A 72089-nucleotide genomic window follows, 5' to 3' on the forward strand; every position below is an offset into this window, starting at 1 on the left:
GAAATAGGAGTAGTGAAGTCTTCTTGTAGCTTATAAAACATATACTAAAAGATTCTTACAAGTTAGAACACAAAGTACAACAGACACGTGATATTATTGTCAAATGCATGATATTATTGTCAAATACAAACACCTTCATTACTTCTTATTTGTGTTTTTCGGTAAGTTCCAGGGACCATACCACCTGACAGCTGAAGTTTCTGGCTGGGCGGCACCTTGTGAGTCTTACCACAAGGAGAGCCTAATGTTGGAAAAAGAAGAACTTCATTTCAAAGGCAAAGACTCTCTGTCTTCCAGTCAGCCATTTCTCTTATTGGACAACCTCCTCCTTCCACCTCTGCCTCTAAAGTGAACAATATCATATTGGAAATTAGGCAAAGAAGGTGCGTAAATGAAAGTGCCCTAAACCTTACCCGTGACTACCTTGGGCTCTACTGAATCATGCAATTGGAGGCTAAGCCCACTATAATAGGAGCCACTATAATAGGACAAAATGTTGCTCAGCGGTCTAGGTTCTTGAGTGAATTTTAAAATTAGATTCAGTATATGTAGAATTTTGTTGTAATCATGATCAGAGGATATGTAAATTTAGAGGCTTTTATGTTGTTGTTAATCTACTTCTTGGTTGAGAAAACAAGCAGTGCTTTGCTAAAACAGAATAGTATATCAGCTTCTTACAGCACATTTCTGTTCTTTTCCTAGTGTTATGGAAAACATCCATTTCTTAACTTTTAGTTGATTTTAAAATTCATATTTTCCCAGGGGGAAAAACATTCTTCATTGACGCAAATTAGTTAGCACATGCACATACATGTGTGTGCACACATGCACACACTGGGATTCTAAAATAATTTCCTTTTACTTATTTTGGAATGGCATTAAGCAGCAGTATTATTTTTAAAGTTTTGCACCAGGATTCAGGTCAGTTTTAAGGTAAGCAGAAGGACAATTTTTAAATGTGTTTCATATGCTTTGTTTTGTGTGGTAGGATAATCTGGATAAATTTTTCCTTTGAGACATTCCTTTCATTTATCTCTTTGTTTCTGCAACAGCCTCCTTGTTCTTCACCTCCAGGAGAAATAACTTGTCTTTTCCAGGGATTTTCAATTGTTTGCAGATGTTGGACAAGATACAAGTTTGAAAGCACTATGGTTTTCAAAATTTCCTCACCTCTTACCTGTATCCTGTATCATCTTTTAGCACCTTGTTCATCATTTTGTTTTACAGACTGATACAGGGTACAAGTCATGCTATATCCACTTTTGTGTTCATATGTTACATTTTGCTAAATTCCCATCTATTTTTCCTTATATTGCCAACATGCTCGATGTCAGTGTTTCAGTTCTTATTTTGTGTTCCTTCCTGAAGCTTAGAGAATTCTTAAATTTGAAGGCAATTTTCTGAATATATTCTCAGTGTGGGTTTCTCAGTGGCAAGGTGGAGAGTCTCTCATCAATGCTGCCCTTAGCAGCTGTGTAAATACAGCTGGAAAGTCACAAGTGGATAGGGTCAATTGTAAATAGGTTTTCTTTCCTTTATGTGTTTTGGGATGCTGCTCTGAGAACCACAAACCATGAATTTCATTTGAGTCCCCATGAGTGCAACTTTCATACACATAGTTAAGTGGCCTTCTGGGTTTGAACAAAGCCTTGTCCTGGGTGGGATATATCTTCTTTAGCTATACAATATCCCAAATCTCCTAACAAACACATCTACATATTTTGTGTACATATTTTGTGCAAAGGAGGTATATTCATTTATTAGGGCTGCCATAACAAAGTACCACAGACTATGTGGCCTGGACAACAGACATTTATTTCCTTATAATCTGTAGGTTGGAAATCTGAGATCAAGATATCATCTATATAGGTTTCTATGGAGCTTGGCTTGTTGATAGCTGTCTTTGCCCCGTGTCATCGCATGGTCCTCTCTCTGTGTCCTCATTGCCTCCTATTAGAAGGACATGACTTCAAATTGGCGACCAATTGTATGACCTCATTTTATCTTAATTCTCTCTTTAAAGACCTACCCTTCAAACAACACAGTTACAATCTGAGGCACTGAGGGTTGGGGCTTCAGCATATAAAGTTGGGGGTGACACTGTTCAACCTGTAAAAGGAAGGAATCATATGGAAAATGGAGACAGTGATAAGAAAATTAGTCCAGCTCTTAGAACATTAAATAGGTGGGATTTACATTCAACAGATACAAAACCAAGCTCACTATTACCCACTTCTCTGCCCAAATCTAAAGTTATTCCTGTATTTTCTGTTTTATTAAAGGCCACAATCATCCAAGAAGGCACAAAAACAGAAACCCGGAATAATCTTAGATTTTTTTCTCCAGTTAATTTTCCATGTTCTATGAAGGCCACAAGGAGTTCTGCAATTCTACCTCTAAAATTAAGTACTCCCCTCTTCTTTTCCATGGCTTCTACCTTAATTTGGGCTATGCATAATTACTCACCTGGATTACTTAAATAGTCATAAATAAACACACATACATACATAAAATGCTCTCAGAATAATATTTTTTTGGAAGAAAATCTGTTCATGTTACTTTCAGTTTAACTTTTTAAATAGTTTATATTACTTTAAACCTTGCATACGAATTTCTTAACTCAAATATACAATGTGATTCTTTCCCTTTAGTCTGATTGGTTGAACTTAGGTCTCAAGCTCATCCTTAGTCAACTATCAGATCCAGGTAATTAAATACACTTATTAGCTAAAATAGTTAAGATCTTTTTCTAAGAATCACCTTTCTGGGCCTCATGGACTATATGGTGAAGGATGGAGACCAGGACAAAATCAAAGTTTCATTAAAGAGGCGGAAAGTGCCAGAGGATGTTAGGTAGGCAACCAGTAATGTCTACTCTAGTCTATTTCTTCATGACATTTATGTTCTAATGGTGAAGATAGAAAAATAGAGTCAAAGTTAGAGTCCAGTGTGATGAATACAAGTGGAGAGTTCTGCACAGGGTGTACTGTGAACACAAAGATTCCTTCCTAAGTTAGATTAGGGACTCAAAGACAGTTTTCTAAAAGAGGAATGCCTATTTTTTTTTTTCCAGTGCTGGGGATTGAACCCAAGGACTTGTGTGTGCTGAGTCTACCACTGAGCTACAATCTCAACACTTAAGCTAAATTTTTGAAGGAGCAAGAACCAGCAAATTGAAGAAGGGAAAACGAACATTCCAGCCGAGGGAACAGCTAGTGAAAAGGCCCAGGAGTTGTGCAACAGTGTGAGTCACTGGGGAGCTACACATCATCCAGCTCACCAGAGAGGCAGGAGCTGAGCAGAGGGAGAGGCCCAGACAGACCATGAAATATCTTGTAAGTTTTATTCTAGAAACCTACCTGTAACACCTATTATTACCATGTATATTATGCTATGTGCCAAGCACTGTCCACAATTTCACTTAATACAATACTTTGGTACTGTGGTATGAACCCCAATTGAAAGATGAAGAAACTGACAGGTTTTTGTTAAATAACTTATCCAAGAGCATATAGAACCAGATGTAACTACTTTTCTACATTAGCCTTTTGCCTGGAACTCAAACTCATGGAACTTGTTACCCCAAGCAACGACATTGACTGAAAATTAACAAAGTTGCAGGAATATATATTTATGAGAGTTTGGACTATATCAGGATACTTTTGAGAATATATTATCTAAAGGAGAAGTAAAATCCTATATTTAAAGTATATCCTCTCCTTTTGCCCAAATAATGAAATATTCTTTGGTATAATTGCCAAGGATAGAATAAAAGGGTCAGATTCTGATTCAGGATTTTAATTTTTTCATACCACCTGGATATTACCATCATCAGTCAAATCTCTTAGCTCTGTCCCAACTTCTGCTTGAAATGCCCCCTTCCCCCTTCTTCAATTTGCTGATTCTTGCTTATTCCTCACAAATTCAGCTTAGGCATTAGCTGCCTTAGGAAACTTCTTGAATCCCTGGTTTGATTTAGAAAGGAGCCTTTGTATTCACCGTGTACCTTCCACAATTGTCCTTATTACACTTCACCATGACTTTGGCTTTGGCTCTCTTTCCATCCCTTCACCCTAGACTACAAACACCATGAAGATAAGGACATTGATTGCCAGCTTTTCCTCTCTCCTAAGAAAATTCTAATTTCATTTAGGTGTTTGTCCCTCCATGTATTCCGTAGATTAAAAGGGGACCACCTGTTTATACCACAAGGAATAGACTTGATTAAGTCAGTGTTTCTCAGCTGGGATGAGTTTTCTTCTCCAAGGAACACTGGCAATGCCTGGACACATATATGGTTGTCACAAGTAGGGATTGCTAACAGTGGGCAGAGGCCAAAGATACTGCTAACCATGCTACATTGCATAGGACAGCTTCCTCCCCACCTCAATCCGTGTCCTATCAAATATTTATTAGGCCCCAAATGTCAATATGACTGAAGGGTTAAGATATACTGGTTTGACTCAATCTTTGAGTGACTTTGCTTCCTGACTGGTGATGGTCTAGGGATGAATATATGCCTTCAGTGCAACCAGACTAAAGTGAAGGACTGATATTTCATGATTGGGAGAGAGATGGATGAAAAGCCTGGAAAGTTAGGTCTCTGTCATAATTGAGGCTAAGTGTGACCTTTATCCTGTAATGGAGCTGGGGATACCCTGATTAAAAAGCACTTTTAGGAGAGTGAGTCTACTGTACAATGCTCAGACTAGATGGGGGAAGAATAGATCATAGTAGTTAAGGAGGACTGTGAAACAGCTATTGCTAGAGTTCCTGAGTGAAATGATATGGTGTGAGTTCCTTATTATCCTGCAGGGGTTGGAACAGGCCCCTACACCTAGAAGGGACTCAGGAATATTTCTTGGGTAGTTGGAATATAGCTGTTATCTGGAATATAGCAGATGAATAGGCTCTGATTCTAAGTCAGTGTTGATTATTAAAAACCTATCACCTGAATATATATAGTTCCAATGAAGAAAAACTAACGTTTAAAAAATTCCCAATTTTCCTGTTTTGAAAAACATCTTGGGTAAGCTTTGCATAAACCCTAAAGTCCACATGTCTGTGTCTGTTTCCTTGTATAAATAACTTTTGAACAAATATTCCTGGGATAGATTTTGGTGGTCTTTTCCAAACTTACGCTGAGGTGACAAAGTTCTCCAGGTGGAAGAAGTGGAAGTGCCTTTGACCAACTTGTTAGGATTTAGATAGGAGAAGCTGCCCCTGGACTTCACCTTCTTCCACAGGGGGCCTGCTCTTCACATTTTCCTTCTAACACTTCCCTGCCAGGTGAACAATGGCCCTGAAGGCATCAGGGAAGTTTGTTGAAATTTGTTTTTTCCTTTTTTTAAATTCATGATCCCCAGGTAAAATGTTTTGCAGGAAAATGATAGAGATGTTTTAGATGAATTCAGAGAAACTCCTACTGGGCTCCTCAAACATCACACTTGGTGTAGTCTAAACAAGTACCTGTGGCTACAGTGACTTTTGTAATTTGCTAGGCAATCCATAGTCCTGTAATGGGCTTATAGGGAAGTTAATTTATTCCTTTTGAATTATGAGTGTAAACTATTGCTTTTTAAGGTTTGCTATTTCTGTACTCAATATGCTTGAATCTAAAAAATAAGACATTCTGTAAACATATGTCTAAAAATTGAGTTTTGTAAATTTGTCTTATTTTCCTTGACTGTTAAAATGGAAAACACTGCTTTCAGTGACTAGGGATAAAATGTGGGTAGCAAATTTAGAAGATATTAGGATCCTTTATATATTTTTTCTTGGCAAAGTAATTTAATTAGGAAATAATCTTTCCCTCTAACATCTGACAGTTACCATAAAATAATATCCTTCCCTGTGGCAAAAAAAGCCAGTTGGAGTTCTTTGCAAAAATTTGAGCTATTATTGTACTATGAAAAGATAGATTTTAAAGAAGACGAGTTTTTTTTTTCTTTTAATCAGAAATAGCAAAGCTCTTTATTTTTTTTAAGCAACCCTCAATTTTAAAAAGTACAATTTCAGAGGGGCAGTGGGGAACCTGTTAAATCCTTCCCGGAAGGAGAAGTAGCACCAGGGCAGTAGGTCTTGGGCTGATCACACCAGGCCACAGCTCTAGCTCTATGTGCTTGTGTGCATGAGTGTGCCCCAGTGCTCTCTTGTGATTGTGTGCACGTATGTGCACGCGCACACTGCGCGCGCAGCCACAGAACCTGAGCCCGGTTTTTAGGGGTGCTCCCAGCCTTGGGCTTCCCCATGGGCGGGAGTGGGCGCGCGCACTCAGCCTAGGCGGCAGAGCCCATTCCCGGCCGTGAACAAAGCCCGGGCTCTTTGTGTACGGTTCTACGCAGCCATGGGCACCATTTTCTTCTTCGCTCAGGACAGGCACATAAAAGGGAAGGCGGCTGCCGCCCGTCGCTGTCCTCTTTCCCTCAGATGCCCTCTGCCGCAGGTTTATTATTACAGTACGGGCCGCGCCGCCTCTCCCCACGGCGCTGGCGGGCCGCCGGGCTGTGCAGCGCCCTGGCCGCCTTCACGCCTGGCGCGCCCCCAAACCACCTCCTCCGCCTCCTTATTTGTCTGAAAAGCAACCGCACGTCGAGGCGGAGAAGCCCGCCAGGGCGTGGGAGGCAGGGCCGGGGTGTGTGCGCGCCGTGCTCCCGGGGCGGGGCCGGGGCGGCGCGTAGATCTGCGGGTCCGCTTTGTCCCCCAGGGGCCCGGCGCGGCTCAGTGGGGGCTGCGCGGGGAGCCGGTCGCCCGGGGCACGGGCGTGGGGTGCTCGCAGGGCGCGCGCGCGCGCACGCACGCGCGTGCTGGCCGCTAGCCGACGGGGCCCTGAGCCGCCGATTCCTGCCGAGTAAGCAGTCTGGCTCCTCGGCGGCAGCACAGTGGCAGCAGTGCTGGGGCGCTGGCGCCGCGCCAACCCCATCAGAATTAGCTCATTGTTCACTAGTACACTAGCGGGAGGGAGGGCGGGAGGGAGGGGAGAGAGAGAGAGGGAGGGAGAAAGAGAGGGAGAGAGAGATTGATTTAGAAAAAGAGACACAAGGCACACTCTTGGAGAGAGCGCGCAAGGCAGGGAAACCTTCCCCTCCTTCTTTTCCAAGGCTGCACTTCTTGGAAGTGAAGCCGGTTTGGGTTGTTTCCCTTCCCCCTCCTCCCTCCTCTTCCTCCACCCCTTTCCCCTCCCCCTCCCCCCAGCTGTCTTTCTAGCATGATGCCCTTTTTCATCCACATTTGTGTTTCAGGTGTAGAGAGGAGAGAGAGTGAACAGGGAGCGGGGCTTTTGTCTGTAAGTATATGCCATTCTCATCCCCGGCTGGGAGCGCTGCTTTCTCTTTTGTGTCGATTCCTTGCCGTTGCTCTTAGCTGGACCCTTCAACCCTGCAGAGTTCATGCTTCTTCCCTCTAAATTTTAAAGAGCTGAAACAGATACCTTGGAGAAAATCTAGCATTTTGGTCCTGCTGCACTAAAGGCTAGAATTTAACTTGAGCTTTTTTTTTTTTTTTTCTTTTTTATGCACAAGTTAAGAGGGAGAAATGAATTCTTTTGAGAAGGGGTGGGGTTTTGCTTGCTTGTGTGGGTAATTTTGTTCTTCTTGCTCATAAAGCATTGTTAGCAACTATTTTGTTTCTTTGCATTAAATGCACTTTGTTGCATACAAGCTGCCCCCCCAACCCCAATGAAATGAATTTGTGTCCTTCCATTTGTGCACTTGATTACTCTTTCCTCTTTCAACGCTGCTGCCGCTGAGGGTCTTTTCATGCTTTCAATCTTGCAACACTTTTTTTCTGCATTTTCTTATAAAGCATTTGAACTTGGGGTGGGGGGAGCTTAAAAATACATGACTTTTTTTTTCTCTTGGTGATGATGATAACCTGATTTGCATTTATATGTATCTGTAATAACATTATAGGAAAACTCCAAGAGCTTATGACACCCTTTTTGAGAACTTTAAGTTTTTCCATTCATCTTAATTTTTGCCATAACTTATATTAACAAAAGAGCTGTGCTCTGATAGCATAAAGGTATAAAGGTTGAGGGAAGATCACTGTAGCATATACGTTAATGTTTGTTTGGTTTGGGGAGAAGGGCATAATGGTGTATATTCCTGACTTTTTTCCCTGTGTAGGTTTTTTTTTTTTTTTTTTTTTGTTAACACGGAAGGTTATGTAATGCAGTGCCATTTCCAAAAATATCCACTCTGAGGCATTACACTACACAGTGGAAGGCTGATTCCTATTCTGCCGTCTTGATTGCAAATATACTGCCAGTAGTATGTCTGGGAACAAAGAGCAGCCAGAAAACAATCTATTTTTATCACTTGATTCTACTTTTAAGTTGCTAAACCTTTTGAACTCTTCTAATTTAAAGATGAACCAAACGCTAGGAGTAGCCCAAGGCTCTGCAGAGCCAGGTACCAGGGAGTCCTTTGTCCCTTATTTAAACCTATAGACCACTTGGAAAGCTCTTTCAGAAACCCCAGTAGTTACTGTAATTTGCATGTAACTTATCTTAACCTTAGAAAGTGGTTAGTTGTCTGTAACCTCTAAAGAGGCTTTTTTTTTTTTTTTTCATTTGCTGACCTGTGGTGAGGCCATGTGTCTACTGTGTTTAAACATATTTTGCAGGTTGGTCTCCCTGGACTGAAGAGAGGGAGCATAGAAACCCAAGACTATTAAGATTCTCAAAATGGTAAGAATTGGTCATCAGAGGAAATTCTCAGTAGCTTCTTATCAGTCTTTATTACATATAAATATCAGCCACCCACCTTCATCTGCCACAACCCTTCATTGTTCCTACCCCAGCTGACCTTTAAAAGGTTCTATCTCCAGCATGTGGGAGTTTTGCAGTGCAGCAATTTGTATGAATTGGATGTAGTGAATTAGATCTTTTGACTTGCAATCATTTTAAATAGAAAACGAAAATTCCTCTTTCAGAGTGAAGATTTATTCAACTGGAACAACAGAAAGTATTCTGTTCTTTAAGAATGACATGTTGTGATGTTCATGAAGGGGGTAACACTGTGTAGCATTCAGACAAAGCAATGGGTCTTATATTACAGATAGCCAGAACTTAGCCAAAAATTATGGGTCTGTGTCCAGCTCCAGTATATGCTATCTTTAAGAGCAATATATGAAAAAAATGAATTTTGTATTAGTATGCTGTATCTGTTGTAATTCAAATATATTTGTGGAGTTTTGTTGTTTTTACTGATTTATTACTGTATTTATAAGAGACATCTACTCAGTTTTAGAAGTCAAGCATGTTACCTCTAAATAAAAGTGCAACTATTTCTGACAAGGATTATGATCCATAGAGAAGGCAGTTTAATGTCTGATAACTGATCAAATAAAGAAATAGAGGGAATGCACATTAAAAGCATCTGAATTACTATATTAAACTTCTTTCAAAGATTTCCTCTTTGGAAATAGGTTGAACTAAAAAAATAATAGAAATGTTATAAAACTTTTCACGTAATTACAGTATGTCTTACTGCAGATGTTTGTACTTTTTAAAACACCTCTGCCACTTAGAATGTGTACCCTTCAGAATTAGTTTTAGCTTTTTCCTTTAAAAGAGGGTGGAATTTAGTTAATCAAAATTGAATCTGATATACTTCATGTTATCTTTGAGAACAACCCAAGAATAAACTTCTATGGAGAAAAATGAATCAGAGGCAATTAAATGAGTTCAGATTGACTTGTATTAACAAGTAAACTTTTAAAATTTTTTATGTTTGCCTCACCTGTCATTTCAACAAGTGGGTATTAAAGCACTAAATAAATAGATCTTACTTGGGCCAGTATGGTAATGGCCAAATTAGGAAACCTGGGGTAGGAAGTTAACATAAAGTTAAGGTAATCAATGGGTTTCTGCAAATGGTTTCTAACTTCATATCAAATTCCTTACTGGCCATTGGCATAGAGTAATAGGATGATATTAAAATAGACTGCTGTGAAGTTTTTGTTTACTTAATTCTTCCACTGTCACTGAACAGACACATCATCTTGCCTCTGGTTTTGTATCCAGAACCGTACCATGGTGTGTCACTGCAGCTAGACCACGAAGATTTTATGTTGCAATATGTCAGGTGATGATTTTGGTTAAACATAAATATGACCACTGACCCTGCCATACCACCCCTATAGGTCAAGAGCAAAGAGCAAATATCATGTTTCTTCAGTAGTGAGTGGAATGAGCTTTGAGAAGGCAAGCATGCCTGCCAAAGCCAAGAATGAAAGTTGGAACCATTCAAATGCAGAAAAGCAAATGCAAATTAATATTACATGTTAATTTCTTACAGTTGTCATTTATGTATGGTGGCAGAAAGGGAAATCACAATTTGTTGCTCTTGGAAAGACTTTTACTCATGAAAAAAATTCTTACAACTTTTTGGTGATCCTTTCATCAAGATGTCAGTCCCTTTTGGCACAAGCCCATTGCTTGAAATGAAACCACTGACAGTTATTGTCTGTGGGTGATTCCAAGTAACTTTCTAGCAATTCTCTTATTCTGAAAGTCTGAGCTCTTAAAAAGTCTTTGCACATATTAATGTAATAAAAAAGTTTCAATTTTTAAAAAATTTATATTACTGAACTTATATTTTTAAGAACTTTCTCCTTTTTGGCAAAATGAAGTTAATTTTCTTTTCCTTGATTAAAACTGGAATTACTTTGCAGATCTCTATATCTGGCTTACTTAGAGACTTAGCCCACAAACAATAGAAACTTTGTGATAGAAGCTGATTTAGCTCCTGACCACCTCTAATATATATATATATATATACACACACACACACACACACATATATACATACACGTGTGTGTGTATGTGTGATATATATATGTACATGGCTTTTTTGTTAAACTTGTATTTCCATTAATATAATATAAAACACTAAAGAGTTCCTAATTTTAGTGTATTTAGGCTGTTTGGTAAAGGGTTTATTTCAAATACAAATTAATAATCAACTCAATCCAGTGTAAAAGACTTACCAGTAAGTTCCAGAATTCTAAACAGTGATTCAGTATCCAATTTTTTCATACCCTAAAATGGTAATGTTTCACAACAGAAATTTGGTAAAATGTAGGAATCCTACAGTGCCTTTTGCATTATCAAAAAAGACACCACTTTGTTTACCTCTGAGGCACCATTTGTATTGTCTTTAGTGTTTGGGCCCCTTTAAGTACAACTGCAGGGGGCGCCATTCACATAGATTATAGTGTGTATGGTAATAATACCTGGGGTTGGGCAACCTTGAGTAAAGTGTTAATTTTGAGTATAAAGTTTTCTGTATCTAAGTTGATCCTTATATTCTTTTCAGTAACTACTTCAACATTTTCAGTTTCTAGGGAACATACTCCTGCCCTTAATTTCTGCAACTGGTAGAGTCTGCAGAGTTTTGCAATTATTATGAATCAGCAGAGATCTTCAGCATTTTTTTCATTTATATTTTACTTTTTTGCTATATTTTAATTTGTAGGACTATATTTTTACTTAGGTATTTTATATTAAAGGAACTAGACACAGGTATGTCAATAAGAAGAATACACTTCAGAATGAGCTGATGATCCTATTGAGTAATTTGAAAAGCTAAATTATTTAATCCAAGGTTAAGTCTTGACTTTCAACATGATTACCCTCTACACAGTAAACTTGCCTCCCAGTATGTGTGTACTGTGGACTCACCATGGAATAAGTAAGGGCTCATTATGTTTCAACAGAGACCTAGGAATTAGAAAAATTTAAGTTCTTTTTATGGCTGATGCTGAGCTTTTTAAAAAGATGAGTTGACTCCATTGTACCATTCATAGAGCTCTGCTTTCTTCTTAGTCTGTGATTTGGCATTCATGGGCTTACAAGAAAACTCTTTTCAATAATCTCTCCATTAACATAAGGTTTCCCTGTTTAAAAAATACACATGAAGATTGGAGAGGGCTGAGGTCCTGTTTGTAGCCTGTGCCATTGGGTTTGGAATGTAAATTGACAAGTTGCTCTGGTGACTCTTGATTGTAGAGATGCTGAAGATAGTTTCATGAAGGTAATTTTATATTGTGCTTTATTCTGTTTCACCAAACCTTCCAATGCACTGTGAGGGGGAGAATTAGGAATTGTTTGGGGAATTAGGACAGTAGAGAAAATCTATCTGGGTTTAATTTCAGTCCAGCTTCCTCTTGAGCTATGTAGATAATTCAGATAGAAGAAGATATTTGAGCAGAAATCTTAGAATAAATAGCTATTCAAACTCCATTTTAACCTGATACAGTTCTAAAACCTTAGCTATAAATCATATGAAATATGCTGACAAATCCACTATATTTTAAATCCTAAGATTTCTTTTTTTTAAAAAAATATTTTTAGCTGTAGATGGATACAATACCTTTACTTTGTTTATTTAGTTTTTTTATTTGTTTTAATTAGTTACACATGACAGTACAATGATCTTGACATATCATACATTTGAATCAGATGGGGTATAATTTCTCAATTTTCTGTGCCTCACACATGCTAGGCAAGTGCTCTACCACTGAGCCACAACCCCAGCCCTAAATTCTAAGATTTCAAAAATAGGAAAATATGCTTCTGTAATGTAAATATTTTGTTAAAATAAATGAGTAACCCCCTGATATGAATTTTGCATGTTTGAATGTCCCTCTAGCTGGTCATATGAAGACACAAAGTGCATTCAGATGAATCAGAATGACTGGGGAGCTTGGTAGGATATGCATCGCTTCCTTGGTCCAAGTTTTTCCTTGGTGCTGTTCCTGGGTGGAAAGTCTTTTAAGGCCATATCCTCAGAGCTTAAGTGAAATGGAGGATCAAAATAATTATCTGAATAATTATGCTTAAAAAAAGGCCATGATTTTGTCTGATTCATCTTGGTAATTCAGAATGTTGCTGGAGTGATGTAGGAGTGGGAGGGATTTGCTTGAATTATCTACATAATTCCTGTGCTATACAAGAACAGACTAGTGATAGGAAATCTTACCAGCAAATCCAATTCGAATATACCAGGGGAAAATGAATCAAAAATACTTGGACTGTGTCATCTTTGCTGATCAAGATATATTGCAAGATTCCAACTTTAAACTCCTCTGCTTTGAACTGGAAAACAGATTAATCATTAATCTGAACCCATATCTGTAGAAATTATGATTGCTAAAAATATCGTTTATCAGATCTAAATTTATCTGAAATAGATATTTCTAGAAGTATTTTTCACCCAGAGAAGCCTCAAGAAAGAATACTTCATCTCAGTGATTGAAAAAATAGCAATGATCCTGAAATATCAATTCCATTATTAGAAGTAATGACATGGTATTAATCTAGCTGGCATTATTTGTTAGATGGGTCATATGCATTTCTTTGACCCAACTGAATTATAGCCTTCCCACCCCTGCCAGAGAATTTGTGAACTTCATACACAGTTTTAGGAAAGTATTAAATACGTGATAGAAACAATAAATATTTGGTGTATGCATGCTAGTATCTATTGTTGGAATTTTTATTAGGTTTTAGTGAGTTAATAATGATTAATTTTTGTAAACTAGAAGTAATTTGCAGCCTTAACCTCTCCTTCTAAAGAGCCAGGAAATGGAAACAAATGTAATTTTAGTTTACACAGCAAATTATTTCCCATTATTTATTAAAAGGCTAAAAACCTTTGTGGTTAAGCTGTAAAGTATGGCACTTGCCCCCCCCCCCCAAAAAAAAAAAGGCTTGTGATTGCTCACCTTTACCAGCTTTCAGAGCCACACTGTGGGTAATATGTGAGTGCTGCCTGTCTGGGTTTGATCCAGCTGTGGTGCTCAGAACTCACAGCAGCCATAAAAATCCCCTTCTGAATCCAGGAGGAGATTTGCTCCTCATATTGGAACTTTAATGCTCTCACATATTTCTAGTATAATCTGATTCTGTGATCCTCAAAACACAAAGGCAATATACCTGAAAATACTGAATCAAATGAGAAGAGTTAGAAGTAGGATTATATATACCTTGATTCTCATGTCAGTTGAGCAACAAGTGTTGTTTGAACATTGTGTTTTTCTTTGCATTGCAGAAGGTACACACTTGGCCTCTGCCCTCAGCAGATTTATATTTTAGTTGTGGAAGGAAGACAAACATGCATGAGAAACTTAACAAGGCAAGACAATATAATCTCGGGTAGAGTTGGTAAGAATGCAGAAGAATGATTGAGGACAGGCGACTGGAGATAGCAGTGGAAAACTTTTGTTAAGAAGGTACAAATGAAGCTAGAGTCAGAGAAGGCAAGAATATAGCATGCCTGCTACCACTCACTCCTACTCCGTGGCAGGTATTGCTAATCAGCCTTGACACCCATTATTATTATTCACCCTGAATATAATGTCAGAACCCTCAATATAGTGTTCCAGGAAACCATTCACAGTTGATTGGCATTGACACAAAATTTCAAACCTAGAAGTGAACTGTTTGCTCCTTGAGAGCAAGTACCGTGTCTTATGAAGCTTTTTATTCCTTCATTATGGACTTAACACTAGTCCATAACAAAACATTGAGTGAATGCAGAATTAAGAATATTTGAGTAGATTTAGATGAGAGAGGAGTATTCCAGATAAAAGGAATACATTAGAAAGTGATGCTTGCAAAAAATGCTTCCTCTCTGTTCAGGGTCTCTGTGCTGTCAAGGATGGACCTCACAAATTAGACCTAGATGTCAAGATTTGATGTGCTAAGGAGTAGGAAGCCACTGAGCAGTCATCTCAGAAGTTACCCAGTGTTCTCACAGTCTATCAAATTCTTTCAGGTTCTTTGCTTTTTGATTGTGTGTAACAGAAAAGAACATAGATCCTCACTCACATATATTTTCTGATTAACGATAGAGCTTACTTTATTGCTACCTCTCACTCCCATTGAGGTGGTGGGAAAAAGAAGGTCTCTAACTAGAAAGAACTGGGAACTTCCCAGGAGGAGGCAATAGCACTTTCACTAGGAATCCCTGCAGGTTCAGCATTGTCTGCTTTGCCACAGGGGGTATTGCTGCTGTGCTGGTCACCCAGAGGAGGCACCATGCTCCTTTCAGTGAGGCAGACTGGGTGCAGGCATGTGCTAACCATGGGTGCTCAGCCGCCTGACCCTCTGTGTCTTCCTTTCTAACGGGACATAGTGAGTTGCACTCAATATACAAGCCAGAGATGAGCATCATCATAATGAAACAATTTACAACTTGAGGCCTACAGGCTGTTACTCATGTAGTGAAAGAATTTGGCATTCTTTTCCTACCAAGTGGAAGGAAACTCAAACCTTCATTGACGTATTCTAATGGGACTTTGGAATGGATCCCACATCTGTGAACCAGTGTGGATCTCTGCTTCCATACCTAACCAGGGTCTGGCATATCCCCAGCGATCAATGAATGCCTAAATGTCTCTGGAAGAAGTGAATGAGCCAGTGGCCATGAGTACCAGACAATTCGTTGTTTCTGGCCAGAACCATGTGGCCTAGTTTGGGATTCAAAACCACCAACAGCCTGACCTTTGTTATAATAGCCCAGGAAATGAATAACCACATACTGAGTATAAATTCACTGCTCAAAGCCCCTCTCACTGAGTATTTTAGAAGTGTCAGTGTTCGGAAGGTAAGGGGGAGAGTTATGTGAAATCAAAGCTTCCTACAAACACGGCTCCTGAATTTCATGTCCCCTTCTTGGTTGTGAGAAAGTTCAGAAAGCTAGGTTTGTATGGGCTTCTGAAAGAAGAGTGTCAGCTTAAGGTAGAGTCCCACATTTCATCCAAAATGTTGGCTGTGGAGTGCCATCACACACTAGGTTATTAGTGGTATTTTTTCAGCAGGCGGCAGTTTATCTCTCAGGGTCTCATTGAGGCAATCTTGACAGTAGAGCAAAGTCTGCTCTGGTTTCACAAGATAATGAAATCTTTTTAAATAGAATTATTGCCTTGATAATGCTTTTGAATGTTTTCTAATCTAAGCTTCCCCACCTTCCTTAAAGTGTTAAGATTACCTAGCTGGACGTATCTAAAAACCCTTGATCTTAGACTCTTTGGTTCAGTGTTCATCCTTACCTTCATAGAGTATGACATAAAAATAACTTGAACTTGAGAAGAAGGAAAAGATCCATAAAAAGAGAGGGTAGCCAAAGAAAGAAAGGTCTCTTTGCCTCTTTTAAGGCTGAAATGGGGAACCCAGAGCCATTGATTAGAAAGGAAGGAAGAAGAGCTGAACATTCTGTTGCCAATAAATAAAATATTGAGCCAAAATCTCACCAGTAGGTAATTAGAACAAGAGGGGGATTCATAATGTGCACAGAAGTGTTGGTGTGACTGCCTGGTTCTGGCTGATCACCCCCTGCACTCAGATCACCATCACACACCACTGTCCTTTGATTACTGGGGCAGGTAACAGCCTTCGTGGCTGGACTGAGTTTGATACAAATCCAGCAAGGAAAAGTACTACAGTCCAGTGACTGAACAGAGAGAAATTTACAAAAGTTGTTTTGTTTAAAACAGGTCCAGGCATTTTGAGGACACTTTTATTGGCTAAAAGTTGGTGTGTATATAAGGAGCCTATTCTGAGGGAAGAGTAGAACAGAAGAGAAAACGTTGCTTCTTTGACAGCCCACATTCTGAACTGTCAAGGAAAAGCTATGGTCAGTACTGAGATGGATAAAACTTATTGACTAAGATAAATTTGACCCTAGTAGGGATTTGGTATGAAGTGCTTCCTCTGTAAGGTATTGCTTCATGCCCTTCACTAAGTCATCCTAGTGAAAAAGATCCCAAAGGCTTAGTGGGACCATGATCTCAAAAGTCTGTCCTTATGTACATCTGCCAGGTGGTTGCTGAATCTCAGTATCTGTCAGTGTGCTGTGCAGGTTTGGCAGCACATTTTCAGGCACTTAGCCCAGTGTCTGCTACTTTGTAGGAACTCAGTTACAACTCGCGGAAAGGAGGAATACAGTGCAAGGGATTCACCCATGGTTTGAAAGCTTGCACTATCAGGGCAATTCAATTTTATGGTTAAGAACATTAGGATTTGAAAAGATGAATTGTATTAACTAGCCCACCTGTCTTCTGAATAGACCTTCCTAGGATTTGGTGGCTTGGGTTGTATTTATTTATTTATTTAAATGTGCATATGTGTGTGTGTGAGTAGTTGAGACAGGGTTTCGCTAAGTTGCTTAGGGCCTCACTGAGTCACTGAGACTGGCCTCAAACTTGTGATCCTCCTGTCTCAGCCTCCTTAGTTACTGGGATTACAGGCATGAGCCACGATGGTGGTTTTGTTTTGAAAAAAAAAAAAAAAATACTTTTTTGAGGAGATTAAAAGTTTTCTTTGCTCCTCTGACAATTCCAGCCCAAAGTGATGGGACACATTCTTTGATAAGATGCTCATTCTATAGGGTTACAAATTCTCTACCAAATATCTAATACCTCAAAGAAAGTAAGCACTTAGTGAATATTTCTTGGGGTAATTGAGATTATATACATAACCACTTCAGGTAATACAAAATCAGAAGTCATGCTCTTCTATTCTATGAGCTCTTCTCATCTTCATGATTTTAGTTCTTAATTACTTGGATTTGTCTTTTCCAAAGCCTGGATGCTACGAACTAGAACTGACTCTCCGCTTCTTACTGCTCTGTGGAGACTTGGGTCTAGTTGTACATTTTAAAGTGCCCTGGCTTGCATATTTTTTTTTCTTCTTGATAATAGAATCTTGAATTCTTCTGATTTTGTTGTTGTGGTCTGGGAGCCAAGTCTCCATGTCTTTTCATTTAATCTTAATCTTCATTAAGTAACCCCTCCCGCCTTTTTTTTTTTTTTCTATAAGGACTGCTTTTTAAACTTTATTTTGTTATCTGAGTCTTGGCTATCGATACTCACAATCAATTCAGTCAGAGAGTCAATTAAATTTGTTCCTTGGCCTCATAGAAACAATTCATCTGATAATTAATGTGAGTTTTTACTGAGCTGTTCTTTTGCTGTTTAGACAAAGCTGAAGGGATACCACATCTTTGAGGCTGAATAGACCACTCTGTATATAATCTGAGGATCAAATATGGTGTACTTCATTGCTTGCTATTTGATATCTTTGTGATGTGAGTTACTAATAATTGGCTTCTTACTCCATCTACATCATTCCATTAGTCTGTCTCTAGAACTGTCTGGATTTCTAATATATTCATTTAAAGTTTCCAAATGGAATCAGGTTAAATTTATTTTTCTTTATGAATTTACCATTCTTAGTAGTTATTCACTGCATCTCTGCTCTAATAAGTGTTTATTTTCTTCCTTTTCCAATTAGGATCACTTTATATTTTTATACAGTGTATGGTTTGTGTCTCTGCACATCATTCATAAAAATGAGATTTTAATTCTCTTCACTAAGCTATTTGTTTTTAAATTGATTAGAATTTTGAAAAAGCAAAGTTATAGTGAACATGATTCCAAATGTATTTGATGACAGATAGATACATGGAGTTAGATCATCTATTGGTAGCTCATCTGAGGAGGAGCTGTTTGAGAGTTCATTTGGGGGTCATATTAAAACAATTTGGTTTCTCAGCAAATGCCTTGTATAATTAGCTGCAGTGATTGCTAGATATTTGTATTTGCTGAACATTTCCTTCCAGGGAATACTGAAAATAGACAAAACTGTGATTACCATTATTGCTTGGGTTTAATTAGATCCAAAGTCTTAATGTAGCCACACCAAGGTTGCTGCTCTCAGACTAGTCTTTCCTCAGAAGCAATGCAGCTCTTGAACACTGGAGAGCATATTCTCTGTGTCCTTAAATGTGACTTTTTTTTTTTTAAGGTTTAGTCATATTTGAAGGGTGGCTATTGGAAACAGGCAAGAGAACAACAGATAATTTGGAGAAAATTACACTTGACAGTAGGTATCAGAAATCTCTCTACATTTTATCACAAGAGCTCTAAAAGGAGACGCTCAGCACCTACTTGGGGGGATGGATAATAGGCCTCAGCTTTCCAGGGGCCTCCTGGTGACACTCCAAGTGGCTCTGGGGAAACCATAGTATAGATTACTTCTGACAGACAATCTTTGAGAAGAGGGGCTGAGTTTGTCTTCTGTCTTCTCTGTTTCTTGGTTTTGTGACCTTGGGCTAGTGCTCGCACTCTCTTTCCCATGGTAGTCTCATCTGTGGAATGGTGAGGAGGATGAGCAAAGATCCACTTTGGTGTCTGATCCTATCACCAGCACTTTACATATATTGGTTCATTTCATCCTTGCAATAAAACTGTGAGGATTAAATTAGTGCACCAGGAAAGCATGACTAAAATTTTAAAAACCAAACATTATAGGCTGGGCGTGTATAGCTCAGTGGTACAATATGTGCTTAGTGGTTCATCCCAGTACCCCTGGCAGGGGAAGCCAACCCCTCTCCCATCTTTATAATGGATTCTATGATGCTTTTTTACAGAGAACTTCTGGTCCCCAAATATACATATTATGCTTGTGTGGGTTCCAACAACCCACATGTATTGCACATAGTTCTCTTCTTTGGGGGAAGTATAATTTTGATGTTTGGTTTACAATGGAAGAAAGACTGAGGGGGAAAAAAGTAAGTATGAGGTTGAAGTCTTGTTGAAGACAGCATTTGGATGAAGGTCTCTAGTTTCCAGTGCCATCTTTTTCATGGTAATAAGAATACAGATGATTCCTTTTCCAGGGCACTTCCCCCTCTTAATTTGGTGTTCTTTTTGCAGTTACTTTCACGACTCCTGAAGCATGTACTTCTTCACTGACTCCTAGCCCTGAAACACCCTGTCTCTCTGGGTTAGGGGCTCCTCCCTTTGTTCTTTTGTGCTTCCTATGCGTGAAGGAGCCCTCATCTGAGAGAAGCCTTTGCACAATCCAACTTGGCTCCGTCAGTGGGGTTGAAAACTCAGGTGGTGTACAGGGCAATAACACATTCATTCTCACCTTATCCAATTTCTCTTGTAGTATTAGTGTTTTTGCTAGTTTTTCCAAAGAACAGGTTACAGGAAGCCTTTTAGTCGCTTCTTTATGACCTGAACATTTGTAGCATGCTGATAGAGATCTGGATATATTTTTCCTTTTTTTTTTTTAAAGGTCAAACTTCTTATAAGAAAAGATATATCCTCCTGCAATAGAAATCACTTTCCCTCCAAAGTTAGTGGTCTGTTATGATGCTATTTGCTGCTGAAGAGATATCAGTCTTTAAATGACCAGGACAGTGCATGACAAGCATTGAACTGTGAAATGACTTTAGCTGAATGTTGAGGACTTTGTAACTGCCAGGACAAGAGAGTACATTAATGGAAAGAGTGAGTAGTTTCTCTTGGAATGAGCATTTGTGGAGAAAATGCAGGCTTTTCTGGAAAGCTCAGTTTTGCACATGTCAAAAAAAAAAATGCTTTGGAACTTCTTTAGACTCTTCAAAAGCAACTGACTGTGTTATCCCATCCAGACCATGGAAAATTCCAAATCCTATGTATAGATAAGTAAGGATGATCCCACTAACTTTTGACTGAAGGCTTTAACAAAAGAAATGGGATTTTTAAAGTAATCCATGCTGGTGAAAATTTTTCCACAAGATTTTAATGGTTAAGAGTAATTTTTGGACAGGAAGAAAGAAAGCATTCTTGGTGACTAGAAATCAGGCTTATAATAGTTATCTGAAGGTGAAACCTGGGGTAGCATATGTAAAATTATTCAAACTGCTAATAAAGGCAAGTCTGGATGTTTCCTATTAACCTTGGAATGTGTTGGAAAAAGTCCTACTATCCAGATGTCCAGTATTGGAAAGCATAGCAAGAGCATTACTCTCATTTGTGGTAGAGAATACTGTTCTAAAATTCACAATTGTGGTTTAGTGTGCTGGGGCGTAAAATAAAATTAATATTTAAGCATCCTTCCTCTTTTTTTCTTCTTAATGTACCTTAAAATTAGGGGAAACAGCACAAGATGTAATGTTTCTTATTTCTTGGTTGCAACTGAAAACCAATTTATATAACGGAATAGGTGGTCCAGACTTAGAACTGAGATGTGTTAAGTAAATATTTACTTGAGAGGTAAAAGATTTTATTAACATATTTGTTGGGGTCATGGGGTAAGGAAAAGCTTATGCTATGCATTTATTAAGTGCCTGAGAGGCCTTTTTGCTGCAAGTTGACAAAGACTATTTTTCCTTTCTTTTGTTTTTTAATTTTTTTTTTTTTTGCTGAAAAGAGCAAATACCTTCTATTATGGCCTCTACTTTCTTATTGTTCATTCAAACTACACAATCTCAAACCAGTTTTATAAAGCTCCTTTATTTTTTTCCTCTTTGTTTGGAAAGTCTTCTTAGATATTACTTAGGAGATTTGTTTCCAAGCTTTATTCTTGTACTATTTCTCCTGGTTTACTTTGGGCTGTTATCAGCTATTTGAACTTTGTTTTGTCTTCATTACTGAAGAGAAAAATAGCCCATTAAAAATCAAGATTTGAAATGTTGAACTTACTTCCTTGAGTTCAGTCCACAGTTTGGCTCTGATTTCTGTACCAGGCTGACCTCCAGTCCAGGGGAGGGTGCCTTGGCAGAAATCTGAGAATTCCTCGACTGGAGACTCCCTTTTTTGGATTTTTGGAGTCTTTAGGTGGATTGCTTTGTGCTGAGCATGTTCCTATTGGACAGGAGCGAAGCTGAGATGAGAGGAGGAGTTTGCGCAACCTAAATATTTGCAGTTGACCTCAGAGTTCACCCTGCTTAAATAAGCCAGCGGCTGCCGCCCCTGGCCTTGAATCACACACCATCAAAGCCCAGAAAACTCACATAAGGAACGGTTTTAAATAGCGGTGAAGAAGAAAAGTCGGGTACTGTTGTCAACCTTTTGTGGCTTGCCCCTGACTTGATTTGTTGCTCCCCTTGCAAGTCTTTGCTGTTATTCTTAGAAATCAAATTTTAAAAGACTCAGCAGCCAAACAAACAGAATATTCTATCGTGGAACAGAGTGACTGTGGAAGCTCTTTGTGCTGAGGATTAATTTCACATGTAAACACTTTCATTTTGTTGCCAGTGAGGAGATTTTCATTTCCTTTCTCTGCCTCGTTGAACTCTAGAAATAAAATTCCACAGCTGTCAGTTCCCACATATTCCTCAGCGTCCTCTCAAGGTGGCTTCACAATGAGCAGAGTGAATTTAGAGGATTCCACGATTAAAGTCTACGCAGCTTGTTTCAGACACCACAACTCACAAAGCAAAGAATTAATCTTTGGCCTGCCTGACATGTGAAGTTGAACAGTAACATAATCTACTGCCCAGTGTGAATAAAATGTGAACATTCCCTGGGTTCATCCTGGGGATATGCACCCAAAGCGAAGCTAATGCCAATGGGTTTAATCAACTTGGGAGCTCTTATTGTCTTCCTTATGAAATATAGTACCCTCCTCCCGCCGCCCTACACTATTGCTACATGTGAAGGACTTGTTAGACCAGGCCACTCTCTCAGGAAACCCTGAAAGTGTCAGCAAGGTAATGCAACACAGTCACAAAGGCCCTCCTTTCTTTCTAGCAGGAGCACATTTCTGGTTATTGAGCACAAGAGTCAGGTGTTCATTCGTGACTCTGTAATTACCCATTGTTACCACAGCCAACTCCTGTGTCTGTGTTTGTTTAAATGAGGTCAGTGCATATTTCATTTAGTGTCCAAGCAAGAATGTTTGCCAATTTAGGCACTAATGCTTTTATTCTGCTTTCTAGGGTGTGCAGAGATTACACACATCATCTGAATGGCCCCGTGTTCTGTGTACTTACCTTTTGTCTTCCAGTAGCAATGGTTTCCCCCACTGTGTGCTTCTCTTGAAGAACATTTGCTAGGCTAGGTGGATCTCTAAGATTAGGTCTCCAGAGAGACAGCACAGTGCATCATCTTTTGGCACCATCTGACCTTTGATATAATGTTGTTCAGAAAAAAATGATCCTTGCAGTTCATTTATGGTTTCGGTTTACGTTCTGCCCTCACATGACCAGCAATACTTGGGAGCTAAGTGGCTTTTCAAGAAGATTCTTTTTTTTTTTTTTTATTCTTCAAGAGTTGTGATTTATTACAGACATTCTCACATTAGAACTTGAGGGAGGGGTCAAGAAGATTCTTAATAGTGTTACTTCAAAGGGTGTTTGCAGAAATGAAGTACATGTATAGGTACATATATTCTTTAAATGACAGGTTTCACAACCTCTTGGCCAGTTATGCAGAACAGAACATGTACATATGTGGGTACACAGTGTTTAATTGGCTGAGAGATTATGAAATACACTCCTTTATTACACAGAGAATTAATTACCTGCTGCCCTTAGCTACTTTCTTAATTGCAGGGGATACACCTATCCTTGTTAAGTCTAAAGGGGCCATGTGTGCACATTCTTTAAATTCACAGGACCCCATCAAGGACAAAAAAATAATATTATGATGATGATCTTGAGCAACAAAATTATGCATCATATCTTTATGTCAGATTTCTTTGAAGGTGTGTTAACCAATTAAGTAAGCAGCATATATGTATATGGTATATTTTTTATCTGAAGAAAGATATCACCCTGCCTTTGAGGGTCATTAACACAGGACAGTGAAAAGAAAGATTGGTAAAGATGGTAAATAAATAGGAGTGAATTTTAAATTTAGAAAGAGATAATAGATATAATTTGAATTTTACAAATGGTATAACAGAATCGGTAGGAAACATCAAAGCACTTTTAGATCAATTCTGTATGTGAACAATGCTGTTAGAAAATACACAGCAAGTTTTGAAACAAAGAGCATAAAGAATTTAAGCAGTAATCTACTTACACATGTTTTTTTAGAACCTGGAAGAGAGGTCTCTGGTTTCCCCTACATTTTATCTTTCTAATTTGGAGTGCTAGTTGTTAGCTATAGTTCATATCAAATAACGATTGCTAACAAAATAGTTGCCTTATAGGCTTCAAAAATGAAGTAATTTCATTTTGCACTGTCCAGAGAGTAAAATAAGCCTCAAGAGAAAGAGCATTTTATATACAACTTGTATGCTATGATGGAGTCTCAACCTGCAAACACATTTAAAAGAATCAGTAAGAAATAGTGTATTTTCACACAAGCCATATTTAAATATATAGTAGGTTTAAATGTATGTCATGCACATGAAAGCAACATATTTATCATGACTAGTGAATTTAATTCAATGGGTTCTTCACATTGTTCTGTTATTTTTAAAACTAATCATTGGTGAGATAAAAGTACCATTGTAGAAAAATAAGTATTAACTAATAGATCCAGTGAAAAGTATAAACATATTTTCCCAGAATTCAAGAAAAACCTTTACATAGTCTCCAAGTGGAAATAAAAATTTCCTATTCCTCTATATTTACATAAATCTTCATATTTTCTTAGTTATTGAGGGTATGGCTTCATTCCCTATCTAACTTGTAAAAGAATAGTGTTCTAGAGAGTTTTGAGGATTTTATTTGTGCAAGAGCAAACAGTTTATTTTATACCTGGAAGATAGTTTTAAAAGATTGTATACTTGTGAAGATTAAGGCAAACTTTGGTTTAATAAAACAAAACAAAACAAAACAAAAATCTAAGGTATTTTCATGTGTTTTACCCAGAACCTTTGATTTCTGAGATGCAAACCACTTGCAACAAGAGAGAAGTCATTGAAATATTAAAAAAGAAAAAGTTAGTTTAGTTGGTCTTCATGAAAAACACCAACTTGACTCCAGAACAGTGAGTGAATGGGACACAGTATAAGCCCCAAGGTCATCCTTGGAGCATCAGTTGACTGACACCAAGAAGAGTAAGCAACTTTCCAATCCAGCAAGGACAGAAGGACAGGGAATTTATCTCTGTTTTCTGACCTTCAAATTGTCAGCATTCAAAATCCTTGGTCACAGGGCCATTGTCAGCTCTGAGTCTTCTGAATGAGTAAGAAAGGTTGTGGATAGCCATCTTATATGGTGTTCCCTCCCTGTGTCTATACCTCATTCTCTTCTTGGAAGGATAGCAGTCACTTTGGATCTCAGCACACACTGAGAACATCTTTTTAATTTATCTCTGTAAAGCTCCTCTCTCCAGAAACATTCAGATTCTGAGGTACTGGTAGTTAGGACTTCAGCATATGAATTTGAGGGGATACATAACACACACTTTTAAGATTATCTTTGCATGGGTTGGTCACTCCTCCTTGCCCCACTCCCAGAATTGAGCTTCTGGAGAGCAGGAACTCTATTTCTCTTCTAATCCCCAGAAGTTACCACAGTGTCCGGCACATTACAGCTATTTCATGAGCTCTTGGTGAATGAGTGCATGGAGATTGGTAAGAAATTTGGAGTTGAAAAGTGGCACGGTGTTCCTCACTGCCAGTGGTAGAGCCTGAGTAGTAGACTAGATAATATTCACATGGGAAGATGAGGCAGAGAAAACACAGTGCACTCCAATCAAGACACTTAAATGGAACACGAGTGCTTGTTGCTGGTGACCTCCTATTCTCTGTGTCCAGCACTGAGAGTGAAATGACAGTTGAAGCTCTCGTGCAATCCCAAAGGTCAGGTCTGAGTCATTTGAGAGCAAGGAGAGTGATTGTCAATAGATATTTTTTCCTTAACTTCTTCATTTTAGGATCTCAAAATACCACAGGTTTAAGAAAGAATAATAATAAATAATAGGTAGTATTTATTTCCATTGCCTACCGCCTTTTCCCCAAAGCAGCTGCATTTAAAGGACAGAGAGAAAATGAGAAAAAGAAATTTAAATAGACCCTTCAAATACTCTATCTAGGGATCTGTACATTCTTAGAGACCAGCCAAGCAGGTTTTAGGGATGTATCTGAGACTCCTCTGTCTGCCATTTTTGGCTTAAGGTCCTGACTTTGAAAGAGATTAGAAGACTTTACCTCAAGGCCAAAATGACATTTTTTTTTCCTGTAGTATACAATGATTATTTTATGATTCAAATACTAAACAATGCCTCATTAGTAATGTCTTTGGTATATTTGTGACCAAATAAATACATTGCAAAAGAAGGAATACATCTGAAGCAAGTAGGAAATTTTCTTTAGTTGTGGGTTTTGCTATCAAGTACTAAATATTCCCAAGTTCAATGGTAAAAGTCATTGGCCATTTTTCTTAAGAAAAGGAGATTCCTTTGGAAAATATATTATTAGAATAAGTGTAATAATTTCTGAAAGGCAAGTTATTTTGACCTAAAATTAGACTTGAGTTACTGATGCTTTGAAACTAGAAGTTAAATCAAAAGCATGGTAATTTTGTTAAATTGGTATCTCAGAGAAGCACAAGAAAGAGAAATGACAACATTTACTTGACTTTACATCTCATTGCTTCCATATACTTACTTTTACATGAACTTTTGTCAACATTTTTTGGTTTCTAAGGAAACACTAATATTATAATATTTTAAAATCATGTTTAAATCATGTTTCTTAAAGGGGTAGTGTTGGAAAATGATAATTTTATACTCATTTACATTAATTAAACTCAAAATTTGGGGTATCCTAAAGTTAAACTAGAATTCTATGTGTTATGACTTTGGTATATGCCTTGAAAAAATGTGTGCGTATCTTTTATTGTAATTTTGTTGTCATTACCCATTCTGGGCTCAAGAGAATGTCAGGAGTGGTTGCATGTCCCAAACAAGGCAGATGGTGTAATATTTCAAGAAGGAGCTGGGCAGAGGAGGGGAAATCTGTGGAAGAGGAAGGTAGATTAGTTTTGAGGGAACCACTTGGCTCAGACAGCAGACCTGGTACAAAGTAAGAAAATAGCATCAGTTCTTGCAGGATGAGCTCTCAAGTATGTAACACTCAATGTGGGTGGTGACCGTGGACTGGTGTAATTTTGAGGTAGAGGTGGTAGGCGATTTGCATTCTTGGATAATGTGAGGGCAGCATGATAGTGGAAAGAAGAGGGCTTTGAATCTAGAAACCTAGTATGAGTTACATTCCTACCCTACACGGTCTGTGTTGCTTTGGGTAAGTTGGTTGACCTTTTTGGGTTTCAGTTTCCTCATCTGTATAATGATATTAAGACCAACTCACAGGCTTATCATCAGGATAATTATATAATGTATGCAAAATTGCTCAGTAAGCTGGGATGTGCATTAAACATTACTGGTGAAGAGTGAAGATAGTTGCTATTATATTATCCAAAAGAGTGAATGCAGTTAACCATCCATATTTCCTAACCCAGACCTCCTCTGAACCAAATCGATCCGCTGGGACCTACAAAATATTACATTCAGCGCAATGATTAGTGCTTTTAAAACCCAAACTGACATCTAAATCCACTTGTTCATCTATTAATGAGGTGTGATTTTTAATTGTTATTTATTAAATGTGGGACTTATTTATAAAACTTAGAGAATCAGATCTGGAGGGAATGTTACCTAATTTCATCCCTCTTTTCCAGCAGGGCTGTAATCAAATGTGAATTAGCCCTGACAGATGGTTGTTGGATTCTGTTCCTAAAATTTTTAAAGAAGATTTCACAGTTTTCTTCTAAATTCTTTTAGTAATTGAACAATTCTTGTGCCAAGTTCTTTCTTATAGCTGACCTAAATCTGTAGTTGTAATTTTAAGTCCTTTCCCCCACTCCTGTCTTTACTGGAGATGGAGAACAGCTGGTCAGCAGCTTTATGCTAATAACTCTTTGTATATTTAAAGAAGAGTTACTCAGTTTGCTTCCCTCTCTCCACCTCCTCCTACCCTCCAGAATCCATCCCCTAGTATTCTCTGAATCATTCATGACAATGCTGCCCAACTCCCTACCCCTCTCTCAGATGCTTGGCTGTTTCATCCAGCTGGAAAAAATGTGTTGTTAGTGGCCACATGGCCCTGGAGACAATCAGGAAAGCTCCTGCCCACTACTTTGTGCATAATCTTTACCCTAATAAGAAATAATTAGAATAACTCTTGACAGTGTTTGATGGGTACCTGAAAGACACATTTATGTCATAAACATGGACCTTTGCAAGGATACTTACACACAGGTTGCTTTGCAAGTTAGGACTCCCTGGTGACTTGGTGCACCTGACATGCCATTGAGCTACTACTTTGCTTGCTAAAGATAACATTGATTGATATCTCTGCTCCATTGGACTTGATCTTAGAAGACATTTAGCTAACACTCCTGAGTATAGTGTACATTCAGAAGCACACTGACAACTGGAAAGAGTTAAAGGGTTTCTCCAGCACTCTTAAGTTGCAAATGGGGGAAATAAGTGACCATTGAGAATTGAGCTCATTAAACTGATCCCAGGTGATTTCAGGTGCTTTTAATCTGAACATGTGTATTTTTATGTCTCTATAGGTTTACTACCCAGAACTCTTTGTCTGGGTCAGTCAAGAACCATTTCCAGGCAAGGAAATGGAGGGAAGGCTTCCTAAGGTAAGATCCTGATCTACCATTTTTGACGGGTACCTGACAGACACATTTATGTGAACACTACTTTCAATTTAGTGGTATTTGGGGAAAAATGTTATTTCTTTTTCATTTTAATATCCATTATATGCTACTGTAATGGTCCATTAGCATGATACTGTGATGACCTTGGAAAGAATATATATTTTTGAAAACATAATGTAAAGTCCTATGACTCTTATAGTTCATTTTATCTTCCTTTCTTGCCAAACAAGTAAAAACTATATTTTTATGTAAGAATCATGGAATCAATTTATCACATGTGCATTTTACAGATTCCTTGTTGGACAAACTCAAATATGATAAACCTAAAAACTAAAAGAGGTGGTTAGGAATAGGGGATTTTTTTTAGTTGTAGATGAATATAATACCTTTATTTTATTAATTTATTATTTATGTGGTGCTGAAGATTGAACCCACTGCCTCCTGTGTGCTAGGCAAGTACTCTACCACTGAGCTACAACTGAAGTCCCGAGGATTTCTTAAAAGTGTGAAATGATGACCTTTTCTTCTGCTAATAATTCCTGATGTCTGATAAGATTCCCTATGAAACAAAGTGGGAAGAACATAAAAACTGTTTTATTCATTTTCCTAATTTGTAAGTTGAAAAAAACATTTTATATTAATATGGTTTTGTTGCTTTGACATCTTAGTGTGACAATTCTCTGCTTTAAGAAAATTTTTAAAAATTTATATTTCAGCACCATTTTGAGACAAACAAAAATTTATCAGTTTTTACTATAGATACCTTTAGACTTTGCCTTTTAAGATAAATATCAATTTGACCTCAGGGAGGAGGATTGTACTTTTTATCACTGACACTGATTTTTCAATGAATAAAGAAAAAGTCTGTTGGAAATAAAATTTATATTCAAAAGTTTTATATGTGTCATTGACTAATGGTAAAGTCTTCCCCCAGAAAACACTGCTATTTCAATGTTTAAGAAACTTTTCTTTACTCTAAAAGGTTTTAATTGTTGCAGAAGTTGAAGAGATTGTATCAACTGGAAGTTCACACTGAAAGAAAACAATCCTAAATCATTTTTAATCTTTCAGGGAATTTCTTAAGGTCGAGGTTGAAGTCATTGGCTGAAAAGTAGAGGAACAAAACAGCTTAGGCCCTGCCTGATCTTCAAGGTCTTTCAGGATCCAGGCCATAAGCAGTCAGACAAAAATACTCATCTCTTCCTTCATCATCCCACACATAATGGTCCCTAAGACTGAAGGATTTGACTATTCAGAAAGGCTGGGAATGGGGTAGGAAAAGGATGCGTTCAGTGTCCCCCACAGACCTGCTCTTCTAGAGTTGAAGAAAGCTAAATACTAGAGCTCTCTCCACCTACAGCAGCAGCACAACACTAGACTCTGTGTGTGTGTGTGTGTGTGTGTGTGTGTGTGTGTCTGGGAACCAAACCCAGGGTGCTCTGCCACTGAGCTACACTCCAGCCCTTTGAAACATATATACTTTTCCCCTAGACATTTTTATTGAGCCAGATCAGGGCATAATTCCCTTGAGGCAGTTTAGGGTGAAACAGAAATACAAGCATAGCCTTTTCCTTAACTCTTGCTTCCTTAGGCATCCGAAATTCTTCTCTTTGATACTGGTGACATCAACCAGATGGGTAAGAGCAGGTGAAGCTCCTCAGTGAGGTCAGCAGTGTCACCCTTAACTCTTTGGAAAGCCATCAGGGATCAGATCTTGCACACACTGAAGCATGCATGCTTTAGGGGGTGGGCACAATGGATTGCAAGATCCACACCTCTGCCATTTAAAGTTGCCTCCTCTCTAAATAAATGAGTAATATTTTAAGCATACACTATTTTTCTTTCTCTGGCAGTTTTGTTTTGACAAAGCACATCTTTGCATAATTGTAAGGAAAATAATCTTGATTTACTTGGTCCAAAGCACATTATTGAGTAACTGGGGGCTAATCTTCTAGTAATCATCAGAAGGGAGGGCCACCTACCAGAGATATATCAGCTGTAGTGACATCCAGGAGAGTAGGTCTGTGGGGGACACTGGACACCTCCATTCCCCACCCTACTCTCAGCCTTTTTTTTAAATATTAATCCCTCAGTCTTTAGGGACCATTTTATGTGGGATAATGGAGGAAGAGATGATTATTTTTTTCTGAATGCTTATAAGGCCTGACATCTGGAAAAACAAGATGTCTCTGTGTCTGTTCTTCCCTCTTCAAGAGGCCTCCTTCCCTAGTTGTTGAATCCTAAAACTCCTTTAGTGTAACAGAAAGACTATTCTTTAAAACAGAATGGGTGGGGGATAAATGGGAGGCAGACTAAAATCTAGTAAGTCCAGGGTTCTAAAGGGAAAATGCACAGAACTGTGCCCACCCCCCATCAGGACCTCCTCTCCTTGCAGCCATGTTAGTCTGTGGGCCCTCAGGGTTGGTCCTTCAACAGCCACCTCCATGCACAACCTAGCACAGTGGGCTTGCTGGTGCCCCATTACTTGGGTGTCTGTCTCCCATTGAGCAAGTTAATTATGAGCAGGTTGGGCAGGGAATGTTTTTGTTTCTGTTTTGATCTCTGTGGGCTTAGAATCTAATAGAGCGCTCAAGCACTCACAACATGAATAATGAATGAAAAAATGCGTGTGTATTTTTAGGACCTCAAAAGGAAGGGGGGAAAAAGTAAAAATGTTAAATACTCTGTTTTTTTTTATTTATTTATTTATTTTATTAAAGAAGTACCTCTTTCCAAATTACCAGGTTTTCCATTTCATTTTCTTGTGTATTTTTCATGGAGGTAAAAGGGTACTAAGACTGAAACTTGTGTTCAGAATGCAGTTGTTCAGTAACATAATTTTTATGAACTTTTGATTTCCCTTCCTTGCTGGACTGTTGACAACTAACAGCTATTGAATTCTTTGTTTATCCAAAACCTAAGTTTGTCATGTCCTGACTATGCTAACTGATTGACTGAGGGGGAGGTAGTGGGCGTGACATTATTTTAAAAACACCAGCAGATTTCTTGTTTTTTTTTTTTTTTTAATTTTTGGATTGAAATTATTTTCACAACTACAAGGAGCAGACCAATATTATAGCAATTTTTTTTCTTAATCCTTAATGATGTGTGAGTGATTAAATATATTTTAATTTAATTTTCTGGGTTTTCCCATTGGTAGATACCCAAACAACCTCTGAAATCACAACTTAAGCCCTGAAGCATTAAAGTATATATTATGTGGATTTTACATACATCCTACAAATGTTATATGCTTTCAAAGTCTGAGGTATTTAAGCAAAATTTAGGCACACCAGTTGTTTCATATGCAAAACCTGTTCAGTAAATAAGACTTCTTAAAGTTCAATTGTCTGCTGCATTTTGTTCAAACTGAGGTTGCTGGAAATGTTTATTCAGTTTTGTGTTGTTTAGAAGAAGTTCTCAACTTCTGAATTCTTAAAAATAAATTCAGATGTGATAATTTAAAGATCACCAAATAAGAATATCACTTTAGTCCAAGTCCTTATATCTAATCAAGTTCATTTTTATTAAAACTGTCCTGTTAGTACCTGTGACCTGAGCAAAAAGCAAAAAGAGAGAGAGAAAAACCAGATCCTTTAACAGATCTTTTAAAACCACAAGGGAAATTTTTTTTTTTCCAAGAAAACTCCAGCAATTAATGGCTTAACTAAAAGAGAGTCTGTTGTCAATCTTCAAGCTTTAGTATATTCATAACTGAACAGGGCATATAGTCCCTGTGTGGTTAGTTAAGACTTCTGTATTGCTTGGGTACTGCTCTCTTGCTGCCTGGTTGGGATGGAGGGCTGCTGTCTACTGCTGGCCCCTTCAGTGTGTCAGCAGAAGCTCTATGGTAGATGACCATCAGTCACACTGAGGTTGGATCATTGTAAGTCAGAAACACAAAACTTTGCTCATCAGGTTTAGAAGAGCCCCAGTCAACCCAGACCAACTGAATCATGCACTCATCTGGCCTTGTTTTCCCACTATCCTCCTCTTTCCTACAGCCACAGTTCAGGTTCCCCTCACATTATTTCCTTACCAAACGCTTCCATTCTTGGTGCCCACTTCTGGTTCTGACCATTAGGACCCACATGGAATGTACTAACTGCTTATAGAATAAACCACACATAGAAAAGATTTATGCCAGTTGTTTTAAAATATTTTTGTTATATATTAGAAAGCTGATTATTACTCCTCACCACACCACCTGCTGCACTTTAAAAAAAAAATTACCTATGAACACTCCTATGAGCACCTCTCATCCAGCCTGACGTTGGGTCATATCTGACACTACCAAATATCCCCAGAAATCTGACTCTCAGGAATGCTGCCTCACACATGGCTGGCCACCACCATTAGAGAGCCACTTGATTGTACTGAAGCAAAGGCGGTTAGTGTTTAATTGCTTCATGCCCCCACAGACCTAATATTTACATTTGGGTGAACTGTGTTTAATATGTAAACCGTTTGCAGAATAGCAGGAGTTCAAGGATAAAAAGTGGGTAGGAAGGCTGGGGATGTAGCTCAGTGTGGATCCCTTGCCTACGATGTGTGAGGCCCTGAGTAGGTAGGAGAAGCAGAATTAGAAAAAAAAAATGGTTTCAGAAGCATGACTGTTTGTCTTTTTTCTCTCTGTGTGTGTCTGTCTGCATCCACCTGCTTTATAGGGAAGACTTCCCGTCCCAAAGGAAGTGAACCGCAAGAAGATCAATGAGACCACCGCTGCCTCCCTGACTCCACTGGGCAGCGATGAACTCCGCTCCCCAAGTATCAGTTACCTCCACTCTTTTTAATCGTAACACCTCCATTTGTATTACATATGGTGTATGGGTATTGATGAGGTCATGGTATCATATATGGGATTTTTTTCTGTGTAAATCATCAAGTATACGAAGAAACTATGGGACTCTGAGCCTTGCTTTAGAGAATTTACAGTGGACAAATAGGTATCATCAAACCAGTTTTTAATCATTCTGACTCAAGTGAAAATGCTCAGAATTTCACACTGTGAATCCACGTTTACAATCCCCCTACAGGTGGGCCTTCAGGCCTGGTTCGCTACAACAGTGTCTTCCACAACTCAAACTCCCACTGCTCTCACACAACTGGTCCACTCCTGCCTTTTCACTCACACAGCTCCCGACTGCTTCTTGCAGAGGCTGAGAGTCCCCATTTTTTTTTTCATTTAGATGTAACAAGCCTAGTAGTTTATGTTCATCAATTGTCTGTATATCTCTATATTTTATCCATGTACTCTTTTGATGTATAGAAGTAGTTTGAAACTCATTGTTTCCTTGTGGTAAGTGACCGAGATGCTGCCACAGGACCTGAGACACTGATGAATGGTGCTATTTTGGACTTTCAACATGCTCCTTGGCGAGGTAGCTCTGATGGAGTTATTTTTTATTTCCATGTTCTAAGAAGGTGTTGGTACTCTGTTTCCCTGAATGTTGTTCTCTAGACTGGATTGACTTGTTTTCCTTGTGTCTTCAGTGTGGCTTTCTTCCTCAGTGTTGTAGGTTGAGCGAATGCTACCAAGAGTGTGAGAGACTGTCTCGATGGCTGGCACTCATGGATATGCAGTCATGGTAGTGGGAGCAATCACAAAACTGTAATTTACTTACCAAATCTCTTCCAATCCGTAGCCTCGCCTGCCTGACTTACAGAAAGAAAAGCAATAACTTTACAGGCATTTTGAGATGTCTCTTTGGATTCTTTCTTTTTGACCAGATAATTTTTGCGGGGTGGGTGAGGGATGGGGGTGGGTGGGAGTGGGATGGGGGGAAAGGTCCACTCTTTAAATAAATGCCATGTAAAAAGAATCCAAAACACTGGCTTCTGTAGGAATATGAAAATTACACCTTTCCCAAGAATTAAGTTGAAAAACTGTATTTACAAAGTAATAATAATGATGATGATAAAAGGCAGAGCAATGTTTTTGGGCAGTTTTGACAAGCAAGGGTAGATTTTACATTTTTGTCCTTGCTCCCAGTGAAATGAATAAACAAAAATAAAATCAGATAATACCATCTACTCATGGAATGTTGTTGTGTTAGCCAGTCTGAAAGCCCACCTTAATTTTTATATAACTTTGTCTTTTAGCTCTTCCTTTGACAGGGCAGGCCTTGTTCTGAACTGTTCCGCTTCTGACTGTTAAACACCGATGACGCATGCGCTGCACTTCGTTCTCTTCTTGCGCCCCCATTGGCCTGAGTTTCTTGTGCTTTACTCCCACCCCCCTCCTTTGTTAGAATAGGTATATCAGCTGTGTAAATAGAGCAAGAAAACAGTATTCTGCATCTGTGGCATTTATGTAGAGTTGCAGTTGTGTACTGCTGAAAATGCAGGCTTTTGTAACAATGTGATCTTTACTGATGCACTCACAAGTACCCAATGTATTTTAGCTATTTTAGTAGTATTTGTTCAATAAATATGCAAGCTGTAAAGGAATTGTCTGATTTGGCTTATCGTTGAAGAAGAGTCCTACTTTTGAATGCCTTCATTGGTGCATGCTAATTTTTGTGTTCCCAGAACCCTTCAAGTCAGGCCTGTAAACCCAGGGGCAAATATCAAAAGAGAATCAGTTCTGCCTTTCATGCATTTTCCCTTTTGAGGGCTTTACGAGATTAGGAGCTGGGCAGGGCCTCATTAAGATGGTATTAGCAGAGCTGCCTCTGGACACAAAAGAAATCAGACCAAGATCTTTTTATTTCTTGACTCTTTCTTCCTTTCAGGGCCTTCCCACATACCTCAAAACTTGTTCTTTCTCACTCCTTCCATTAAGACCTACTCTGTGGTATTCTTTATCCTTACCAAAAGATACCTGACCTTGCTTCATGGAATATTTGCACTTTTACACAGACAAAAGGCTTAAACTTGTAAGAGGATAAAATTTTGAGATAGAATTTTAAGTCACTTCATTTGGACCTACCCAGATACATGGAATTCAGCAGATGATAGAATGGCCTCTCCAGAACCTTCTGGAGGTCTCATGTGACCGTGAAACCTGGCAACTCAGGGGATTCATACTCCCAAAATTGGGAAATATCTGCTGGTCTCTTCATGTATTATGGGAGTGGAACTTTAATTTGGCTGTGTACAAATCACTAAACCAGGTGATTGGGTTCAGATATTGAGGGATCACCTGAACAGAGGCTAAAGAATAGAATTCTGAGATAAACAGCCAGAGGGGTAAGGAAGAGGAGCTGAAGAATGGGCATCAGATGCTGTCTGGTAAATCTTGGGTTCTTGATCATGCATGTCAAGAGGGACTTCTAATTTTCGGGTTGCTGAGTTTACTTTGAAATTAATACGCATCTCAAATTTTGATTGAGTTTCCTACTCACCCTCAACTTTTAATCTTTTTATGAGAAAGTATCCTTAGGGAAGAACTAAATCCCAGGTGCCTACCACATAATCAGATTTTTTTCAACCTGAGGGGAAAATTCTTAAAGACACCCTCACTTCTTTGTAATCCCATCCAGAAATTGATACATCTGGATGTAGGGGAAGCCCTTCTTATATTTGCTTTCCTTTAAACTTATAAACAGGCCTATTTCCCTAACCCACCAGGCTCCCATCACCTGTGGGATTGTCAAATTGTCAGGGAATAACCTTGACTTCTTGCCTTGTTCTGAGAATAGAAAAAGGTGATGAGATTGAGCCATGGGGGTGGAACAGATGGATTGCTCCTATCTATTTCCACATAAAAAAAATTTCAACCACATTTTGCATCTTGGAACAATGAAAGTTTCACATCTCACAGATTCTGTTGATCAGGAATCCAGGAACAATTTAACTAATAGTTATTGCTCACGATCTTGTGGTTGCAGTCAAGATGTCAGCACGGACCATAGTCCTCTGTAGGCTTGACTGGGGCTGGAGAACCGGCTGCCACTATGGCTCAGTCCTGTGACTGTTGGCAGGATGCCACAGTTCCTCTATTCATGGGCCTCTCTATAGAGCTGCTTGAGTGTCTTCTTAAGTTCCAGCTTCCTCAAAAGTAAGTAAGTCAAGAGAGGGCTAGGAGTAAGCCAAAATGCCTATGATCTATTCTCACAATGCACCATCATCTATCATTTTCTGCTCATTAGAAGCAAGTCATTAAGTATAGCCCACACTAAAGGAAGAAGGGAATTAAGCTGTACCTCTTGGAAGGAAACCAAAGAATGTTTGGACATGTTTTTTAAATCAACACACTCTCTGAAGTTAAAGCACTCCAGTAATTGTAGAGCAGGGGTCAGGTGTAAAAAGAGGTAAAACTAGAATCATAGCTGCTTCTTTCTGCTGAAAAAGTTTTCCAGTCCTTTGGAGCTGAGAGACTAAAGGTAGAAGAGGACAGCAACCAGGAACTATAATATTTGGGTTGCACAGCCTCCATTTATTAATCCCCACAAAGGATATTTATAGAATGTTATTAGAAGCTTTAAAAACAAGGAACCTAAAATAAAAGACATGTAAAGTTCTCTGAGCAAATTGTGCACTGTGGGATTCATTGGTAACAACTCCCTTGGTCTCCAAAAAGTTTGAAATATTAAATGATTGACCCTGCACTGCTCCTTGAAGGTACAGGAATCATGGGTGAGGATCAGCTATAGACTTGTTAGGGTAAATAACTGCTGAAGCAGAGCTAAGAATTGGAGCTGGCTGGAGTCAGAGACCCCAAACTGCTTTGTTCTTTCACCAGAGGCAAACATAGCACCATGTTATGTTTGGGTGGAAATTGCCAACCAACAATCATGGACTACGTATAACCTATAGGCTTGTTTTGTTTTGCCTACAATGTGTTTTATAAAAATATTAATTTATTTGCCATTATTGACAAACTTGAAGATTTTGCATGAAAATCTGGATTGAAAATGAGAGATCTAGGAATAGTGGGATTGGAGTTGAGATGAAGTCTCTTCCTTTGGATGAGGCACGCCCCCTCCTTGATTCAGTCCTCACCACTCTTTTCTCACAATCTGCCTGCTTCATGCACTTACATCACTGCCCACCTCTGTTGGTCTGGCAGTTTACAACATTAATCCTGTGGTTCTAAGGAATGGTGATGCACTTATTTTCACCAAAAAAAAAAAAAAAAAAAAAGACTAGGAGACTTATACTCTTTGCTTTGATAGTTGGAGCACTTGGAGTACCATGGACAACAGATTGGAAACAGAGGCATCTTAATGCTCATTCCAAAACATGTCTGCTGCGATCTCATTTGAGCCTTTCCTGGGCCCCTTTGAAACTATTAAGTCATCCTCCTCCCATGGTAAAAAATCTTGGATGGGGTCAGGCTAGGCTCTGTATGGGTAGAATAGATTCATGATTTTCAAACTGAGGTATGTGTTCCTAAAGGCATGCAATGGTTTTCCAATGACTATATGCTTATGGATAGTTTTAAGATCCTCTGTATAAACTATATTCTTTCCTAAAATTGGTTGTTGAGAACAAGTCTAGGTTTATAATAGTTCTTTCCCCACACACCTTTCTTATAAAAGATATATAGAAGTTTTACCCATCCCAAATTTCAGTATGATACATCGCCCTTAACTTGACACCCAAAAACCCAGGTGTAGCATACTGAAAATTTCCTCTAATGATAATAATTAATCTGTAGAGCTTGGGGCTTTCCTTTCTGAAATACATATTAAAGGTGAATATGATGTTAATAAGGTAGAAATGGGGCTTTTGGACTCCCATGTAGATTTTCAAAATTCAAGTATGGTAAAGTGAAATGATGGGCATTTCAATTTTGATTTCCTTTTCTTTCTCCTGATTTTTATTAAAGAATGTGTTGCTCTTGAAGGAAAATCCTGAGAGAGTAATACAATGAGACATTTGTTAAGAGACATCAAATACCCAAAATGGCTTCTTTGTGTGATTTTTTTTTTAAGTTGTCAATGGACCTTTATTTATTTACATGTGGTGCTGAGAATCGAACCCAGTGCCTCCACATGCTAGGCAAGCACTCTACCACTGAGCCACAACCACAGCCCTCTTCAAGTGATTTTTAAGCAGTTGTTTTTCACTATTTCAATATCTATCCCTAGGTTGTATCTTTACTAGGAAGAAGTTACTAGAAGTAACTTGGAACAGCTGGATCAGCATAGATTTGCAATGCTGATTTATTGTAATTAATTAATTAATTAATTTTGAGACTGAGTCTTTCTATGTTGCCCAGCCTGGCCTCAAACTCTCAGATTCAACCTATCCTCCTGCCTCTGCCTCCCAAGAAACTGGGACTAAAGGCATGCACCACCGTACCTGGTTTACTGATTATTTTACATGTAACCAGTAAATTTTCACAAAATAGAGTGTAAAATGTGTGTGATTTGGTTAAATCCAAGGATTAAAAAAAAACTTTCATGTGGATTCTTCCATATTTGATGTGCATTAGTTAACAAAATTGTCAAAACCTATTGTATCAACTAATGGCATGAGATTTTTATCCAATTACAGTCAATTATCATCATCTTTTCTCTTCTAAAAATGTTTATTATCTTTTTCATAATTGCAACAAAAAATGTATGTGCTGTCAGATTGATTAGCAGCCTAGAACTTTTCTATGATTAGTGGAGTTTCTGATTTTTACACTAGTTCTTACGTAATTATTGTTCAAAGGTAGTCAACAGTGTTCAATAGCTGCACATTATTTCTCTGGAGATAGGATGTACTTTGTATCATTTTTTTCTTGTATAACATGAGGGTATATTGATCATCTTGTTTTTACAGTTTATTTAAACATGCAAAAATTGATTATATTAGATGTGTATTATCTTAATTTTTATTGTTTTTAGTAACCAGTTTTATAAGATATACTTTTAGTTTTCATAGATTTTTAAAATAGTCCTTGAAATAGCTATTTGAAATGAAAAATGAAGTCAACCTTTTTTTTCACATAAAATGTATGTGATTTGGCTAACCAGTGTGACAGTGAAGATTAACCTTGCTGATGAGGTTTTTTTTGGTTTTTGTTTTTTTGCCAAACATTTCCTATGAATGAATTTACTCTGTACTCCAAAGTAGAGATAATATATTTAAAGCAAGAAATAAGATAAAAGTAGGGCTGGGGTTGTGGCTCAGTGGCAGAGCACATGCCTTGCACTGGGTTCAATCCTTAGCACTACATAAAAATAAATGAACGAAATAAAAATATTCTGTCCATGTATAACTTAAAAAAAACTTTTTTAAAGATAAAAGCATTTTATAAAAAGCTATTGTTTAGGCAATAGCGTTACCAAACTTAAAATATATTTTCTGCCTGAAGAGAGAGAGTTTCAAAAGGTAGGTCTAAGTGAAAGTATGATTGTACAATTAACAATAATTGATAAATCGTAGTAAAGATCTCTTGCTATACTTCTCAGAAATTGAGAAAGTGAATTATTCAAAAACTGGAGAATAAATCTCTTTGCTAGTCAGGTGCTTTCCAAAGTGTTACTTTAAAAAAAAAATATATATATATATATATATATCACCTTATCAAGTAGTCAGATGACAGAAAATTAAAAATATTTTTGATAGTAGGTCATTACATGAATTTTGACATATAATAGAGAAGAATTCCAAGAACTGAATTTCATTGCTATAATAAATAAAACATTTTAAATTTATCCAGCTTACACCTATGAAAACAAAAAAAGTAGAAATAGAATTTATGTTGCCCTCCTGTTCATCTGAGCAATAATTATATTCATCTACAGATTCAAGAACTAAAAAAAACCAAACTCATCTCATTGAGATACATTTTTGTGATATAATTTCACTTTACATGTTAATGGTTAGTTTTGGTTTTCATGATGTTTTAATCAGTGGTGTATTGAGAACAGTAATAATTCAATCACACATTTTTAATGCTTAGAGCTTTACAGTCAGAGAAAATACAAGGACAAGTTCAATTTAGATAGATTTTAATTGCAGATAAATGTGGTAGGATGGTTAAATACATGCAAACAAAAATCATATTATATGAAGGTAAAGTTCTTTGGAAGAAGTGAAAATAAAATTTAAGGAGAAAAAGGGAAAAAAGCCAAATTTCTGAAAGTTAAAAATATATATATTTGTTCTTAAAAAATGGAATAATGGTATGTTACCCATTGTCATGGCATTTACATTTAACCACATGTATTTATACAAGAATTTTGGCTTTCATTTTAAAGTAGAAACATTTATAATATGCCCCAAACTACATTCTTTGAAAGTATTTAAACTTAAGATGAAAAGCTTTACTGTCTACTTAAAAAGTGTACAATGGTACATTGTTAAGACTATTTTTAGCAGGTATAAGAGCAAAAGCATTTGAAAACCTCTGGGTTAGACAACAATCTAGGTGCTGTATTTTGAGGAACTTGCTTTTGGGGCCAGACATACTTCCCACCTAGCCACAATGCTTGAATTTCCCCCATTATTCTTTCCTTTTCTTTTCAGTACTGAAGATTTAACTCAGGGTTGCCTTACTACTGAGCTACATCCCTAACCCTTTTTGCTTTTTATTTTGAGACAGGGTCTTGCTAAATTGCTTAGGGCCTCGCTAAGTTGCTGAGGCTAGCCTTGATCTTGGGATCCACCTGCCTTGGGTGAGTTGCTGGGGTTATGTGTGCGTGCCAACACACTCAGCCCCTATTCTTTTTTTTTTTTTAATATTCTAATTAGATATACATGAGAGCAGAATGAAAAACTTAACACTGTATTATTTTTTTTGCTAGAACTTTTGAAGGTCATTATCATAGGGTACAATAGGAAATAAGACCCTAAGGGAACCTAGCACCAGTAATGTTTTTGTGGAGAAGGGAGGAAAAGGTGCAGATTACCTTTCAGTGCTCTACTCAGGTGAGCTGCAGGGACCACTGACCATATGGGGCAATAGCGGAGGAAGGTCCTAGAAGGCACCATTTTGTCTTACACTGCAAACCTAATGACTCTGTAAAAGATCACCAACTCTTCTCAGAGCCTTTACTTAATTCTTTTGCTGATTCATGTGTTGTTAGTGAAAATATCCTTTTCCTTCAGATTCTTCGTTATATATAACTCTATATAGCACATCAAAAGTGCTAGTCAATGATCACACTCATAGAATGAAAGAACCACAGTCTGCTAGAGAAGTAGGACTTTACATTGGGCTCCAATCCTTTAGTCCTTAAGACCCCAGCACCCCTGAGGGAAAGACTATAGTGCACCAAGTAACTCATAAATCTTAGGAAAAGGGGGTTATTTTTGCTTTTATTGCATGTGTCCATTACCTCTAAACATAACTGGTACAGAAGGAATACAAAATTAATCTATTCCCTCACACAATACACAATGCCATTAGCGCACAGCTTAGTTGTTTCACCAAGAGACCCATGTGGCTATGTGAAAGCCTCATGGAAAGAGAATTTTAAGAATGCATTAATTTGCTGATTCTTTCAAGTTGAGCAGTTTTAATTATTAGTTGAGACCTTTCTGAGCCCAACGCTCCTATTAATTTCCACCAACACATTGGTCCTTGCTGAGCTCTCAGGCTGCACAGAGAGCTGCCTCTTTCTTCCATGCAACCACATTCTACATCCTGTTCCCTAGTCTTTTCTCCTTCAGGCTGAACTGTGTTGGTTCTTTTAGCCATTTTCCCCCCTGATCCATTTTCTGGGACTTTTAACACCCCTGTTGCCTTATCATATAAACCCTGTCTGTGATGGACCCAGCTCCTTTTTAAAAAGTGATGGCTTCCACTGAAGAAGCACATTGTGTAATGCTCTGGTTGCTAGGGCATTCTGACATAGCTAAGCAGAGGGAGTGAAGAGTGAGAGTTAACATCCAAACAGCTGCTGGAGAGCCCCATGTGCTGTGCCCCACTTCATGCTTTGGGCAGCCCCCATCCTAAGTGAGATCTCCACTGCATTCCTTACTCTAGTGCTGTTCCCACGGCACCCTGAGAAAAGGAGAGATGTTCACTTCTTTTCTTGAAGACCCTACATCACGCTTGTTCTCTCCTTCCCTGGACTTTGTGACAAAGCTGCTGGATATCTGGGAGAGGGAAGCAAGCAAGAAGCCTCATCAGCCCTTCTCCGGAGGTATCACCCTGGCTTGTTCTATAAAATACCAAGGCTAGTTTCTGAAAAACAAATGTTCCCCGCAGAGCTGAGGGGCATTGCTTTCTAAGATAGGGGTAGCTGGAACACTAATTTGTCATTAACAGCTGGGATCTGCTTTGTCAGATGTGATAATGAGGGAGTATTTGATGTAAGATCTTGTGGAGGAGGAGGATTAGCTCAGAGGGACATTTTTAAGAAATGTGGTAGGCAGCCCCTGGGAAGAGTGTGAAAAATAGCCACTTGCTCATTTCATGTGTAGGACACTTGAGGGATTGTCACATGTATCATTTCACATATGGCCCCTCCATAACACTATGAAGTCAGCATCATTATCTCAGTTGAGGGATAACTCATTGCTCAGAGTGAAGTGTCTTCCATGGTACCCCTTTAGGAAACCTAACCTTACTATTTCCAATTTCTCTCTCTTTTTTTTTTTTCATGTTCTTTCTCACTTCTTATATTAGTCCAGAAGAAACATTAGAAACTAAGAAAATTAGTACCAGAGAAACAAAGTCAATTTGTTTATCTACATCTAAGAGATCTATTATCAGGTATCAACTCATACAGTTATGGAAGCTGAAAAGTCTTATACCCACCATCTTAAAACCAAAGACCCTGGAAAGTCAGAGTAGAGTTCAAAACTCTGAGAATCAATGGTGTATATTCCATTTTTGATCCGATGTCCCAAGACCAGAAGCACCAAGCTCTGAAGATCAATGTACCAGTTTAAACAGTCAGCCTGAGAGAGAATAAAGCAAACTTCCTCTGTTTATTTTGTTCTCTTCAGACCCTATGTGGATAGGCTAATGTTCCCTGTACTGGGAGGTCCATCTACTTTTCTCAGTCCACTGATTCAAATACTGATGTCTTCTAGAAGCACTCACAAATAATGTTTAATGAAATATCTGGGCATCTCATAGCCCAGTCAAATTGATGCATAAACTAAACATCACACTTCTCCAATATGTAAATTTTCTCTTAAAAAGTATAGTCATTTTGACCTAAGAACTAAATGGCTAAAGAGGTGTCTTGGTTTTCATGCGTATATATGAGATGAGATGCTGAATGGTGAGGTTTCAGACACCCAAGATGGGAGATGGGGGACGGGGCAGCATTTTCACACCTGCATGATGTAGACTCTTATGGTCTTTCTGAGCCTGACTTTCAACAGGCTGATGTCAGGCTGATGTTCTTGGGCAGCAACTCTTTTGCAAAAATGCTTCCTCCCCTGAAATCCACATTTCTAGAGTCTCTTTATGTGCACCGTCTGGCTGGGACATCTGCCACTGTGCTGATCCCCAGGCTGATCTGACTGGCTGGGTGGTTGTTCCCTTTCTCCATAATTATTCTACACAGGTGCCTCCCAGAGTTGTGTGGCAATTAGAAATAGACAAAGGCCGTTTTCTAGAAAGGAACACTTACCAGTTACACACAGAAAAAGTGCTCTGGCCTGGTTTATCGGTTGAAAAATTAATAGTGAATTAGAAAAAAATGACCTTTTACTTTTTGGTGGATGAAAGTGACAAGTGACAAGATTTTTGTTCTTCCAATGGCATGACAGAGTAGCCATTCTCAGAGCTGACTCCACCTTTGATGTGGGGCTCCAGCCTCCCTAGTCAGCCTTCACCTTCCCTGCGCTGGGGTTGGGGAGGGACCCTATCCTGTTGAGTGACTTGGTGCTTCTTTGGATTTTGGCACCAGTGCTCCAACTTTCACCTTAATCATCTTCACAGTCTTGGACCAGTGGTTTTCCTGTCACTTCTCTTTCTACTAGTGAAGAGTCAAGAGCAGGAAATTATTACGTAGCTTTGCCAAGTTCGGGGCACTCAAAAAGAGTCAAAAGTTCCATTCTTTGCATAATTTTAAGAAATATGAAGGTAATTTAGAATTTGAGAGTCATTTTCATCCAGTAGTTTTCCACCCTGGCTACATATTAGAGCTGGTTGGAGAAACCTTGTAAAAAACATCTATGGCCAACTTCACCATTAGGAGAATAGAGTAACTCCTCCACTCTCTCCTCCAGGACAGATCCTGGGTGTTTTTATCCTAATTTTTTTCCCAAGTGATTTGGAGATCTGTCAGTCCTTTCTCTATTCATGATCATATATGGTGAAAAGGTACATAATGATAATCGGGCCATCTACTAAAGGCCAAATAGAAGGTACTGATTAGTTAAGGCAGCAGGTACCACCATAGCATAAAAAAAGATAACTAATGGGAGGAATTATCCCCTTTCTGCAAACCCATAAGGCTCAGGTCAAGTCAAATGACATCTTGGTTTTAGGCTTTGGCCCTGCTCTTAACCAGCTGCTTCTTTATCTTGGCATGACTTAGTTTTTTAATTTGTTATATGGGAAGAATAATACCTACCTTGTTAATTGGAAAGAGATGCTGTGAGAATGAAAGGCACTTCCTTGTGAGTGGTATGTGTGTGTGTGTGTGGGGGGGGGGGGGTTCTTTTTTTTTTTTTTTTTTAAGGGAATGGCTGTTTAAAAAAAAGGAGAATGAATAGAGGACAAGTATAGAAAGGGGTAGAAAGTCTGTGGCAATCATCAAGGAAGACATCCAGGGAGAAGGAATATGGAAAAATTCAAGATGGTAGAACTTGCAGGAACAGAAAGGAAGGCAGAAAACGGTTTTAATCAAGGTACATTGAATGTCATCTTTGGGAGACAGGGCAAGGAGGACATGAAGGGCAACAGATCTGAAGAGGCATCCAATTTTGTCCCAGTAAGTACATAGAGAAACAGAGACAGAAGGCTAAGAGCAGAGTTAACTTCCACAAGGTATTAGAGTGGAGTGAGGGGGCGGGAATAGATGGTAGGAAGATGCCCCGTATTCCAGAGAAGGTGCATGTTGGGATGATGATCCACAAAGGTGTGGTATGGAAAGCCTTGTTATTTCCAGGTCAAGTTGGTGAGCCCTAGGGACTTATGTTTTGCCATTTTATTCCTAAAACAGAAAAAATTGAGGAAGATCTCATTTCAGCAGGAATGTCAAGTTCACTTTGAGCCTTAGCAAGAGAAATAGGACAAGAATTTTTGGCAGAACTGTAAAGGGAGCCACTGAACAAAGTTAAGCCAAAGCTCCAGGAGTATGATAATGAGTTCAAAAGACTTTGATTATCCCAGATAAACCATCTCCTTAGGACCAGTAAAATGTCTGGTCACGAAGGAATTCAGGTCATGCCAGTCATGAAGAATTCATTCCAAGTACATAAGATCAAACCACAGTAACGGGGCAGTAGATATGATTGACATCTTCAAGAACTTGACATGAAAGAAGAATTGGAACTGAGTGGGTTAGCTGCACCCAGGATGTACAGAAGCAACCTAGGGTGGTAAAAGAAGCAGAAGAACTGAAAGAACATAAGGGAAAAATATATATATAGGAGCTAAAAATGATTAATTTCTTGAGTTGGGTGAAGAAAAATTTTAAAAGCATTAATAATGGCAGAATACCTACAAAAAGATCAGTAGTAAATCTAAAAATAGAAGGTGGCTACTGTTGAAGAAAGAAGATAGGAAATGTGAATATCAAATCAGACCTACAAGGGAGTAAACCAAGACAGTATTATGTGGAGAAGTCAACTAAGACTGTGAAGAAGATGCTGAAGCTGCCCTAATAAAAGTTGTAGCATGTAGATTGTCAGGCAGAGGGGGCCAATTAGAGAGAAAAGAAAGGAGAAACTGCTCAGCTTCTGGAAGAACAGAAGAAAAATTGCATGATCACATAAATTGACACAGAAAAATCTCAAGAGTACTTTAAGGAAAAAAAAAAGATTTAATCCTGTGAAATCAAAGGAAAATTCAAAAAAGAATCAATATACTCAATTCTGTCACCTATATTTGGCATTTTGTTGTATGATTTTTAATATTAGGCTCTATCACATTAAAAGTAGGTAATAAAGAAATTATTACCCCCCCAAAAGCATGAATTTAGTTTGACAAGAATTCAATTCAAAACCCATTCATGAAAAAGTTCTTTAAAAAACAGGAACAGAAGCAAATTTCCCAAAATTGATTAAAAAAAAATACAAAAAATTTCAGCCAACAGTACACTTGACAATAATAGACTAAAATTTTACCTCCTAAGACTGGGAATAAGATAAGAATGTCTGTTATCACTACTTTTATTCATCATAGTGCTAGAAGTTCTAGCCAGTGCAACAGGGCAAGAAAAGAAAAGAAAAAGCACATAAGCTGTACTATTTGCATATGAAACTATTGTCTATATAGAAAATCTCAAGGAATCTACACAAAATATTCCTACCACTAATTGAATTCAGCAAGGCTGCAAGATACAAGAAAAACAGAACAAAATCAATAGTGTTTCTGTATATCAGCAATGAGCCCATGGACACCAAAATTTATCTATCTATCTATATTTAAAATAGAGATGTATTTATATATGTGTATATGTGTATATACATATAGATACACATAATTTATAATCACTCAAAATAAAAAGGAAATATTAAGGAATAAATCTAGCAAAACATGTTTAGGACTTTTATGATGAACACTAGAAATGCTAATGAAGAAATCAAAGAATTTTTCAAGTGTAGAGACAGGCTATGTTCATTGATTGGATGACTCAACTCAAAAAAAAAAGATGCAATTTCTTCCCAAATTGTTATATAGGTTCACCACAATTTTAATCAAAATCTGATATAGACAAGATTATGCTAAAATTGTTGTAGATATAGACAAGATTATGCTAAAATTTTATGAAAAAGCAAATACATTGAAATAGCTAGAACGATTTTTAAAAAAATAAAGTGAAAAGAATCAGTTTATTAAATTTCAAGACATTGTACAACTACATTAATTAAGATTATGGTATTAGCAAAAGGACAGATTCATAGGTTAATTGGACAAAATAGAGAATCCAAAATAGATTTACATAAATATGCCCAACTAATGTTTGATTAATATGGAAAGTCATTTCAATAGAGGAAGGATAGTCTTTTCAACAAATGGTATAAGAGCAATTGGGTATCTAGAAGCAAAAAATGAAAGAGAAAGAAACTCTGTCTGATAACATATAAATATTAATTCAAAATGGGTCACAGGCTTAAATGCAAAATGTAAAACTACAAAATATTAGATAAAACGTGGGGACAATATTCAGAGTCTGGGCTTAGACTTGACACCAAAAACAGGTGCACAAAAGGAAAAGTTGACAAGCGGGACTTCATTAAAATTAAAGAATTTTCTTCTATGATAGACCCTATCTAAAGGATAAAAAGATATGATATAGATTGGGGAAACAGGGTTGCAAATATCATATTTGAAAACTAATAGTATCTAAGCAGGTAAGAATCTCTCAAAGCTAACCTATACAGTCATACTTTGATGATAATAATGTAAAGAGGTGAAGCAGTTTTGGAAAAGTTTGACAGTTCTCCAAAAATTAAACAGAGTTACCATAGACACAGCAATTCCACTCCTAGGTATTTATACAATAGAATTGAAAAGATGTGCAACAAAAACTTGTATAGGAATACTCATAGCATTATTCATAATAGCCCCCATGTGGAAAATACTGAAATGACTGATGAATAGATAACAGAATGTGGTACATTCATTCATAAAGCAAATATTCAGTCATAAAAAGGAATGAAGTACAGATACATGCTACAACATGGATGAACACTAAAAATATATGCTAAGAGAAACCATTTACAGAAAAACATATTATATGATTCCATTTATATTAAATACTCAGAACAGCAAATTCATAGAGAGAAAAGTAGATTACAGGTTGCCAAAGGCTGAGGAAGGAGGGAAGGAGAAGTGATTGCTAATGGATATGGAATTTTTGGGGGGGGCTTTTGAACATGGTTTAGAGTTATATAGTATGCAATCATTATACAACCTTTTGAATATAATAAAAACTACTACTGACTCATATAGTTTCGAGGGGTGAATTTTAAGATATTTGGATTGTTTCTCAATTTTTAAAAGTTAAATAGTAAGAAAACAACAATCCAATTAGAAAAATACAAAGACATCAAATGACCAGATTCACCAAGGAGAAGATACAGATGGCAAAATAAATGTATGAAGATACTCAATATAATTATTTACAGAGAAAAGCAAGTGAAAAGCCACAATGACATATCACTACAAACCTATAAGAATTACTAAAATAAATCAGTAACAATACTAACTGCCGATGAAGATGAAAAAAAATTGGATCACTCATACATGGCTGGTGAGAATGCAAAATAGCACCACCCCTTTGGAAAATAATTGGACAGTTTCTTACAAAATGGAACATGCTGCTAGTGTATGACCTAGTAGTTGTACTCCTTATGTTTAGCTTCCTAGATGCATGGATATTTATATCAGCTTGATTCATAATAGCCCCACAGTAGAAACAACCCAGATGCCTTTCAATGGATTTGCAAGGAATTATACCCATACAATGGAGTACCATTCAACAATAATAAGAAGTGGATTATGGACACATGCAACAACCTGCATACATCTCCAGAGAATTATGATGAGTAAAAAAAAAAAAGAAAGAAAAACAATCCCAAATGGTTACATACTTTGTGATTCCAAGCATATAATTCTTTTTGAAAAGGTGAAATTGCACAAATAAGAAGCATGTTCGTAGTTGCTGGGGACTGGAGAGAGGGTACAGGTAGGAAGGAACACATAAAAGTGCAACATGATTGATCTTGGTAATGATGAAAATGTTCTGCATCTTCACTGTATCAATGTCCTGATTGTGATATTGTACTGCACCTGTACTTTTACATGATGTTCTCAATAGGAAAACTAGATAAAACTTACATGCAATCTATGATCATTTCTTACAATTGTATGTGAATCTACAAATATCTCAAATGAAAGATTTTTTTACAGTAACATAAATTCTTTGTATTTATTTTTTTTTAAAGAGAGAGAGAGAATATTTATTTTTTAGTTATCGGCGGACACAACATCTTTGTTCGTATATGGTGCTGAGGATCGAACCCAGGCTGCACGCATGCCAGGCGAGTGCGCTACCACTTGAGCCACATCCCCAGCCCTAGAAAGATTAATTAAAACAAAGGAAGAAAAAAATATTGAATGTCTGAAAAATATTCCATGATGGCATAATTTCTTAATTATTGTCTACATTGAACATTTAGGTTGATTCCTATTTTTTACCCCCTAAGTAAGGCTGTGATGAACCTCTGTGTCCCCAAAAGCTTTATGTTTCTGTTGTGTTTTCTTTTGTGTTTTGCCAACCTGCTTTCCCAGAAGTTTGTATGGAGTTGTTATGGTTCATTCAGATGTGAGGTGTCCCCCAAAAGCTCACGTGTGAGACAACGTAAGAAGGTTCAGAGGAGAAATGATTGTGCTATATCCTTAACCTAATCAGCAAATTAATCCCTGGTGGGATTAACTGAGTGGCAATTAGAGGCAAGTGGGGTGTGGCTGGAGGAAGTGGTTCACCGGGGTCATGGCTATGGGGTATATATTTTGTATCTGGAGAGTGAAGTCTTTCTCTGCTTCCCAACCATCATGTCAGCTGCTTTGCTTGGGCATATTCTTCCTCCATGATGTTCAGCCTCACCTTGAGCCAGGAGGAGTGGAGTCTGCTGTCTATGGATTGAAACCTCTAAAACCACAAGCCCTCAAATAAACTTTTCCTCCCCTACAATTGTGTTTGTCGAGTCTTTCAGTCACAGCGGTGAAATAGCTGAATAAAACATGAGTTGAACTCTTATCAATAGAGTAGACTGGTGTCTGTTCTAGGATACTTTTACCAGATGTGAGATGATTCCTCCTTTTTAATCTCTGCTAATTTTGTATGTGGATTACAAAAAGTACTTCATTGCTTCTACTTGAATTTTTGTATTAGTGAGGCTGAGCATCTTCAAATGCTAACAAATCATTTATATCATTTTATGATTTATCTATTAAGCAGCAACCAAGGGATTCCTCTAACACTTCATGCATGACACAATGGGCACTGGAAACATTCTGAGCTGGTTAAAAATTAATTGTAATTTGTTAAAAGTTGTAGCAAAAATAACAGACATATTTGGGTGTTAGGGGAATCCTGAGGTGAATTATAACCTAGAAGTTGGAGGGATGAGCAGTGTACCACAGCAAAGTCAGAGGTGAGAACCAAGACACGATTTGGGCTTGGGAGAAAGCCAGGAAATGATTTCTATATGGATAGCAGTACTTCAACAGGGACCTCACAAGTAAAGAACTAGGTATAAGCTTCTGGTGGAAGAGGAGCAGAGAGGTGGATAAATATACAAAATCGTGCAAGAATCAAATGGCATAAAAATACAAATGGCAGAAAGCTTGAGAGGCAGTCCAGGGCACAATTTAAATTCCAGAAACAAGGTCCTATTGTTTCAGTGGAGACCAGTCCCATAAAAAAAAAAAAAAAAAAAATGTGAGGTTGGGATTGATTGAAGATGAATTGTAAATTGGTACATGTCTATGCACTTTTACTGGTGAAACATTATTCACATTGCTTATAACAGGAACAAAAATGCAGTGGGAATGCTTTTGACCTTTTTTGTTTGTTTGTTTTTAGAAAAATGGCACAGAGTTTGAATGAAGAAAAGAGAAATATAGACCAATCCATAAAACTACAAGGCCAGAGAACCCTCCTGTGAATACAAATGGAAAATTATTAAGAATATAAATTATACCTAGAAGGAGAGAAAATGGGCCAATATTCCAGAATCTGCATGTTGCAGAACAGTAAAGAAATTTCTCTATGTCTAATCCTCTCCTCAGCAGGAATCTCTTCTGAAACATTCCTAACACCTTGAATGAATTCTTCTTGGACAGTGCCCTTGGATAGTGCCATTTCCGATTTCTGATTCTCACAGGTAGATCTTAACCTTCCTTCTGGAACTACACAACAACAATAATAGTTTATATTTAAAAGTGCTAACTATGTGACACTATATACATCATTCCCTTTAATTCCAACAATGTTAGCAATAGGCAGTTTTTATTGATGTCTTTCAGATGAAGAAATAAAGTGCAAAAGAGATTGTATAGCTTTCCAGGCCAGTGCAAGGGGACAGCCAACACTGAATCAATGCCTATGTCTCAGGTTCTCTGAAGCATTTTGTTAGGTTCTGTTAAACTGCCTCATCAATCTAAACTTGTGTTTTTGTTTTTGTTTTTTTTTTTGAGAGTTCTGTAAGTTTTGGAAGCAAGATGTCCCATAAGAGTAATAGATTTCTGCCACTAATACATTGTCACATCTGCCTCTTGTGATTTCCTTATGAAAGTATGGTCAGATTATACTAAAGGAGAGCTGGGATTTCAAGTTGTGCAGACTGTCTGGGGTAATGATGCTCATTTAATAAGCGTCTGATAAACTTGTGGCAGAATTTACTTGGAGACTTGCTTTTGTTATAACGTAGTAGGGACTTTGTAGAGAGGTAAATAATCTTACCCACCACTAACTATTATCTATCCAAACTATCTACCATCACCTGCAAAAACAAATAAAGAAAAACCTCAGAGTCAGTGAATGATCTCCCTGGCTCAGGAAAGTAAGCAACAATTGGTCTCAGGCAGGTTTCCAGGGGTGAACATAATGGGCCAAGGATCTGATCAGTGTGGAATGGTGGAAGGCCATCAGTTTTCTCTCCCTGTACACTTCTTCTTGCACAGCTTAAGGTTGCAGCAGTTCTTGTCAGACTTTGCAGTGACCTCCAACAGGGCTATGAGGCTCGGCCTGGAGCTGGGCCATTTATATTCTTGCTACAGAGCCATCTCCATGAAAGGACAAGGTGCTGAGAGGTTTTTTGTCTCATCCAAAGGTAGCTTTTCCATGCAGAAAAGACTATTCAGGCATTTATTTATTTCCAGAAATTTATATTCAGTTTATTAAAGTCACCAGTTTTTAGTAAACTTACTCTTTCTTAAGCTCCAAGTTCAATTTATAAATCTCTAAGCCTAGCAATTTCAGCAATCACAGTAATGGCCTTTGAACAATACTTAATCCTATTTAAAAAAAAATAGCTAATTAAATACTCTCACATATCTTACACTGCATTTGTAAGTTTAATATATTTTATTTCCCTTTAGTGTAATTTGATTGCCCAATTGACAAACTTTTCCAAGTAATAAGTAATTCATATAATTTAATAAATTAAGTTCATAAATATTGTGAGTGCTGAGTTCTTTAAGTGTTACAATTTCCATTGTATATAATGTTAATAAGAATTTCACTGTAAACCACTAGTCTGAATAAGTTACTTAATTAGATATTTAAATTGAAGCACTATCAACTAAAATATAATTCCTAAGTATTACAAGTAAATAAAGCATTGAATATTTTTTCCTTAATTTTAAAATGTTAATTTATTAGGTTTTAGTTTTCTAAAAATATTTTTCCATTTAATTATTTTTTTACTTTTTTAATTGACTTTATTATTTTTTTAAATACATGACAACAGTAGATGCATCCCAATCCTTATTACACATTTAGAACACAATTTTTCGTATCTTTGTATATAAAGTATGTTCACGTCAATTTATGCCATTATATATATACTTTTTTTGCATTACAATTCTTAATACACATATATACCACAATTTTTCTTAATTCTGAAATTGAATGATATTTTCCTCTTAAGGACAGTAAGTCTCATTCTAGTTAATCTAAGTTCAAATAATCAGTTTTGGGTCTGGACACTGACAGAATGCAATAAATTTTACTTATACAGGATTGCATAAATTTAAGGGAGATATTTCATGTCGTCTATATTTAAGCTATTACCTATTTCTTCCTGGATCTATTCATAGAAATCCACTACTCCCTAGTTCTTGCCAAAGGGAATTACATGATTGATTCTTTATCTCTTAAAATATGGAAACTTTTCCCCACCCTAAACACTTTTGATCATGGCTAGCTTGCTACATTCTTTTTTGTTGACTTAATAATATTACAAATGTTAAAGTGAATTTTGGATCTCTCCTATATGACTTAAAGGCACAGTTAATATGAAATTTTTACTGATAGTCTCTTTAAAAAAAAACAAAATTAATATTTAGTCTTTATCTGGTTAGGCTTTGATAAGATCATTTTGGATGCTAACTCTGCTCTCTTCTTCAGTTTCATTACATCCTTGACTTTGATAAAGTTCTCCTCCTTATCTGGGGCTTTGATAAAGGTCTTGACTAGAACAGAATCCCGCATGGTATTTTAGAAAGTCTCTGTCCAGTGCTTCTTTGGTCTATAAATCAGCTTCCTTCAGGGATGCCACACCTGCCTGAGCAAGGGGCTCATTTGGAGAGCTCACTGAAGCTTGACTTTTGCACTTCACTCCATAGCCGCAGGGGCTGCCACTGGAATCTTGGGCTGTTTAATAAGTTCCCCCAGGTGACTCTTAAGCAGCTATTCTGGCATTAGTGCAAAGACCAACTTTCAAAACTACCATCTCTATTTCTGTCTTGACTATAATGACAGAATTAGGCACTGTCAAGCACCTTGCTTGGGTCCAGACTCACTAGGTCCCCAGCACCTCTGTCTATCTCAGGAATAACCATAGCCATAAAGACAGCAGTCTGGCAGGACTTCTCCTTGTGATGCAGATGGGCTCTGAAAGATCATCTCCCATCTCACCAGAGCTCAGGACTCCCCTGAGACGGAGGTTAGTTATTCACCATGTTCAGTCTTCAGAATCTACATTATTTTCTCTTTAAAAATTAAGTCCTTTGTATTCTGCTATATATATAAAAAAAGAAGGAAGGAAGGAAGAAAAGAAAGGAAGGAAGGAAGGAAGGAAGGAAGGAAGGAAGGAAGGAAGGAAGGAAGAAAGAAAGAAAAAGAAATTAAGTCCTTTCCTTTCATTTGGGTCTCCCATTCCCATCTGTTCCCAGTGATCATGTTTGGTGTTTTAGCAATTGCTGTGGGGAATCAGGTTACTAATTATCAGCTTTCTCTTATCCATTAATGTATGTTTTCTAGGCCTGAAAATAAAACCACTGAGAGTTATTTTGGAAAAAAAAATACAACAACAAAAACTGTCACAAGCCGTTCATGGGCTGTGTGTATGAACCATATGCATAGTAGCCATATGAGGGGACAGGTGTGGCATTGCACGCTGATTGGGCTGTGTGATGCAAGTGAGCTTCTCCTTTTGCTCTGCCTATGATCCCACACAGCACCTGAGATGGGTGTGACTTGCCAACATGTCAATCAATCTGCTGACCACAAAACATCACGAAGCAAGACTCCACCCTTGAAACTTTATCCCCTGCCTTATTTGGTGAAGAACATTCTATGGAAACTCCTTTGTGTGTCCCCCCAATGAAAATAAAGAGATTACGGGTGCACACTCTTTTTCCAGCTCTTTCCAGCATGGAAGCTGACTTTTAAGGTCATAGAGCAGTCCCGCCCTCCATATGAAAATTACTGCTGTGTCCTGTGCTTTTTCACCATTTTCTTGGCTTAATCCTGCGCCACCATTTTTGAACCCAGTTCATCTCATCAGCTCAGGTCTCTAGTGAGAAAACAAAACAAAACAAAAACCCATATCAAAGAGAATTTGAGTAAATATATACAAATTAGGTTCACAATCAACAACTCTGGTCATCTCGGACACTTGAAGAATAATCATCTGGTCTTTATCTGAATAGCCCTTGGGTGAAGTGACCTTCCTGCATTTGTGACTGATAATCACTTGGTGGTTTCTGTTGTCCTCTTTGTGTTCCTATTTTGTCCAGTTTTCCCAAAGCTGCGGCCTTCTCTTACACCATGGCCTAACCTTACTATCTTCTTTTTCTAATTATTCTAATCTAAACATTTAGCATAGGGATGCATTTTATTTTAGGGAACATACTGGCACCAGAATATCACCTCTTGTGTGAATCCCTTTTTCAAACCACCACTTACTTGAAGAGTCATCCATACCTAGCAGTCTGAGGAGCATGGCAGAGTGGCTACTTCTTTGACCTGGAGGAAGAGTGAGGACTTCCTTCTGGAGACTAGCATAAGAACAGGAGCTGGAGGACCTGCATGACAATCTGCTAGGGATCGTGGTGGTCTTAATGTTGGTGTACTCCCTAAGTTCCTGTTTTCAAACCAGAGCCTTAGAAGGCGAGGCCTTTCAGGTGGCTCCACTTTCATGATTAGGCTTAGTGCCTTTATAAAAGAGGTGAAAGGGAGCTGCTTTGCCCATTCCATCATGCGAGGACTCAGCATCCATCCCTTCAGCTCTTCTGCCACATAAAGGTGCAACAACAAGCTGCTCTGAGGAATGGGCCTCACCAGACATTGAGTCTACTGAAGCCTTGATCTTGGACTTTGCAGTCTTTAGAATTTAAGAGATAAATTCAATTATTGGTAAGTTGCCTAGTCTGAGATATGTTGTTACAGAAGCAGGAACAGACTGACATAGGGATCATGAAAATTTCAGCACTCATTAGTCTGTGCATAAGAGATGTGAAAGAGGTGGGAGTGTGGGGGCTACTCTGTGAGGTTGGGTCTTGAACAGGAAGATATTTGCCACATTCCAGATATTTCCAATGAGAATTCTCTGATAATCCAACCACCTGAATCCCTTCTTTCTTTTCTACCTCAACTGTGGAAATTTTGCTGAGTACACTGAAAAGCATTCTAGGATTCTGGAGAAAGCGAGGTCATTTTAAGTACAAGTCAATAGCACTAAGTTTCTGTAAATATTACAACACTAAACAGAATTTTTCAAGGTTTTGAAATCCTATTCTCATGGCAGCAGAAGATATTGTATGCAGAGATTGACAGTGATGGAAATGAGATTTGAAGGTAAGAACAGCAGTGTTTCTGAATGTTGAACTAATTTGAAGTTCTGAATAAGTAGATAATTAGATTTATTATTCAGTGGTAGAGGCTTCACATTACTACACAAGGTGTAAAGTTGTCATTTTGTGGTTCTCAGCACAATAGTGTTGACTAAAGCAAATAGAACTACATCCATGGAAGAAGTATCTATAAAAACCTGTCCATCAGAAGATCACTGTTGAGAACTTAATGCATCTCCTTGGTCTCCTGGAGTGTTTGGTTTTTAGCAACCTGCAGGAGGAGAATGAGGTTGGCAACTGCTATCCATCACCCACGCATGCACACAAGCCACCTACTTCATAACACCTGGAGCCACCCATGGTTTCAAGTTTAGGGAGAAATTTTTTCAAAAGGAAAGATATCTAGAATTTTAGCATATATTTGCATGTTGACTTTTAAACATATGGAATCATATACCAAAGTAAGTTTGATCGCATTTTTACTAGGCCAAACTCAATTCAAGGGATTGGCATGTGTAAAAAATTCTAAATTGATTAGACTTGGGCGCATAGGAGAAAACACATTGGGATGCATGAACTTGAAGTAGAGAAGTCATTTTAGGACCTTCCTAGAATCGTGAATAGAACTTTAAAAAACAAATTTAAACTATAAACAGTCTAATCAAGTCTACCTTCAAAATATCTCTTTGTTTAATGTTACCTGCAGTTCTATATTCAATTCAATAACAGAAAGGCTTTTTTTTTTCTTCACTCCTTCTAGAAATTCTAGGAGATTTCCTCAAGTTTATTGTCAAGCTACAGCAGCACCTGAAGCAAATTAGATGTGGACAGTAGGGAAGTCTTGACATTACTAATGTCACTAAGAATGATTTGTATATGACTGCTGTCACTTTGTGGAAATGAAGTACAAAGCAATTGGTTTTAATAAAATTATCAAGACGATTCTCCCTCCTTCTTGGCTTTTAGTTTCCTCTGAAAGAAGAATGTGTTGTGTTTTGGTCTCTTACCAAATGCCCTTGATTGACCTCACTCATTTCCAGAATTCACATAGCAACTGTTGCTATATTTTTCTGAAGTAGGATTTTTTTTCTTTCTTTTTTCAACTCTAAAGGCAAAATATAACTGAAAACACAAGTTCAAATGTTCAAAGGAGGTAAAAATGTCCCAAAATCATATAGCCAAGGGAAAACCTCTTTATCTTGAAGATCTTTTTGTTTGCATACAGAATTTATACATACATCATGATTTTATTTTCAAAAGTAAAATTGTCTTAAGCATATTAAATGCAACTTAGTGCTTTTTTTTCTTAGCAACATATTGTGAACATTTTTCATGCCAGTTTATGCATCTCTCTCTCTTCTTTTGCATGTCTGCTTAAGTATTCTGTTTTTTTTTTTTAAAAAAAAATTAGAATTTAATTAATGAGTACCATATTGGTGAACTTTTAAATTATCTACACTCATTCATTATTACAGATAATTCTGCAATGAACATATTTGAATAAATATTCTTTGTTCCCATGTGTGGGTATTGCAATGGGGAAGGAAAGTAAGGTGTCTTAAAAATGAAATCGTAAGGAAAAAGTATGGGTGAAGTTAAGGTTTTCAAACTTTTTGCCAAACTATCCCCCAGAGAGACTGCACTAATTTATAAAACCACCAACAGTAAATGCCAGAGATCAGGAACATTTTCTCAGGCTTCCTACGTATAGGTCCATTGTGCTAAGCCACTGAGATGGTATGATGTGGCATCATGGTATCTCATGACATATGGAGCTTCATCCTTACCCCACACAGTTCACATGGCCACATGAACTCAAGTTAGTAAGCTGCAAAAAGGGCAAATATTTCCATGACCTGGCTCAGCAGTGGGCTCTATTGACTTTTACTCAGAACCTCTGGATCCATTTCACATTACTGGTGAAATTCCAAACCTGACATCTCAGGAAACTTGGTATTTCTAAGGTGGAAGGAGGCCAGAATGGAGGAGGATGTGGTCTATTTCAGCAAACCCAAAGTTTAAACAGTGCTCTTATTTTTCTTCATATTGACCCTTATTAAACATTGTAGTGTATATAGCTTTCAAATGTCCAATACTTGAGATACACACATACATATGAGTGCACACACGTGAACATACGTATAGACACATGGAATCTGTAAAGAACATTCATTCATTCATTCATTCCCCCTCATCCAACAAACACAGAATTTCTTTGTGCCCGGGATATTGCTAGATGCTGCGAGACAGGCAGAGTGGTGAACAAAGCTTGTGTCTAAACTGAATGCTGTGAGCCCATCACTAGGGCCAACCAAGTTGGTTAGTTATACAGAACCATTTTTTTTTCTCTGCCATCCTATTTACATGTCTTCTCTAAAGACATTTTACCTCCTAGAATCATCTTTGAAGATGTTAGAAGCAGCACAGAAAATTACTGTTAGTAGTTCAACAAGCATAGGAGACATGCTATGTTCGAGGCATTAAGCTTAATATTGTAGGAATATAAAGATAAGTAAGACACAGTCTCTGTCCTCAAAGAACTTATCTTGTAAGGAAACTGACAGGCTTAAGACCCTGAATTATAGATACCTAAACACAGTGTTACAACTAAATAGAAATTAAACAGATCAATTCTTCATTAGGCAATGTAGTGAACAGAATAATGATTCCCCCTAAAGTGTACATGCTCTAACCCCTGGAACTGTGAATATGTGAATTTTAATAGTAAAAAGATTGGTAAGTGTGATTAAGGATCTACAGTGGGGAAATTTCTTGGAAATCTAGGTGAGTCCAATGTAATCATAAGACCCCTTTTAAAAGGGAGGCAGGGAGGACAGAGGAGAAGACAATTAATGATAGAAGCAGAGTAGAATTTAAAGATGCTGCCCTGATGCTTTTGAAGATAAGAAAAAGGGCCTTAAGGCAATTCGGTGAAGATGCACTGAAGTAGATGAAAAAAGCAAGGAAATGCATTCTCCTCTAGAGCTTTCCCAAGTAGCATAGACCTGCTGATCCTTTGATTTTAGCCCACTGAAAGCCATTTTGTTGTTGTTGTTGTTTTTACTTCCTTAACTGTAAGACAATAAAAATTTCTTTTCATTTTTAAATCACTACATTGTGGTGGTTTGTTACAGCAGCAATTGAATACAGAGCATTAGTGAATGTTAATTGAGGAGTGGTATTTCAGGGAGAATCTTGATGTATCCCTGGGATTCTGTAGGCAGGAATGAAAAATGGAATTACAGGCAAGAAAGCAGCAAGGGAAAAGGGGCAGATGTGAGAAAGTACAAGGTGTGCAGATTTTAAAAAGCCTGGGAGCCTCTAGAAAAAGGATAAACCTGGATACTGACTCAGTATCCAGGATGGCTTCAGAGTGAGGGGTAAAAGAGATCACTTTTTCTTTCTTTCTTTTTTTTTTTGGTGGTGGTTCTGGGGATTGAACCCAGGGCCTTGTGCATGTGAGAGAAGCACTCTACCAACTGAGCTATATCCCCAGCATCCAGGGTATCTCTTGAACACAGCTTAGGCAAAGGGGAGGAAAAGTGGGGAGGGGACATGGGGGCAGAAAAGACCGAGGAATGAGATGGACATCATTACTTTGGGTACATGAATGAATGACTGCACATATGGTATGATGTTACATTATGTACAACCAGAGAAATGAAAAGTTGTGTTGCAATTGTGTACCATGAATCAAAATGCATTCTGCTGTCATATATACCTAATTAAAATTAATTAATTAATTAATTTTAAAAAATAATTTGAGTCTTAGAGTTTCAACTAGAATTGGGTGAAGAAGAGTGTGGGAAGGACACCCTGGCCAAGGGAAGGGGTGGATGAAAGGGGACAAGAAAATGGCAGCAAGAATGAACAGGGTAATGAGGGGTTTCAAGAAAGAAAGCAGACATGTCTAGGACAGGTTAAGGAGCAGCTCTAATATCTGGCCAAGGAGACTGAACTTTTGTAGGGAAACACTGAAGGAATTTGAGAAGGTCAGTGAGACAATTTGTCACCTGTTTCCTTTTTCTCTGTCGAATGAGTATACAAAGTTATCCCAGTGCCATTTAGCTGCCCCAGGAACTGGCTGATGAGTGAGATGGACAGAAGAAATACCTTCAGGCTTTTGGGGTGCACAGCTCACTTACCTGGATCTGTAATTTTGTTTGACATGCAAAGAACTGACTTGTAAGGTTTTGATGCTAACCTTATAAGACCAAGTCCCTCACCCACTGCTTGCCTCTAAGTAACCATGTGCTTTGGCTTCCTTGTTTGCAAACAGCAGGTCACTGAGCACAGCCTCAATTACTATTTGGTCCAACAGAACAAGCCAGGAGTCCAGAGCCAGGACTGACTGATGCTACTGCTAAGTGGCCAGATGGGAGGCACAGGACACTGTTGGCTGGATGGCATTCTTTAGAACGCGGGTCTTTGCTGAAGATGGGATGAAAAAAAGCAGAAAGTGAGACCACAGAAAGGGACAAAGAGCAAATTATGCTTCGATCATTCATGCAGAGCCACAGCAAAAATGATAAGCAAACAACTTAAAGCATGGAACCAGCCAAAATTTTCACATATTACAAGAGAAACAACTGGGCCTCAAAAAAATTGCTGAGGGTTTCCCTGGTAATTCACATTTATGACCAGAACTCATCTTCAGGTTTCAAAGGACTGACCATATGAGTCATCCATTAAGCAAGACATTTTGAATCAGCCATAGGCTAAGTGCTCATCTAGTTGTGGCCATGACAAATACTGGAGATACATATTTTAAGGGTAACCCTGGGTCACTGTTGAGAGTTCAGTTTGTATATTTTCTTGGAAAATTTTGGAATCCTAGGGCCATATATTTTTTTTTTTTTTTTGAGGCTGGAGATGGGAAATGGATTTTGGCAAGATTTACATTAATTTGGACACAGACAGTGACTTTGACACAGGGCAATTTTTCTCATATCTAAATACATCTATACATATAGACAGTGCGACCTTGAAGATGGTGCTGCTGTGGAGCCTTCCTGGCAGTTTGCACTGAACAATTTCTCATGGTCCTTCCTAGTTTTATGAGTTGATGAACCCAGTAGGTCTCTCCAGATGTCATCTTCAACCAAAGAAGCTAAAGGAGCACCCAAGGTGACACCAGATAACATTGCAGTGTAATAAAAAGAGCTCAAGGAGAGAACGCAGTAAAAAAAATGTTCATTTTAAATCTTTGTTACTTGTATTCTTGATAATTGCCATTTTGACAGGAGATGAAATCTTAGTGTAGTTTTTTTTAATATTTTTTTTAGTTGTAGTTGAACATAATACCTTTACTTATTTATTTATTTTTTTTATTTTATTTTTATGTGGTGCTGAGGACCAAACCCAGTGCCTCACACGTGCTAGGTGAGCAATTCTACTGCTGAGCCACAACCCCAGGCCCCTTAGAGTAGTTTTGATTTGCATTTCTCTAATTGCTATAAATGTTGAACATTTTCTCATATATTTATTGATTGTGTATCTTCTGTGAAGTGTCTGTTCAATTCATTAGTCCATTTATCTACTGGTTTATTTTTTATTTTTATTGTGTGTGTGTGTGTGTGTGTGTGTGTTAAGTTTTTTGAGTTCTTTCTATATCCTGGAGATTAGTGCTACATCTGAGGTGTGTATGGTAAAGACCTTCTCCCATTCTGTAGGCTCTCTCTTCATGTGATTGATTTTTCAACTTTGCTGCAGAGAGGCTTTTAAGTTTGAATCCATCTCATTTATTGATTCTTGATTTTAGTTCTTGCCCTTTAGGAGACTTGTTAAGGAAGTCAGGTCCTAGGCTGACATGATAAGATTTGGGCCTACCTTTTCTTCTATTACGCGCAGTGTATCTTGTCTCACTCTAGTTAGAATGGCAATTTTCAAGAATACAAACAACAATAAATGTTGGTGATGAAGTGGGGAAAAAGGTACACTCATACATTGATGGTGGGACTGAAAATTAAGGCAACCAATATGGAAAGCAGTATGGAGATTCCTCAGAAAACTTGGAATGAAACCACCATTTGACCCAGTGTCACGAGGGGGCAAAATTGTGACGTATGCAGTCGAGGGGAGAAATAAAGAATGTCCACGCACTTCTGCCCCTTTCAATGCTTTATTCACTCAAATTACTCAATACAATTTCACTCTATAGGTTCTTAATCAAGAAAACGACAATCCTTAATGCCAAGCACTGCAATAGACATAATTAATTCACAGCAAACAATTCTAGATTAATTCTTAGCCCTGCAAAACACACTTAATCATGATAAGCTAATGACAGACATTTCCTCTGCATGTTAAGTTCAAAAGTCTTAAGCCTTAGGCTTTAAGTCCAGAAGATGCACTCTCACTCAGACTGCGGTGACCAGGTCTGGAACCAAGGCAGGCTTTTCCTGGTGTGGAGTGGATGACCGGTTGAGGAGAGGGTCATAGGGAGAAGTTGTGTCTCTCACCAAGGTCCAGATGAGTTGGTAGAGTTTGAGAATGGTGAGAATCATGCAGGGGCTCAGGAAATGATGACAAGTGATGGGATATCAGGTCTTTATCAGGTTCTCCAGCTCGAGTGCATCCATGTTTTGGCTGGCTGAATCCCTGTTCATTTGCTCTATCATTTATACTAAATTTGGGGGGTTTTGATCCCCCTTTCAATCCTTATCAGCTACCACCAGATTTCTCAGTGACATCATTTACTCTGGGGTCAGAAACATCTGGTCTGGTGGTCTCCACCCTGATCTTCTCGCCTTTCCCTCTTATCAAGAGATGTCAGCCTGTCAAGGGCTTCACTCTGTTTATCAGGGTGAGGGGAAGCCACTTGTTTGTGGCTATACTGGAGGGATCTGTGGGTGGTAACTGGTGAAACTGCAGGTTTCAAACTGGAGTTTTTAAAATGGAGTTGCTTAGGCTCAGGCCTAAGGCCATCCTAACACCCAGTTATCCCTCTCCTTGGTTTATACCCAAGGACTTAAAATCAGCACACTACTGTGACACAGCCACATCAATGTTTAAAGCAGCTCCACTCACAATAGCTGAATTATGGAACCAATCTAAGTGCCCTTCAACAGATGAATGGATAAAGAAACTGTGATATATATACACAATGGAATACTACTCAGACTTAAAGAAGAATGAAATTATGGTATTTGCAGTAAATGGACAGATCTGGAGAATATCATGCTAAAATAAGCCAATCCCCCAAACCTAAAGGCCAAATGTTTTCTCTGACATGTGGATACTAATTCACAATTTAGCCAGGCATGACAGGTGGGCAGCACTTGGGAAGAATAGAGGTACTTTGAATTAGGTAGAGGGAGTGAAGGGAGTGGAGGGGTAAGAAGGTAGGAGGGATAGTAGAATGAACCTGACATTTATTACTCTATGTACATACATGACTACACTACTGGTGTGATTCTACATCATGTACAATCAGAAGAATGAGAAATTACAATCCATTTATGTATGATGTGTCAAAGTGCATTCTACTGTCATATATAACTAATTAGAATAAATTAAAAAAAAAAACTTTATTGCTGTTGCTATTGGAGAATCTGTAAGTTGGAGAAATAAGTCTGTGCCAACAAAACTTGACTAAACTTGTTACTACATGGCCATTGGCTTTTAATTGCTAAAAGACAGATTGCTTCTGACCTAAAAATTCAGAACTTGCTTACCAAAAACACTAGGACTAACTTCACTGGCATACTTGATGCTTATGCCAATAATATTCTTTGTTCCAGAAAGTAAAATTCAGAAAACTCTGAAGAAGCCTTGAAGTAAACTGTGAGGCAAGTGGCATATCAACATCCTGAATGCTTTGTGTAATTTTCTCTGTCACCATTAACAAGAAGAATGAAGTACTGGAAATCTGCCAGGGAAATACTCAGTGAGTGTTTGAGTGCTTTGCCTTGAGTGCATTTGAATGAAGTATCTGATGCCCAGAGGTGGTTGGGAAGTTGAGTGCAGAAAGCAGATTTGCCTGCAGAACAACTTGCCTTCTCTTAACCATGCTCTTGTGTGCTGGGCCTAAAGACTGGAGGCTTCCTTCCTTTCATGATTTTAGCCCTGCAGTCCTTCCCATCATACCATACCACGAAACCCTAATGGAGGTCTCTCCATGAATATATAAGTTAGCCTCCAGAGATAGCCTGAGGTTCCAAAAAGGCAATCAGTTAAAAATGATGCCATGCTTTGCAGAGGACAAGAGAAAGGTTCAGAATAAAGAAAGAGGCTGTTATCCTGAAATTGATGTTGATGCAGAGGAGGCCCGGGGAGACTAAGTAACCATGGGAATCTGCAGTCACTGGTTCTTGCAATCTCACAGGGAAAATTTCAAATGAATTGCATTGAGCTTATTGGAAAAGTGAGAAATGAAGATAATGCACAGGATAGGCATTGCATGGTCTGTCTCCCAGGAGAACAGTGTGGCTTTTCTGGAGTTGGGGTCTTTTATAGATTTTGTGTCCTTTTGTCTATTTCTCAGCAATTTCCTTCCTTTCCTCCCTCCCTCCTTCCCTCCCTCCCTTCCTTCCTTCTTTTATCTTTTGTGAGAATTGTTTGTAAAAGAACAGGAAGAGGTACCAGAAATGCACTTACACAAAGGAAAGGCCATCTGAGGACATGGAAGGAAGGCAACTATCTGGGGCTGGGGTTGTGGCTCAGTGGTAGAGCGCTCGCCTAGCACAGGCGAGGCCCTGGGTTCGATCCTCAGCACCACATAAAAATAAATAAATAAATAGATAGATAGATAGATAGATAGATAGATAGATAGAGGTATTGTGTCTAACTACAACTAAAAAAAATGAATATTAAAAAAGAAGAAGAAGAAGGCAACTATCTACAAGCCAAAAAGAGGCCCCACAAGAAGCCAAAACTGCCTACACCTTGATTGGACTTCCATCCTCCAGAACTGTGAGAAAATAAATGTATGTTGTTTAAGCCAAACACACTGTGGTGTTTGTTATGGCAGCACTAGAAAACTAATTTAACTACAATGTCAACTAGTTCTCCAGCTTTCTGGGTAACTTTTTCTTTCAGTTCAAACGATGATAATAATAAACACAGACAACACAACAGTGATCTGGAGCCCCATCTGTATGGTATGGAAAATTGGTTTGACCAAATTCTTCTTTACTCTCCCACCATGCTGAGGGAACTTTTGAAAACTTCCTTAGGAATGAATGCTTTTATGTTCTATTAAACGACTGGGTCACCTCTGAACCCTTCAGCCAGCTTGCTTTCTCTAATCTGAAACTTCTTTTATATTTTCTATTTTCATCTTTTGCCATCTAATAACTTGTTTCCTCCCTAAGCATGGACAATGAACTCTCCCATATGGACATGGTAGTTCCTCTAAGTACCAACTAAAACTATGCAGCAATGACTAACAAGGATTAAAGAAATACTGGGAATAAGAGAAGGCAACTGCAATGCAAAAAGAGAAAATTTACTACTAGCTTCGAGACAGGATATTTCCTAGAAGCCCCATCTACAGTTTTCCATAGGGTTTTCCCAAAGGCTCTCTCATTCCTTAACTCCCTACATCCTAACTTCTGCAAATAGGAAGACTTACTTTGCTCTTCTTTAGCCAGAATTGAGGACTCCAATCTCACCTCATTTCTGAGAAAAGGAAATAGTCCTTTTTTGAAGATAGGGTCATATAGATGGAATGGAAATTTGCAGAGGGAAACCCTCTATCCTCCAGAAGGCATCCCCACAGCCACTCACAGGATGTGATCTTGTCCACAGCAAGGCAATTGCAGCATTCAGGTTTCATTTCTCAAATTCTGCCACACGGTTGCACAAGTAATGGGAGTACTAGTACAGGACCCCTCACTCAAGGTGGTGCATTCTCTTCATGACATTCATTAATTTAAAAACAAGTCCTTAAAAAAAATCACATACCATCTTTGGTGGGCATTCCATTCCTTGATTTAGTAGAGAGCAAAAGAATCATACCTCAGGTTATTGCTTTCTCAAAGACTTGCTTACTGGTGGTGAAAGTTGTGAACTAGTACGAAAAATTTCCCAATGAAAGAAGATGACTTTGACATACCTCAATTAGGAGTACATGCTTTTCTCATGTTCTTTCTTTTCAACACTAATCTTCTAATGTCTCTCTATGGTGATGACAGCCACACAACAGATCTGCCTGGACTGGTAACTACACTTTCTATAAACATAACAGCAACAACAATAATAGTAATTATACAGATAACAGTTATTCACATCTTAAGGTGTGAGAAAAGTACCACATTATCATTTTATAGACATTATCCTGATTCATCTTCATCACAGCCTCCTCTGAATTAGGTAACATAAGCCCCCACTTTATATAAAAAAACAACCTTGATTTAGAAAAGTGAGCAATCTGACCACCAATCCTACCTCTCAGAATACTTTCTCCTTTTTTTAACTTTTACTCCCTTTATTTTCCTTTTCTATACTGATGCTACAGATATATCAGTATAGATATATCATGAGATATAAGAGATATAAGAATATGATACTGACAATATTTTATTTGATTGAGTACTGGCATTCCTGTTAGCCAGGGTCATAAAGAATATGTTTGTTTTTTTCCAGGAAAACTAAATATTCTGAATTATTTTGGGGGGAAAAAACAGAATTGTTTTAAAATTAGCTCTATTTATATTGATAATTCAATTCAGTTAGACCAAGATTTAATGAGAAGATTGAAAGATCAAGATGTAGGCTGTGCCATGGTGACACCAAGTAGAAAAAGGAATGACCCTTCTTCAAGGATTTTACATTGGAGTTATCATTAAAGCCTCCTCTTTGGGGATAGGCTAACCTGTACAAGCTTTCTGTAAATATTTCAAGCATTCTTTGCTCTCTGAGAATAAGAATTGAACTTGACCACAGGAGCCATTTGAAAGTTCATCTGGAAACAATCAAAGTCCCACAGCTCTTTCAAAAGGCACATTAAGTGATACCCCTGGAAATTGGTGTCTAAATGTTCTCAGAGAATAAAAACCTTCTATTTTCTAACCACAAATAAAAAATAAAGGAATTGCTAGCTTGACTCCTGCTTAAAAGGCCTTTAGGGGAAGGATTAAGGTGGCAGATTGTGTGCATATAGTCAGGTAATAAGGAAGGACATATCCTGGGGCAGCCACTAGTTTAAGCAATCCCCAACTTACAAGCAAAACATTGAGTAAAGGAATTAGCTGATTGGGCAATGATAAACCTTGGGTAGGCAAAGGTCAATGCTACTAAGATTTCCTCATTTGGAAAATGATGTCAGGAAATTTAGCATTGCACAACAGCATCTTTTTTTCTTTTTTCAAAAGGAGAAAATTCTGGTGTTGCTTTCAGAAAAGCTAATAAATATTAGAAAATATTTTTGGTGAATATCTATCTGGTGGACATAATGCTATAATTTTCTACTGCTCAGAGGCCTATGATATGGTGATGTTGGTCCTCTTTTGAGAGAACAGAGACAGTACAGTGTGAGGGTGGGATCACTTCAGCTAATGAGAGACAGTTGTTAAATTTTCACAAAATTTGAAAGCTGAATTTTAAAATATTGGAAGTTTGAAATCAGCCATGGTGAGGGTATTTATACCAAGGAAATGAGCAAACACTATACAAGAAGACTATTTTTTTTTCTTGTGGAGAAAAAAGTTTTCTAGTGCACTCATGTTCAGACTTTTAACTATTGCTGAAAACCACTCCTTTCTGTATTTACTCTGAAACCTGTGTTTTTAAATTGCTGTGCTGTGTTGATTTATTTCTACTGTGAGGAGGAAGATACTGCTATGGCTCTCCAAGTGCTAGCTAATGGAAAATAAACCTTAAAAATATTTACAGTGTATTGTTAAGGGCACCAGGAATTTCTAATAGCTCACATTTTCCAACTTTACCTTATTTTTTATGTTCTTTCTCAGTTTCAACCTCCAATCTTTATCTAATTTTTCTGTGTGAATCATGCCCTTAACATGACACTATGTATCTCTGCTAAAGAATTTCAGGTAATATGTTGTAGGCATCCCTCTGTATGCCACTAACTGTGACCTTTCTCCCTGCCTCACTCACCTTCCCTAAGACAATGCCGACTCCCACTTGGTCTTGTTTCCCAAGGTTCCACCTGCTCAGACACTATACTTCTGAGGGCTTTATGCATTAACATGCTGTCAGATCAGGCGAGGCAGGCAGCGACCAAAGGAGGCAGATTTAAAAGGGCCGCTGAACAGGCTTTATTGAGATATCACTCCTGGGCAGAACTCGATCAGACCCACAGAGGGGACAAGGGAAGGATCTGAGGAGAAACCGCGTGGAAGCTCGACCGGACTGGACTTTTATGAGGCTTACAGCAGGAAGGGAAGGGCTTGGGACAGGAAAAGGTGTTTTTAGGGTCCCTTGCCCCCTTGGAGTTGGTCAGGGAAGTTGGCTGAACCTCAGGATTGGCCAGGGGGTCCTGCTGATTGACAGGCGTTAGTCAGGAGATCTGGTTGATTGACAGGCGTTTCCGCTGGCATCTGATTGATGTTCTTTTCCAGCATGGGCTGCTTTGTTCTAAGTAGCCACCAAGTTGCCACCACCCACCTAACACATGCCACCCTTGCTACCAATGGAGAAGTTCCTAGGCGCCCCTGGAGATCCTCCCACTGGAGAAGGAAGAACAATTTTAGATGACAATGAATGAGGTTGCAAATACTTTTTGTATGGAAAATCTCATATGACTCTTTGACTTTCTCTATGGTAGATGTTGGGGGCAGCAATAACAGCTCTAACCATCCTTTTTTTCCTCTTTTCTTGCACATACATCTTCAACTTCATCCGTACTTGTGTCCAGTCATCTTCAAAATCTGTAACTGCTTCTTTTTTTTTTTTAAGAGCTTGCTTTTTATTTCCTCACCTTGGCATTTCACTTCTTTCTCTCAAAATCATTAGGAAAACATGGGATTATAGTCATAGCTATTGGAATCAAAATTTAAAAAAAAATCAGAGACTGTTATACAGGTCTCATAGCCTGGCTGCCATGTGGGTGAGTGTCTACAACCACCAGTGATCTGGGCTGCCACTCCCTTTTGGGCTGATTACTAGGGTAAGAATTACACTTTGTCTGCCTTCTTTGTGTGTTAATAAGTGTGGTCAAAGTCGTGTTCCTTGAAGGAATAGGAATCTCACCCAAAATAGGGAATCTTTAAAAGAAAATTAGTTTTTGCTTTGCAAAGTATATTTGGATTGAAATATTCTAGAAGAAATGGAGCAACAGCTCAGAACACAAGTCTCCCTCCAATCAATTTTTTTCCATTCCGAGTGCCAGAGATCACCCTAAACAAAATCAGCACACACTGATCCAGGAGTTCACTACTATTCGTGTCAGCCAAACCAATATGAGCCACAGTGGAGGCAAATAGCCAGAACTGCAGACATTGCAGGATGAAAAAGAACTCTCATCTGTGTAGTGAGAAGTAATATGTACCTGGGAGTGAAGGTAAAGAATGAAGGGTGGACAGGAAGGTGTTAGGTAAAAACAGCAGGTGAAGAGACCCAGGGAATCAGGAAACATACTCACAGGGCTAGCAGTGAGAACCTGCTTTGTGATGGTACTAGACAGTGACACCAGATGATCCCAGCAGGTGAAACATGCACGGCACTCCCATAGCAGCTTCACTATAACTATGGAGCTACAGGGAGCATATTGGATAGTGGCCCAGCCAGAAACTCGGGTGTTAATATCTTAAAATTCACCCCAAAAGAGAAAAGAGGCAGGCCTGTGTCACTGATCCATGGGTAACTTGTGTGTAATTTATATACCTAGGCTCAACTTCCAAAGAATACTAGGATCAACTTCCAAAGAATACTAGCTATAAGCCAAGTGTCAGGGTATTAAAGATACTCATGATAAGCCAATCCCCAAAACCAAAGGTCAAATGTTCTCTCTGGTATGTGGATGCTGACATACAGTAAGGATTGGGGAGGGAAGAATAGAAGATCATTGGATTAGACAAAGGGGAAGGAAAGGAAGGGAGAGAGGATGGGATTAGGAAAGGCAGTAGAGTGAATCAGACATAACTTTCCTATGTTTATAGATGAATACACCACCAGTGAAGCTCCACATCTTGTACAATCACATGAATAGTATCCTAATTAGAATAAGTTATACTCCATGTATATATGTCAAAATGCACTCTGCTGTCATGTATATCTAAAAACAACAACAACAACAACAAAAAGAGATACTTATGCATGCAGCACTCAGTGAAGAAAATTATAAACCTGGCTCCTTAGATACCCAATTTTTGAGAAAGGGATCCATGGAGTTTGATTATTTCAAATCTGAAAATAGCTAAATTAGAGGAGGAAGATAAAATCATAGCACATTGGGACAGAAAATGTGAATTTGCCAATTCCATTATCTATTCCTTCATTAAAAAAATAATGATACAGAGGTGTAGTTGACATAAAATAAACTGTGTATTTTAAAACATATTGATGTTTTAACATTTTTTTTAGATCTGTGAAACCACCACCACAATCCCCAAATTTTCTTCCTGCCTTTTTGATCCTTCCCACTCTACCTCCTTTGCTGTAGGCAACTATTGAGTAACTTTCAGTCATTATGGTTAGTTTGCATTTTCTATAAAAAGAATCATAGACACATAGAGTGTGTATTCTCTTTGAATTTTTTAACTCAGCATAATTATTCCGAGATTCATCCATGTTCTCCTGTGTGTAGGTGATTCATTTCTTATTGGAGGGTAGTATTCCACTGTGAGGATGTTGTCTATTCATTCCCCTAACAATGGATATTTTAGTGCTTTCTCATTTGAGCTTTACAAATAAAAATGCTATGAATAATCATCCTTTTTAAAGCCAAAAGCAAAACAATCAAACAAAACTCTTACTTTATTTTAAATATTGATGTGATGAATCAGGACTGTATCATAACTTCAGAGTCCTTAGATGCTTTTGCCTTTGTGGGCCCCTTCATCCATTTAAAAAATAAAATTCAGATTATATTTTACAACTGCACTGGTATAAATTCAAATATAATCTAGACTGGGTGAATTATTATATATTCATATTTATTGTATTCTTTTTAATTCTAATTTTAAAAGAAAGTAAACCTAAACATTTTGGTAGGCCTCTAAAAGTATGGTGAGCTTGTGGTACTTTGCTTACTATGCCTAATGGTTAAGTTGGCCCTGTGCCTAACTAAAAGTACTCTTTCTCAGACCCTTGCCTCTGAGGGTAACCTTGTGATATGAACTCAGAGCTTAAGCATTCTGGAAGGGATGTTGTCCTTTCCTTCTTCTCTCAGCCTACAGTTAAGAACATGAATTTCATACATGTAGCAGCCATCTTGCAACCATGATGTGATAATATTTTCTTTTTAAATATGTTGGTGCATAAAACTGAAGGAGTCTTGTTCCTGTGTCTCAAACTCCAGCATTAGCCAAAAATCTTGTTAGATGAGGAAAAAAAAATCCTAGTTGTTTTTGTTCTTTGTTATAAGCACCTAACTTCTCTCCTAACCTGTACATTACCGCAGGGCCTTTACACTCTTCTTTGGGTCAGGTATGAGATCAGCACTTCACACAAATATGTTCTAAATATCAGGAAGTAACCTGAGTACCTGGGAACTTATGAAGTGGCCATCAGCACAGATGGTAAATGTAAGACTTAATAATTCTCTAAGAATAAGGACAGTGTGGAGAACCTTTGCCTACCTCCCAGGTGAGACTATGAAGCTTGTAGTCTGTAAGAAGTCATGCTTCTTGTCATGTAGCTGGTGGCATGCTGGGTGGGGTGAGGGTTTTACTTACTCTGTCCTGAGACAGAATCTTGAGGTCTAGGTTTTTACTGCTTGCCAG

General features: G+C 38.1%; 1 protein-coding gene across 4 annotated transcripts; it reads left to right on the forward strand.

Moving 5' to 3' along the window:
* The first annotated feature begins 3198 nt into the window (after window positions 1-3198).
* On the forward strand, window positions 3199-34008 carry Nrep (neuronal regeneration related protein). Of its 4 annotated transcripts, none has more exons than XM_071612348.1 (5): window positions 3199-3335; window positions 7242-7285; window positions 8626-8689; window positions 28320-28397; window positions 33083-34008. In XM_071612348.1, exons 3-5 carry the CDS (start codon window positions 8687-8689, stop codon window positions 33206-33208), a joined length of 207 nt encoding a protein of 68 aa, XP_071468449.1. In that variant the 5' UTR covers window positions 3199-3335; window positions 7242-7285; window positions 8626-8686; the 3' UTR covers window positions 33209-34008. The 4 variants fall into 4 exon arrangements, with proteins under 4 accessions (XP_071468449.1, XP_027783645.1, XP_071468448.1 ...); XM_027927844.2 differs by lacking the exon at window positions 3199-3335 and adding an exon at window positions 6752-6850; XM_071612347.1 differs by lacking the exon at window positions 3199-3335 and adding an exon at window positions 7028-7068.
* Window positions 34009-72089: the final 38081 nt, after the last annotated feature.

Source organism: Marmota flaviventris, chromosome 5 (genome assembly GCF_047511675.1).
Source record: "Marmota flaviventris isolate mMarFla1 chromosome 5, mMarFla1.hap1, whole genome shotgun sequence".
NCBI lineage: Eukaryota > Metazoa > Chordata > Mammalia > Rodentia > Sciuridae > Marmota > Marmota flaviventris.

Coding starts and splice junctions, on each gene's coding strand:
- Nrep (XM_071612348.1), top strand. Junction 28,398..33,082: donor TGGAGGGAAGGCTTCCTAAG/GTAAGATCCTGA, acceptor CCTGCTTTATAG/GGAAGACTTCCCGTCCCAAA.